This window comes from Ambystoma mexicanum, chromosome 1q, assembly GCF_040938575.1.
Source record: "Ambystoma mexicanum isolate Mex_15411 chromosome 1q, UKY_AmexF1_1, whole genome shotgun sequence".
Lineage (NCBI taxonomy): Eukaryota > Metazoa > Chordata > Amphibia > Caudata > Ambystomatidae > Ambystoma > Ambystoma mexicanum.
In genome coordinates, this window is record NC_090922.1 from 78534378 (window position 1) to 78606466 (window position 72089).

Consider the following 72089-nt stretch of genomic DNA (forward strand, 5'->3'; position numbering starts at 1 on the left):
ATTATTGCAGTCATTCAGGGCATGTACACTTTGCCGTGTCTGTACTGAGTATTTTAAACATTTCCATGGGTTCTGTTGTGGGTTGTGCTTCTCAAGGCATTAAACTCTGATCATAGCTGTAAAGGTCTAGGTCCATGGACCTTGGAAAGACATATTTGAAGAAAGATCGTAACCTGCTCTATGACAAGACATTTCAGAAGAAAGGCTTAAGCAGATGTCCTCTGTTTCAAGACCAACCTAACAGAAATTCTTTGGTTCCTTAGCTGCCCTGCCTATCACTTGACGTTGGAGCTTTCCACCTTCTGGGAATTTTGAATGTTGGATCCCAGTAAGTACATATTTTCTTTATTTCCTTAGCTACTTCTGGAATTCACATGTTGATTAAGAAATGTGGCCTCGAAAATGCTCAAAATTCAAGCAAGTGAAAAGGAATGTCAATTTTTAGAAGATAAGATGCCACACTCAGATAAGTTCCTTTGTATCTACAGGGCTCCTCTTGTTCCCAGGAATCAACCAGACAGCAGCTCTGAACTTTGGGATTGCTAAAATCTTTCATGGTAAGGAAACCTAGCCATGGGTCTCATGGGTACCATTTTGAGGAAAATATCCGTTATCTCATAGGAGTGGAATCCTGGGTATTTGCCAGAGATCTGCTTGACTAAATCATTGCAGGTTTTATACCTGGACACATGCCTGTCCAGTCCTCAAACCCAGTAAACAGATACATAGGCATGATCTTTGGGATCACTGTTGAGAAACCTGATCAGGGTATAGCCAGCCCTGTGACATGTTATTTCATGAGGAATTGCAAAACGAAATACCATTTGTAGAATGACTAACCTAACAGTATCTCTTTTACTCGTATAGTGCTCCTTACTGTCTGGATGCACCTTATTAACACACTGGACCAAAGACACATCTTCAGTCATTCAAGGAATGTGAACTTTGCCTTGTGTCATGTGACCAATCTGCTGTAGCTATCATTTCAAAAGGTGGGTTTCAAATGACCTGGTATTCATAGACATGTGCTTTTTTTAAACCTTTCTTTGATTCCTCCGTGGGTCGTGCTCTAAGGCCCCAAATATCATGCATAGCTGTAAAGATCTAAGCGCCTGGATGCTCATGGCAGCACTGATCAAGGAAGATCTTGGTAGACCTTACCCTATGAGAGGGTACCTCATGAGGAACGCTAAAAGGTATGTCAACAGATTGAGATAAAACTTACAGAAACTCTGTTGTTCCTTAGGGCTGCTGTTCTGCCTGCCAATGGAGCTTGTAGCCTGCCACCTTCCGGGGAGCCCCCAAGTATATCCATGTAAGTGAATGTTTGCTGTCTTTCTCTAGATAATGTCTATACATATTCTTCATCAAATGTGGTCTCGAAAATGTTATAAAATAGGAGGGATAGAAAATAACTGTCAATTTTCTGACGACAACCAAACACCTTCAGAGAAGATTCTTTGTTCCCGCAGGGCTTCCCTTATTCCCGAAAGGAACGTGGAACCATCTCCAACCTAATGGATTATTGCAGTCATTCAGGGTATGTACACTTTGCCATGTCTGTACTGAGTATTTTAAACATTTCCACAGATTCTGTTTTGGGTTGTGCTTCTCAAGGCATTAAACTCTGATCATAGCTGTAAAGGTCTAGGTCCATGGCCCTTGGAAAGACACATTTGAAGAAAGATCGTAACCTGCTCTATGACAAGACATTTCAGAAGAAAGGCTTAAGCAGATGTCCTCTGTTTCAAGACCAACCTAACAGAAACTCTTTGGTTCCTTAGCTGCCCTGCCTATCACTTGACGTTGGAGCTTTGCACCTTCTGGGAATTTTGAATGTTGGATCCCAGTAAGTACATATTTTCTTTATTTCCTTAGCTACTTCTGGAATTCACATGTTGATCAAGAAATGTGGCCTCGAAAATGCTCAAAATTTAAGCAAGTGAAAAGGAATGTCAATTTTTAGAAGATAAGATGCCACACTCAGATAAGTTCCTTTGTATCTACACGGCTCCTCTTGTTCCCAGGAATCAACCAGACAGCAGCCCTGACCTTTGGGATTGCTAAAATCTTTCACAGTAAGGAAACTTAGCCATGGGTCTCATGGGTACCATTTTGAGTAAAGTATCCGTTATCTCATAGGAGTAGAATTCTGGGTATTTGCCAGAGATCTGCTTGACTAAATCATTGCAGGTTTTATACCTGGACACATGCCTGTCCAGTCCTCAAACCCAGTGCACAGATACGTAGGCATGATCTTTGGGATCACTGTTGAGAAACCTGATCAGGATAGCCAGCCCTGTGACATGTTATTTCATGAGGAATTGCAAAAAGAAATACCATTTGTAGAATGACTAACCTAACAGTATCTCTTTTACTCGTGTAGTGCTCCTTACCTGTCTGGATGCACCTTATTAACACACTGGACCAAAGACACATCTTCAGTCATTCAAGGAATGTGAACTTTGCCTTGTGTCATGTGACCAATCTGCTACAGCTATCATCTCAAAAGGTGGGTATCAATGACCTGGTATTCATAGACATGTGCTTTTTTTAAACCTTTCTTTGATTCCTCCGTGGCTCGTGCTCTAAGGCCCCAAATATCATGCATAGCTGTAATGATCTAAGCGCCTTGGTGCTCATGGCAGCACTGATCAAGGAAGATCTTGGTAGACCTTACCCTATGAGAGGTTACCTCAAGAGGAACGCTAAAAGGTATGTCACCAGATTGGCATAAAACTTACAGAAACTCTGTAGTTCCTTAGGGATGCTGTTCTGCCTGCTAATGGAGCTTGTAGCCTGCCACCTTCCGGGGAGCCCCCGAGTATATCCATGTAAGTGAATGTTTGCTGTCTTTCTCTAGATAATGTCTATACATATTCTTCATCAAATGTGGTCTCGAAAATGTTATAAAATAGGAGGGATAGAAAATAACTGTCAATTTTCTGACGACAACCAAACACCTTCAGAGAAGTTTCTTTGTTCTCGCAGGGCTTCCCTTATTCCCGGAAGGAACGTGGAACCATCTCCAACCTAATGGATTATTGCAGTCATTCAGGGTGTGTACACTTTTCCATGTCTGTACTGAGTATTTTAAACATTTCCATGGGTTCTGTTTTGGGTTGTGCTTCTCAAGGCATTAAACTCTGATCATAGCTGTAAAGGTCTAGGTCCATGGACCTTGGAAAGACACATTTCAAGAAAGATCATAACCTGCTCTATGACAAGACATTTCAGAAGAAAGGCTTAGCTGCCCTGTCTATCACTTGACATTGGAGCTTTCCACCTTCTGGGAATTTTGAATGTTGGATCCCAGTAAGTACATATTTTCTATATTTTCTTAGCTACTTCTGGAATTCACATGTTGATAAAGAAATGTGGCCTCGAAAATGCTCAAAATTTAAGCAAATGAAAAGGAATGTCAATTTTTAGAAGATAAAATGCCACACTCAGATAAGTTCCTTTGTATCTACAGGGCTCCTCTTGTTCCCAGGAATCAACCAGACAGCAGCCCTGACCTTTGGGATTGCTAAAATCTTTCACGATAAGGAAACTTAGCAATGGGTCTCATGGGTACCATTTTGAGGAAAGTATCCATTATCTCATAGGAGTGGAATCCTGGGTATTTGCCAGGGATCTGCTTGACTAAATCATTGCAGGTTTTATACCTGGACACATGCCTGTCCAGTCCTCAAACCCAGTGCACAGATACGTAGGGATGATCTTTGGGATCACTGTTGAGAAACCTGATCAGGGTATAGCCAGCCCTGTGACATGTTATTTCATGAGGAATTGCAAAAAGAAATACCATTTGTAGAATGACTAACCTAACAGTATCTCTTTTACTCGTGTAGTGCTCTTTACTGTCTGGATGCACCTTATTAACACACTGGACCAAAGACACATCTTCAGTCATTCAAGGAATGTGAACTTTGCCTTGTGTCATGTGACCAATCTGCTGTAGCTATCATCTCAAAAGGTGGGTTTCAATGACCTGGTATTCATAGACATGTGCTTTTTTTAAACCTTTCTTTGATTCCTCCTTGGGTCGTGCTCTAAGGCCCCAAATATCATGCATAGCTGTAAAGATCTAAGCGCCTGGATGCTCATGGCAGCACTGATCAAGGAAGATCTTGGTAGACCTTACCCTATGAGAGGGTACCTCATGAGGAACGCGAAAAGGTATGTCACCAGATTGAGATAAAACGTACAGAAACTCTGTTGTTCCTTAGGGCTGCTGTTCTGCCTGCCAATGGAGCTTGTAGCCTGCCACCTTCCGGGGAGCTCAGGGGATATCCATGTAAGTGAATGTTTGCTGTCTATCTCTATATAATTTCTATACATATTCTTCATTAAATGTGGTCTCGAAAATGTTATAAAATAGGAGGGATAGAACATAACTGTCAATTTTCTGACGACAACCAAACTCCTTCAGAGAAGTTTCTTTGTTCCCGCAGGGCTTCCCTTATTCCCGGAAGGAATATGGAACCATCTCCAACCCAATGGATTATTGCAGTCATTCGGGGTATGTACACTTTGCCATGTCTGTACTGAGTATTTTAAACATTTCCATGGGTTCTGTTTTGGGTTGTGCTTCTCAAGGCATTAAACTCTGATCATAGCTGTAAAGGTCTAGGCCCATGGCCCTTGAAAAGACACATTTGAAGAAAGACTCTATGACAAGACATTTCAGAAGAAAGTCTTAAGCAGATGTCCTCTGTTTCAACACCAACCTAACAGAAACTCTTTGGTTCCTTAGCTGCCCTGCCTATCACTTGACGTTGGAGCTTTCCACCTTCTGGGAATTTTGAATGTTGGATCCCAGTAAGTACATATTTTCTTTATTTCCTTAGCTACTTCTGGAATTCACATGTTGATCAAGAAATGTGGCCTCGAAAATGCTCAAAATTTAAGCAAGTGAAAAGGAATGTCAATTTTTAGAAGATAAGATGCCATACTCAGATAAGATCCTTTGTCTCTACAGGGCTCCTCTTGTTCCCAGGAATCAACCAGACAGCAGCCCTGACCTTTGGGATTGCTAAAATCTTTCACGGTAAGGAAACTTAGCCATGGGTCTCATGGGTACCATTTCGAGGAAAATATCCGTTATCTCATAGGAGTGGAATCCTGTGTATTTGCCAGAGATCTGCTTGACTAAATCATTGCAGGTTTTATACCTGGACACATGCCTGTCCAGTCCTCAAACCCAGTGCACAGATACGTAGGCATGATCTTTGGGATCACTGTTGAGAAACCTGATCAGGGTATAGCCAGCCCTGTGACATGTTATTTCATGAGGAATTGCAAAAAGAAATACCATTTGTAGAATGACTAACCTATCTCTTTTACTCGTGTAGTGCTCCTTACATGTCTGGATGCACCTTATTAACACACTGGACCAAAGGCACATCTTCAGTCATTCAAGGAATGTGAACTTTGCCTTGTGTCATGTGACTAATCTGCTGTAGCTATCATCTCAAAAGGTGGGTATCAATGACCTGGTATTCATAGACATGTGCTTTTTTTAAACCTTTCTTTGATTCCTCCTTGGGTCGTGCTCTAAGGCCCCAAATATCATGCATAGCTGTAAAGAGCTAAGCGCCTGGATGCTCATGGCAGCACTGATCAAGGAAGATCTTGGTAGACCTTACCCTATGAAAGGGTACCTCATGAGGAACGCTAAAATGTATGTCACCAGATTGAGATAAAATTTACAGATACTCTGTCGTTCCTTAGGGCTGCTGTTCTGCCTGCCAATGGTGCTTGTAGCCTGCCACCTTCCGGGGAGCCCCCAAGTATATCCATGTAAGTGAATGTTTGCTGTCTTTCTCTAGATAATGTCTATACATATTCTTCATCAAATGTGGTCTCGAAAATGTTATAAAATAGGAGGGATAGAAAATAACTGTCAATTTTCTGACGACAACCAAACACCTTCAGAGAAGATTCTTTGTTCCCGCAGGGCTTCCCTTATTCCCGGAAGGAACGTGGAACCATCTCCAACCTAATGGATTATTGCAGTCATTCAGGGTTTGTATACTTTGCCATGTCTGTACTGAGTATTTTAAACATTTCCACGGATTCTGTTTTGGGTTGTGCTTCTCAAGGCATTAAACTCTGATCATAGCTGTAAAGGTCTAGGTCCATGGGCCTTGGAAAGACACATTTGAAGAAAGACTCTATGACAAGACATTTCAGAAGAAAGTCTTAAGCAGATGTCCTCTGTTTCAACACCAACCTAACAGAAACTCTTTGGTTCCTTAGCTGCCCTGCCTATCACTTGACGTTGGAGCTTTCCACCTTCTGGGAATTTTGAAAGACACATTTGAAGAAAGATCGTACCTGCTCTATGACAAGACATTTCAGAAGAAAGTCTTAAGCAGATGTCCTCTTTTTCAAGACCAACCTAACAGAAACTCTTTGGTTCCTTAGCTGCCCTGCCTATCACTTGACGTTTGAGCTTTCCACCTTCTGGGAATTTTGAATGTTGGATCCCAGTAAGTACATATTTTCTTTATTTCCTTAGCTACTTCTGGAATTCACATGTTGATCAAGAAATGTGGCCTCGAAAATGCTCAAAATTTAAGCAAGTGAAAAGGAATGTCAATTTTTAGAAGATAAGATGCCACACTCAGATAAGATCCTTTGTATCTACAGGGCTCCTCTTGTTCCCAGGAATCAACCAGACAGCAGCCCTGACCTTTGGGATTGCTAAAATCTTTCACGGTAAGGAAACTTAGCCATGGGTCTCATGGGTACCATTTTGAGGAAAATATCCGTTATCTCATAGGAGTGGAATCCTGTGTATTTGCCAGAGATCTGCTTGACTAAATCATTGCAGGTTTTATACCTGGACACATGCCTGTCCAGTCCTCAAACCCAGTGCACAGATACGTAGGCATGATCTTTGGGATCACTGTTGAGAAACCTGATCAGGGTATAGCCAGCCCTGTGACATGTTATTTCATGAGGAATTGCAAAAAGAAATACCATTTGTAGAATGACTAACCTAACAGTATCTCTTTTACTCGTGTAGTGCTCCTTACATGTCTGGATGCACCTTATTAACACACTGGACCAAAGACACATCTTCAGTCATTCAAGGAATGTGAACTTTGCCTTGTGTCATGTGACCAATCTGCTGTAGCTATCATCTCAAAAGGTGGGTATCAATGACCTGGTATTCATAGACATGTGCTTTTTTTAAACCTTTCTTTGATTCCTCCTTGGGTCGTGCTCTAAGGCCCCAAATATCATGCATAGCTGTAAAGAGCTAAGCGCCTGTATGCTCATGGCAGCACTGATCAAGGAAGATCTTGGTAGGCCTTACCCTATGAGAGGTTACCTCAAGAGGAATGCTAAAAGGTATGTCACCAGATTGACATAAAACTTACAGAAACTCTGTTGTTCCTTAGGGCTGCTGTTCTGCCTGCCAATGGAGCTTGTAGCCTGCCACCTTCCGGGGAGCCCCCGAGTATATCCATGTAAGTGAATGTTTGCTGTCTTTCTCTAGATAATGTCTATACATATTCTTCATCAAATGTGGTCTCGAAAATGTTATAAAATAGGATGGATAGAAAATAACTGTCAATTTTCTGACGACAACCAAACACACTGTCAGGTTCCATAGTAAATAGGTGGTAATTAAAGAATTAATTATCCTTATGTTCTTTGTTTATTTCATTGTTAGGTTTAAAAACTAAATATAGGTCTTTCACTGTTAAAATGGTTGGGCCTTAACTTCCACATTCAGAGTACTGCAGATACCCCAAGCCAAGATGGAGGGCAGAGGCAGGAGTTCTGATTGGGTGGCAGGTTGACAATGGTGTGACTCCCAACATTCTAAACTGCCTTTCATTAGTTTAGTTTCCTGAGCTGGTCATGTTTCTGTTTATCTCCTCTGTTTTGGTCCTTGGAAAACTCTTAAGAAAATATCTTCAACACTAAAAGCAAAAGAAACAACTCATTCAAGTTACATCTACTCTAAAGAAATTATTTTTTCCCTGTGGAAGAAAATGCTGAGAGGTCTTCTAAAGCAAAAAATAAGCTAAGTACTTTTTAAGTAATTAATCTAAATGAACTGCCAAAGTTAGCCTTATCTTCTGTTATTTTCTCCTCTGAAGTGCAATGATTAAAAGACGTTGTGTTGTGAAGCCAGTGTTTTTACATGGCAAACTCATTCATCAGAGATTAAGTCATGAAAACATGATATTTAAAGGCTATTAAAGTTAATGACTGCACAGGCAACCTTGTTTTTTAAAAGCAGCACCAAGAAGGATATTTATTTTTGAGCCAAGGTATTTTTAACAAAGAGGAAACTTTGGTGGTCATGTTTCATAATTGTGCTGCTGAAAACCAATGAACTGAATGTCATTACAAGTGACTAAACTGATGGAGGTTCCTTGTGGAAATAAATGAACTTGAAGAAAAGAAAATGTGTTTCCAAACAATGTCAATAAAACTGTGAACACAAACTCCAGAATGTCTCAAGAAGATGAGTCTTTTGAATGAAGCACACTTGAAAAAATAGTTGAAAACACAGAAATAATTTTTTGTTTTCCTTAAAATGATACTATTTCCTTAATCAGTACATTCCATTTCATTTACCTCTCTTTATGGAAATAGTTCAACAACCAAAGGAAATACCATTTAATGTTGAGTGCAGTTTCAAAGTAAAGTTAATCCTCAAAAACGTCTTTGCATGTAATGAGATGCATTTGGAAGATTCCTCATATAATATGGTAAACAAGTCTTATATATTGCTTTTAGGGTAAAAGAGTTGGAGTTATTTCAAAACTAAAAAAAATATATATAGAAATAATTATCATCCTCTGGGCTTTTTGCAGAGGGTATTCACGTAGGATTGTTGATATTCATAAAATAATAGTTGTTTAGTTTTGTAATATTATTTAATGCTTAACAATTTTCATTCATGCAGAGACCGGATGAAGATAGAAGATCCAGTGTCTGATTTGTTATTTTATCCACTTTTCCCCCTTCCCCCCAGGGGTGTCTAGTACACAGCTGTTCAGTTTAGTTGTGAGCTAGACATCTTAGTGGGATCGTGGGACTCAGCAGCTCCTGCGTTGGATGTGGATATTACCAGCCTGACAGAATGAAAGGCCCAAGTAGTTAACTTCGCCTGAGCTGCTGAGACCACTTCCCAGAATAATTATGGAAGCCTTGGGGGATATGATTAAGGAGTTGAGGGAAGAATTAAGGGTTTCTATAAATGAGAATGTCCTTTTAAATAAAAAGATTGAGGAGTTAAATATTAAGGTAACACATATTCAGGAAATGTCAGAAGAAAGGTTGGTAGGTAGGAGAGAAGAACAGATTTTGGAACCTCCAGTTCTGGAAAGGGAAGGATCTAGACAGAGAGGAGATTCTGGGTTAGGAGCAATTGGAGGTTTAAAGTCTTTAATTTTACCGGTGCCTCTGGCACCACCTGAATGTTTTTCTGGTGAGGCTAAAAGATTTCAAACATTTTTCACTCAATGTGAATTACATTTTTTAAGTAGGCCGGAAGTGTTTTCTTCTGATATGTCAAAGATAACATTTATGATATCTTATCTTTCAGGGGAGGCTGCTAGTTGGGCAGGAGTGTTGGTTAAACAAAAAGATTTAGCTTTGTATGATTTTAAATTATTTAAGGAGGAGTTCAGTAAGTTATTTGATAAACGTCAGGAATCCTTACAAGTTGATGGTGAACTGCTTGAGTTAAAACAGGGGAATCGAGAGTTAGTAAGTTATATTACCCAATTTAAGACTCTAGTTGTTGAAAGTAACTGGCCAGAAGAGAAGAGAGCATCCCTTTTTTACAGAGGTTTAAGGGATGAATTGAAAGACGCCTTGTCTGGGGTAGTAAATAGACCAACTTCTTGTGACGCCTTGATGGATTTAGTTGTACAGTTAGATTTTCGCCTCTATGAAAGAAGATTGGAGCGTAGGAGGGGAGACAATAAACAAGAGAATACATCTAATCCTAGATTTGATAGACCTAGGCTGGAGTTTGTAAATAGAGATTTTAGGTCAAAAAATTCAGAAAGTTCAGGAAGAATTAGAGGACCTCTTTCTAAGGAGGAAAGAGATAGGCGAAGAAATAATAATCTCTGTCTTTATTGCGGAAGGAGTGGACATTTTCTTGGGAACTGCCCTTACACTCCAAAGAAAGTAAAAAATCCTGACGCAAGAATCATCAAGTAGCCAATACTCTTCAGGCGGCAGTTCCTCAAATAACAATTAATGTATCCTTGATTTTTGAAAAGAAATTGGTTGGTAGTGGTCCTGTGATTATTGATTCAGGAGCAACTGGGAATTTTATGGATTGGGGAGTAGCAAAGAGTTTAGGTATTCCCTTAGTGAAGAAGGTTTTATCTGAGCAGGTTAGTTCAGTGGATGGATCAGAATTAACTTCAGGACCAATCACACATGAAACTTCTCCCTTACTAATGATTATGGCAGGGAACCATGGAGAGGAGTTGATTTTTGAGATTATCGATGCTCCACAATTGAAGATTATTTTAGGCATGCCCTGGCTTACACATCATAATCCTTTGATTGATTGGGGCAGAAGGGTGATTGAATTAAATTCCAATTTTTGTAAGGAACATTGTTTTGAAGGTAAATCCCTTGAAGATACTCAGATTGATGATGTTAAGGGTGCAAGGTTCTTAGGAGAGGTTGGAGCTCTTTTTCACTCTCATACTATTGGAGCTGTTATGGGAGAGTTACCTGATTGCTACAAAGAATTCAGTGATGTCTTTGATGAGGTAGTGGCAGGTGGTCTTCCTCCTCATAGACCATTTGATTGTAAGATAGAACTTAAACCAGGAGCCCCTTTACCTTGTAGCAGGGTTTATGCACTTACTGAAAAGGAAAACGATTACCTTAAGGAGTATTTAACTGAAAATTTAGCAAAGAGTTTCATTAGACATTCCAAGTCCCCGGTGGCATCTCCTTTATTTTTTGTGCCTAAAAAAGAGGGAACATTGAGGACTTGTATTGATTATAGAGCTCTAAATAAGGTAACCATCAAAAACAGATATCCACTTCCTTTAATTTCAGTTATGTTAGATCAGATACAAGGAGCTGAAATATTTTCTAAATTGGATTTGAGAGGTGCTTATCATCTTGTTAGAGTAAAAGAGGGAGATGAAAGGAAGACAGCTTTCAAGACTAAGTATGGATCATTTGAATATTTAGTGATGCCTTTCGGATTATGTAATGCCCCAGCTTCATTTCAGTTTTTTATTAATGAAGTTCTACGTGAGTTTCTGGACATTTTTGTTGTAGTCTACATCGATGATATTTTGATTTATTCACAAGATTTGAAACAACATCAAAGTCATGTAAAATTGGTCCTACAAAAATTGAGAGAAAACCATTTATTTGCAAAATTGGAAAAAAGCCAATTTCATACTTCTTCAGTTGAATTCCTTGGTTTTGTGATTACTCCTGGTGGGTTGGAGATGGATTTAAAGAAGATTAAGGCTGTCAAAGACTGGCCATCTCCGACTAAAGTTAAGGAGGTGCAGAGTTTTTTGGGCTTTGCCAATTTTTATAGGAGATTTAGCGAAGGATTCTCTCAAATCATTACTCCTATTACTAAACTTCTTAAGAAAGGAGTAAAATTCATTTGGAGTGAAGAAGCTGAAGAGGCTTTTCAGGTTTTGAAAGATCGTTTCATTACAGGACCTGTGCTTTTACATCCTGATCCTTCTAAGCCTTTTTTTGTTGAGGCAGACGCCTCCAATCTGGCTATGGGAGCGGTTTTATCTCAAAGGCATGAAAACACTGGACAATTGCATCCAGTTGCTTATTTTTCCAAAAAATTTTCTTCAGCTGAAATCAATTATACCATCATGGATCGTGAGCTTTTAGCGATCAAGGCAGCGTTTGAGGAATGGCGCCATTATTTAAATGGAGCTAGACACACTGTGACAGTTTTGACTGATCACCGAAATCTTTTATTTTTAAAATCAGCTAAAACTTTAACACCCAGACAATTAAGATGGTCATTATTCTTTTCAGATTATGATTTTGTAATTACTTTTAAACCTGGAAGTCAAAATGGAAAGGCAGATGCTTTGTCTCGTCAGTTTCCTGGTAGTGAACAATTGAAGGAGATTGATCAACAACCTGTGATTTCCTCTGAACATTTTATTGTGGCGGGAGTTTTTGATGAAGGAAGTTTTTCTAAAGAAATTCAAGACTGTATGACTTCTGAACAAATGGATGAATGGGTGAGACAGGACCCAGTGAGAAAAATTAAAAATGGTCTACCATATTTCGACACTAGATTATATCTTCCTTCAGAGAAGCTCCGTGAAAAAATTTTGATTGATTGTCATGAATCAAAACTCTCAGGTCATCCAGGGTTTAGAAAAACTTTAGAGTTGGTCAGGAGGGAATTTTGGTGGGATACAATGAGAAGTGACATTTTAAACTTTGTTAAGACTTGTGAGACTTGTATTAGAGCCAAGTCACATGTGGGTAAACCAATGGGTTTATTAGAACCTCTTCCAATTCCGCCGCATCCGTGGCATACTATTTCTATGGATTTTATAGTTGATCTCCCTAAGGATCAGGGTTGTTCTACAATTTTGGTTGTTGTTGATTTACTTACTAAAGAAAGTCATTTTATTCCAATTAAAGGGGAAGTTACTGCAGAAAGTTTGGCACAGCATTTTTCTCAAGGCATTGTTCGGCTGCATGGTTTACCTAGTCAGGTGATTTCCGATAGAGGTTCTCAGTTTATTTCAAAATTTTGGAGGGCCTTTTGTAGAAGTCTTGGTGTGGAAGTTAAATTAACATCTGGATATCATCCCGAGACTAATGGTCAAGTGGAACGTGTTAATCAAGAGTTGGAAAAGTACTTAAGATGTTACTTGCAAGCAGGAGACAGTTGGGTAGATCTAATTTGGATAGCAGAATTTGCATATAATAATTCTATGAAGGATTCTACTTCTATGTCACCTTTTTTCTGTAGTCGTGGTTTCCATCCTCGTTTCCTTAGAGAACAGATAGAGAAAGACATTGGTAGTCCAGCAGTTGAGATTAGATTACAGACTATGAAGGAAAATTTGGTACGAGCAGTCAAGGCACTTCAATGAGTAAGGCTAGTTATAAGAGATTTGCTGATGTTAAACGCAAGCCTGGGCCAGAATTTTGTGTTGGGAATAAAGTCTGGTTGTCTACCAAGAATTTGAAAATCAAGGGTCGAACTAAATTTAGTCCAAGATTTATAGGTCCTTTTGAGATTGAGACTGTGATAAATCCAGTTGCAGTTAGATTGAAACTTCCCGAAAATTTAAAAGTACATCCAACATTTCACATTAGTCAGTTAAAACCATTTGTTGATGGAACTAGATTAGGAGTTCCTCCTAGTCCAGTTTTAGTGGAGAATCAATCTGAAGAATTTGAGGTCAGAGCAATTTTGGACTCTAGAAGAAGTTGTGGAAAACTTCAGTATTTAATAGACTGGAAAGGTTTTGGGCCTGAGGAACGCTCTTGGGAATTTGCTAGTGATGTCCATGCTCCAATTTTTGTCGCCAAATTTCATAGGAAGTATCCTTTCAAGCCTGGTCCGGGAGGGAGGGCTTGGAGAGGGGGTACTGTCAGGTTCCATAGTAAATAGGTGGTAATTAAAGAATTATTATCCTTATGTTCTTTGTTTATTTCATTGTTAGGTTTAAAAACTAAATATAGTCCTTTCACTGTTAAAATGGTTGGGCCTTAACTTCCATATTCAGAGTACTGCAGATACCCCAAGCCAAGATGGAGGGCAGAGGCAGGAGTTCTGATTGGGTGGCAGGTTGACAATGGTGTGACTCCCAACATTCTAAACTGCCTTTCATTAGTTTAGTTTCCTGAGCTGGTCATGTTTCTGTTTATCTCCTATGTTTTGGGCCTTGGAAAACTCTTAAGAAAATATCTTCAACACTAAAAGAAAAAGAAACAACTCATTCAAGTTACATCTACTCTAAATAAATTATTTTTTCCCTGTGGAAGAAAATGCTGAGAGGTCTTCTAAAGCAAAAAATAAGCTAAGTACTTTTTAAGTAATTAATCTAAATGAACTGCCAAGGTTAGCCTTATCTTCTGTTATTTTCTCCTCTGAAGTGCAAGGATTAAAAGACGTTGTGTTGTGAAGCCAGTGTTTTTACATGGCAAACTCATTCATCAGAGATTAAGTCATGAAAACATGATATTTAAAGGCTATTAAAGTTAATGACTGCACAGGCAACCTTGTTTTTTAAAAGCAGCACCAAGAAGGATATTTATTTTTGAGCCAAGGTATTTTTAACAAAGAGGAAAATATATAAGACTTGTTTACCATATTATATGAGGAATCTTCCAAATGCATCTCATTACATGCAAAGACGTTTTTGAGGAATAACTTTACTTTGAAACTGCACTCAACATTAAATGGTATTTCCTTTGGTTGTTGAACTATTTCCATAAAGAGAGGTAAATGAAATGGAATGAACTGATTAAGGAAATAGTATCATTTTAAGGAAAACAAAAGATTATTTCTGTGTTTTCAACTATTTTTTCAAGTCTGCTTCATTCAAAAGACTCATCTTTTTGAGACATTCTGGAGTTTGTGTTCACAGTTTTATTGACATTGTTTGGAAACACATTTTCTTTTCTTCAAGTTCATTTATTTCCACAAGGAACCTCCATCAGTTTAGTCACTTGTAATGACATTCAGTTCATTGGTTTTCAGCAGCACAATTATGAAACATGACCACCAAAGTTTGCTTTTAGGGTAAAAGAGTTGGAGTTATTTCAAAACTAAAAAAAATATATATAGAAATAATTATCATCCTCTGGGCTTTTTGCAGAGGGTATTCAGGTAGGATTGTTGATATTCATAAAATAATAGTTGTTTAGTTTTGTAATATTATTTAATGCTTAACAATTTTCATTCATGCAGAGACCGGATGAAGATAGAAGATCCAGTGTCTGATTTGTTATTTTATCCACTTTTCCCCCTTCCCCCCAGGGGTGTCTAGTACTCAGCTGTTCAGTTTAGTTGTGAGCTAGACATCTTAGTGGGATCGTGGGACTCAGCAGCTCCTGCGTTGGATGTGGATATTACCAGCCTGACACACCTTCAGAGAAGATTCTTTGTTCCCGCAGGGCTTCCCTTATTCCCGGAAGGAACGTGGAACCATCTCCAACCTAATGGATTATTGCAGTCATTCAGGGTATGTACACTTTGCCATGTCTGTACTGAGTATTTTAAACATTTCCACGGGTTCTGTTTTGGGTTGTGCTTCTCAAGGCATTAAACTCTGATCATAGCTGTAAAGGTCTAGGTCCATGGCCCTTGGAAAGACACATTTGAAGAAAGATCGTACCTGCTCTATGACAAGACATTTCAGAAGAAAGTCTTCAGCAGATGTCCTCTGTTTCAAGACCAACCTAACAGAAACTCTTTGGTTCCCTAGCTGCCCTGCCTATCACTTGACGTTGGAGCTTTCCACCTTCTGGGAATTTTGAATGTTGGATCCCAGTAAGTACATATTTTCTTTATTTCCTTAGCTACTTCTGGAATTCACATGTTGATCAAGAAATGTGGCCTCGAAAATGCTCAAAATTTAAGCAAGTGAAAAGGAAAGTCAATTTTTAGAAGATAAGATGCCACACTCAGATAAGTTCCTTTGTATCTACAGGGCTCCTCTTGTTCCCAGGAATCAACCAGACAGCAGCCCTGACCTTTGGGATTGCTAAAATCTTTCACATTAAGGAAACTTAGCCATGGGTCTCATGGGTACCATTTTGACGAAAATATCCTCTATCTCATAGGAGTGGAATCCTGGGTATTTGCCAGAGATCTGCTTGACTAAATCATTGCAGGTTTTATACCTGGACACATGCCTGTCCAGTCCTCAAACCCAGTGCACAGATATGTAGGGATGATCTTTGGGATCACTGTTGAGAAACCTGATCAGGGTATAGCCAGCCCTGTGACATGTTATTTCATGAGGAATTGCAAAAAGAAATACCATTTGTAGAATGACTAATCTAACAGTATCTCTTTTACTCGTGTAGTGCTCCTTACCTGTCTGGATGCACCTTATTAACACACTGGACCAAAGACACATCTTCAGTCATTCAAGGAATGTGAACTTTGCCTTGTGTCATGTGACCAATCTGCTGTAGCTATCATCTCAAAAGGTGGGTATCAATGACCTGGTATTCATAGACATGTGCTTTTTTTAAACATTTCTTTGATTCCTCCTTGGGTCGTGCTCTAAGGCCCCAAATATCATGCATAGCTGTAAAGAGCTAAGTGCCTGGATGCTCATGGCAGCACTGATCAAGGAAGATCTTGGTAGACCTTACCCTATGAGAGGGTACCTCATGAGGAACGCTAAAAGGTATGTCACCAGATTGAGATAAAACTTACAGAAACTCTATTGTTCCTTAGGGCTGCTGTTCTGCCTGCCAATGGAGCTTGTAGCCTGCCACCTTCCGGGGAGCCCCCGAGTATATCCATGTAAGTGAATGTATACTGTCTTTCTCTAGATAATGTCTATACATATTCTTCATCAAATGTGGTCTCGAAAATGTTATAAAATAGGAGGGATAGAAAATAACTGTCAATTTTCTGACGACAACCAAACACCTTCAGAGAAGTTTCTTTGTTCCCGCAGGGCTTCCCTTATTCCCGGAAGGAACGTGGAACCATCTCCAACCTAATGGATTATTGCAGTCATTCAGGGTATGTACACTTTGCCATGTCTGTACTGAGTATTTTAAACATTTCCATGGGTTCTGTTTTGGGTTGTGCTTCTGTCAGGTTTCCTTCCCTTATTCAAGTTTCCTTCTCATTATTTCTCTTTGTTTATCCTTTTCAGATTAGCTTTGTGTGGGTGGGAAGTTTTCTATTATAGTTGGTTAGGCCTTAACTTGCTGATTCAGAATCCTGGTTCTGACCCAAGGCAAAATGGAGCCTCCCAGTGACAGCTCTGATTGGTTAGAAGACAATGCAGAACAACAATGAACATTCTAAACTGTCACTCTGTGCCTTTCATCATCAAAACCCCATCTGAGAGGACGTGTTTAGTGGCTGCTCCTGCTTTAGTCTTAGGCCTGGTGGATTTTATCCTTCAGGCGTCAGCAGTTGAGCGGCTACTTTCTTGGGGGTTACAGGAGAAGCTATCAGTTGGCAGGAATTTGTTTTTGAAGACAGGAAAAGCAGAAGATCCTTTTGAATTCGCTCAGGAGATAAGTGACTTTATTTGTACTGTTACTCTGTTCATCATAATGACATTCTCCTTGAAAATTCGTGAAAAGTTGTGTTTGTACTAGAACTTTTGAACTCCCGGAGTGCGCGTGTGTTTTCCAGCGCGGTGTTCCTTAGCGCGAGAATCTGTTTGTCGCGTGCGAATTGAAGTGAACGTGTGTTTTCTAGCGCGGGTGTTCCGAGCGCGAGAAGCAGTTTGTCGCGTGCGATTTTAAATGCGCGTGGGTTTCAGAGCGCGGGTGCACCTTAGCGCGAGAAGCTATACGTCGCGTGTGAACTAAAGAGCGCGTGTGATTTCTAGCGCGGGTGTTCTTAGCGCGAGAAGCTATACGTCGCGTGTGAACTAAAGAGCGCGTGTGATTTCTAGCGCGGGTGTTCTTAGCGCGAGAAGCTATAAGTCGCGTGTGAACTAAAGAGCGCGTGTGATTTCTAGCGCGGGTGTTCTTGGCGCGAGAAGCTATACGTCGCGTGTGAACTAAAGAGCGCGTGTGATTTCTAGCGCGGGTGTTTTTCGCGTGAGAATCAATACATCGCGTGTGGAATAAAGAACGCGTGTGTTTTCCAGCGCGAGTGTTCCTTCGCATGAGAATCAATTCGACACGTTTGAACTCAAGAGCGCGTGTGTTTTTATTTCGCGTGTTCCGCGCGAGAACATTGTTGCGCGTGTGGATTTTTGCGCGTGTGGATTCTTTTGATCGCGTGTATTCGTTCGTAAGTGAACTCTTTGCGCGTGTTCTTCAACCAGGAAGATTTCTAAGTGAAGTTCATCGTTCATCTGAATGGAGATAACCTGCGTGTGCGTTTAACACGTGTTTTTTCTTCAAGGATTCTAAAACTCAATATAATTATAAATAGTTTGAAAAGTTTGAAAGAAAAAGAAAGAATATTTTTAAGAACAATCTAACTGGACCTCCAGGGCATTTTGGAAAAAATACAATGAACTAAGATTTCCAGATTTGCCTAAAGTAAGAAGTAGCTGTGAATTTCAAGTGTCTCAAGTAAGAGAGATTTTCAGCTTCTTATCAGCTTCTCTAAGAAATTTCAAGAGAAGAGCCAGGTATGATTTTTTCATTATTAGTTAAGGATTAATGTCTTCCCATTCATAAGGTTAAGTAAGTAAATTAAGGAATTGTATCTGCTATTCTTATATCCTCTGCAGGTTCAGCTCTGGTTAGCCTTGACGCAGTCTGCCTGGTGTTGTTTTGTTATCCACTTCCCCCTTTCCCTTTGGGGTGTAGTTTACAGAGCTGAATTGAAATCTAGTTCTGGGAATTACATCTCAGGGGGATTGTCGGGGGTTCAGCAGCTTCCGCGGACACAGGACCTCTCAGCCTGACAGAATGAAAGGCCAATAATTTAGTCCGCCCGAGCTGTCATGAACCCCGACGAATCCATGGAGATGTTAGGATCTTTGATCAGAGAGTTACGGGAGGAGTTGAAAATTTCTCGGGATGAAAATGCCTTACTTAGTCAAAAGGTGGATGACTTGAGTGTTAAAGTTACACAAATTCAACAGAGGGGAGAAAGGAGAGAGGATGAGGTTTCAGGGGGCGCAGGTTCTCCACCTGAGTTAGAAAGAGAAGATCAGTTACCACAAATACAACGGGCGCCTCCAGTGGCAGAAGGGGTAAGGAGTATAATTATGCCGGTTCCTTTGGCGCCTCCAGAACGTTATCATGGGGATTCCAAGAGGTTTAGGGTGTTTTTGACACAATGTGAATTACATTTTATGAGTAGACCAGAATTATTTCCATCGAATGCTTCTAAGATAACTTTTATGTTGTCATATCTTTCTGGGGAGGCATCTGCTTGGGCTGGGTTGTTGGTGAGTCAAAAGAGTGCGGTTTTAGGAAATTATACCAGTTTTTTAGAGATATTCCGAAAGATGTTTGATAGAAGACAGTTATCTCTGGAAGTGGATGGTGAACTTTTAGAATTAAAACAAGGTAATAGAGACTTGATTGCTTATATAACACAATTTAAGTCCCTAGTGTTAGAAAGCAAGTGGCCCGAGGTTAAACAGGCCTCGTTGTTTTATCGGGGCCTTAGAGATGAGTTAAAGGATGCATTGTCGGGAGTAGTTGAACGCCCTTCTACTTGTGAAGGTCTGATTGATTTGGTTATTCAATTGGACTTTCGTTTGAGTGAAAGGAAGGCAGAGAGGCGTCATTGTCAGAGTGATGTAAAGTCTCTAGTTAGAGTAGATAGACCTAAAGTAGAGAGTAGACCCAAAGGGAATAATCCATCTCCTAGAATCAGAGGCCCTTTAACACTGGAAGAAAATACTAGGAGGAGAGATAATAATCTGTGTTTATACTGTGGAAGAGGTGGGCACTTTTTAGGAAACTGTCCTTACACTCCCAAGAAGACTTCTTCCTCAGCAGTCAAGGTACAACAGATCGCCAATACGGTGCAGACAGCGGTTCCTCATATAACCATAAATGTATCCTTATTTTTTGAGTTGGAGTGTAAGGGAAATGGTCCTGTAATGCTTGACTCTGGTGCGACTGGGAATTTCATGGATTGGGGTCTGGCAAAATCTTTGGGAATTCCAATTATTCAGAAGGAGGTTGTAGAGCAGGCTAGGGCTGTTGATGGTACGTGTTTATCTTCTGGTCCTATTACGCATAGAACTGGTTCTTTAACTTTGGAGTTATCAGGAGGTCACAGAGAGATAATTTCGTTTGAGTTAATTGATGCCCCTTTGTTGAAGATTATCTTGGGCATGCCTTGGCTTACTCTCCATAATCCCCTGATTGATTGGAGTGCTAGGACAATTGACATGCAGTCCGATTTTTGTAAAGAGAATTGCTTTTCAGGAAGTCTCTTAGAGGAAGATGTAAAACAAAGTAATTCCGTGTCTAGTTTTCTGGCTGAGACTGGAATTGGATGTCATGATGTGGGAGCTGTAGTGGGTCAACTTCCCCAGTGTTACAAAGATTTTTGGGACGTATTTGATGAGAAAGTGGCAGGAGAATTACCACCCCATAGGCCCTTTGATTGTAAAATTGAACTGGAGCCAGGAACAATTTTGCCTAGTAGTAGGGTATATGCTCTTACTGAGAAAGAGAATGATTATTTAAAAGAATATTTGTCGGAAAATTTGGCCAAAGGGTTTATTCGTCATTCTAAGTCACCGGCGGCCTCTCCTTTATTTTTTGTACCAAAACCGGATGGCACGCTTAGAACTTGCATAGATTATCGAGCAGTTAACAAAGTCACGGTTAAGAACCGGTATCCTCTTCCTCTCATCTCGGAAATGCTTAATCAAATACAAGGAGCAAATATTTTCTCTAAATTAGATTTGAGAGGAGCTTACCATCTTGTACGTGTGCAGGAAGGGGACGAATGGAAGACAGCGTTTAAGACCAGGTTTGGGCTGTTTGAATATCAAGTTATGCCATTCGGTCTATGTAATGCTCCAGCGGCTTTCCAATTTTTCATTGATGAGGTTTTTAGAGAATACTTGGATATTTTTGTTGTCGTTTATATCGATGATATTTTGATTTTCTCTTCTGACCTGGATCAACATCAGAAACATGTGCGCTTAGTTTTACAAAAGTTGCGAGAAAATCATTTGTTTGCCAAATTGGAAAAAAGTCAATTCCATACAGATTCTGTGGAGTTTTTAGGTTTTATAATTTCACCTAAGGGTTTAGAAATGAATCCTAAAAAAGTGCAAGCAGTTCTTGAATGGCCCTCTCCTACTAAGGTTAAGGAAATACAAAGTTTCTTAGGGTTTGCCAATTTTTATAGGAGATTTATAGAAGGTTTTTCTCGGCTGGTTGCTCCTATAACGAGACTTTTGAAAAAAGGAGTGAAATTTGACTGGGACCTTGAAGCAGAAAAAGCTTTTCAAGAGTTAAAACAAAGATTTACTTCTAGTCCAATTCTAATTCATCCAGATCTTTCTAAACCTTTTTTTGTGGAGGCGGACGCTTCAAATTTAGCGTTGGGGGCGGTGCTTTCTCAAAGGAATGAAACTACTGGTCAAATACATCCAGTTGCATTCTTTTCTAGGAAGTTTTCTGCTGCTGAAGTGAACTACACAATTGCTGATCGTGAACTATTAGCAATAAAGTCCGCTTTTGAAGAATGGAGACATTTTTTTAAAAGGAGCAAGACATACAGTAACGGTCCTTACTGATCACCGAAATTTATTGTTTTTAAAATCTGCAAGAACTTTGTCTCCACGACAACTTCGTTGGTCTTTATTCTTTGCAGATTATGATTTCATTGTGACTTTTAAACCCGGAAGTCAGAACAAAAAAGCTGATGCGTTATCTCGCCAATTTCCTGGAAGTGAGGAGAAAGAGATTCTAGAACCAGAACCTATAATTGCTCCAGAACGTTTTTTGTTAACTGGAGCCATTAAAGAAATGGATTTTTTGAATGAAGTTCGTCAAAATATGTCCTTGCAGAAGATGGAGGAGTGGGTGAGACTGGATCCAGCCAGAAGTTTGAAAGACGATCTTCCGTTTTTTGATAACAAGCTTTATGTACCTACTGATGAGTTAAGAGAAAAGGTTTTGAGAAATTGTCATGAATCCATTTTATCAGGACATCCTGGTTTCAGAAAAACTCTGGAATTGTTTCGAAGGAATTTTTGGTGGGAAAAAATTTGCCAAGACACATTGAACTTTGTTAAAACTTGTGTAGTCTGTGCACAAGCGAAAAGTCAAGTAGGGAAGCCGCATGGTTTATTGGAGCCGTTACCTGTTCCTCCTCGTCCTTGGCACACAATTTCTATGGATTTCATAGTTGATCTCCCTCAAGATAAGGGTTGTACTACCATTCTTGTTGTGGTCGATCTTCTTACTAAAGAAGCACATTTTTTACCAATGGAGGGAGAGGTTACCGCGGAAAAACTGGCTCATAGTTTTTTGCAAGGTGTAGTTCGACTACATGGACTCCCAAGTCAAGTTATCTCTGATAGGGGATCTCAATTTATTTCAAAATTCTGGAGGGCCTTCTGTAAGAAACTTGGGGTGGAAGTTAGTTTGACTTCTGGGTATTATCCGGAGAGTAATGGACAAGTGGAGAGAGTAAATCAAGAATTGGAGAAGTTTTTAAGGTGTTATTTACAAGCTAGAGAGGAATGGGTGGATTTGGTGTGGTTGGCAGAATTCTCTTACAACAATTGTGGAAAATATGCTACTTCTATGTCCCCTTTCTTTTTGGGTCGTGGGTTTCATCCTCGCTTTCTGAGTTTTGAGGTGTTGGAGGATTCAGGGAATCCTAGAGTGGAAGATCGTTTGTTGATAATGAAAAATAACTTGGATAGAGAAAAAAAGGTTCTGGGAGAAAATAAGTTGAAATATAAAAGGTGTGCAGATTTGAGAAGAAAGGCTGGTCCTGAATATAAGGTGGGAGACTTAGTTTGGCTTTCTACCCGGTACCTGAAAATTAAGGGGAAGAATAAGTTTAGTCCACGATTTGTAGGCCCTTTTGAGGTAGAGAGAATCATCAACCCTGTGGCAGTAAGATTGAAATTAAACAAGCAGTTGAAGGTACATCCTACTTTCCATGTTAGTCTTTTAAAACCAGTTTGTTCAGGAACTAGATTTAGAACACCACCTTCCCCTGTGATTTTGGAGGATTCATCTGAGGAATTTGTGGTTAAACAAATTTTGGATTCCAGGAAAGTGAGGGGAAGGTTACAGTATTTGATTGATTGGGAGGGATATGGACCAGAGGAACGATCATGGGAAGATTCAGTTGATGTACATGCCCCCCGTTTAGTTGCTAAGTTTCACGCTAAAAATCCACATAAGATAAGCCCAGAGACTGGGCATTAGGAGGGGGGTACTGTCAGGTTTCCTTCCCTTATTCAAGTTTCCTTCTCATTATTTCTCTTTGTTTATCCTTTTCAGATTAGCTTTGTGTGGGTGGGAAGTTTTCTATTATAGTTGGTTAGGCCTTAACTTGCTGATTCAGAATCCTGGTTCTGACCCAAGGCAAAATGGAGCCTCCCAGTGACAGCTCTGATTGGTTAGAAGACAATGCAGAACAACAATGAACATTCTAAACTGTCACTCTGTGCCTTTCATCATCAAAACCCCATCTGAGAAGACGTGTTTAGTGGCTGCTCCTGCTTTAGTCTTAGGCCTGGTGGATTTTATCCTTCAAGCGTCAGCAGTTGAGCGGCTACTTTCTTGGGGGTTACAGGAGAAGCTATCAGTTGGCAGGAATTCATTTTTGAAGACAGGAAAAGCAGAAGATCCTTTTGAATTCGCTCAGGAGATAAGTGACTTTATTTGTACTGTTACTCTGTTCATCATAATGACATTCTCCTTGAAAATTCGTGAAAAGTTGTGTTTGTACTAGAACTTTTGAACTCCCGGAGTGCGCGTGTGTTTTCCAGCGCGGTGTTCCTTAGCGCGAGAATCTGTTTGTCGCGTGCGAATTCAAGTGAGCGTGTGTTTTCTAGCGCGGGTGTTCCGAGCGCGAGAAGCAGTTTGTCGCGTGCGATTTTAAATGCGCGTGGGTTTCAGAGCGCGGGTGCACCTTAGCGCGAGAAGCTATACGTCGCGTGTGAACTAAAGAGCGCGTGTGATTTCTAGCGCGGGTGTTCTTAGCGCGAGAAGCTATATGTCGCGTGTGAACTAAAGAGCGCGTGTGATTTCTAGCGCGGGTGTTCTTAGCGCGAGAAGCTATACGTCGCGTGTGAACTAAAGAGCGCGTGTGATTTCTAGCGCGGGTGTTCTTGGCGCGAGAAGCTATACGTCGCGTGTGAACTAAAGAGCGCGTGTGATTTCTAGCACGGGTGTTTTTCGCGTGAGAATCAATACGTCGCGTGTGGAATAAAGAACGCGTGTGTTTTCCAGCACGAGTGTTCCTTCGCGTGAGAATCAATTCGACACGTTTGAACTCAAGAGCGCGGGTGTTTTTATTTCGCGTGTTCCGCGTGAGAACATTGTTGCGCGTGTGGATTTTTGCGCGTGTAGATTCTTTTGATCGCGTGTATTCGTTCGTAAGTGAACTCTTTGCGCGTGTTCTTCAACCAGGAAGATTTCTAAGTGAAGTTCATCGTTCATCTGAATGGAGATAACCTGCGTGTGCGTTTAACACGTGTTTTTTCTTCAAGGATTCTAAAACTCAATATAATTATAAATAGTTTGAAAAGTTTGAAAGAAAAAGAAAGAATATTTTTAAGAACAATCTAACTGGACCTCCAGGGCATTTTGGAAAAAAGACAATGAACTAAGATTTCCAGATTTGCCTAAAGTAAGAAGTAGCTGTGAATTTCAAGTGTCTCAAGTAAGAGAGATTTTCAGTTTCTTATCAGCTTCTCTAAGAAATTTCAAGAGAAGAGCCAGGTATGATTTTTTCATTATTAGTTGAGGATTAATGTCTTCCCATTCATAAGGTTAAGTAAGTAAATTAAGGAATTGTATCTGCTATTCTTATATCCTCTGCAGGTTCAGCTCTGGTTAGCCTTGACGCAGTCTGCCTGGTGTTGTTTTGTTATCCACTTCCCCCTTTCCCTTTGGGGTGTAGTTTACAGAGCTGAATTGAAATCTAGTTCTGGGAATTACATCTCAGGGGGATTGTCGGGGGTTCAGCAGCTTCCGCGGACACAGGACCTCTCAGCCTGACAGCTTCTCAAGGCATTAAACTCTGGTCATAGCTGTAAAGGTCTAGGTCCATGGACCTTGGAAAGACACTTTGAAGAAAGATCGTACCTGCTCTATGACAAGACATTTCAGAAGAAAGTCTTAAGCAGATGTCCTCTGTTTCAAGACCAACCTAACAGAAACTCTTTGGTTCCTTAGCTGCCCTGCCTATCACTTGACGTTGGAGCTTTCCACCTTCTGGGAATTTCGAATGTTGGATCCCAGTAAGTACATATTTTCTTTATTTCCTTAGCTACTTCTGGAATTCACATGTTGATCAAGAAATGTGGCCTCGAAAATGCTCAAAATTTAAGCAAGTGTAAAGGAAAGTCAATTTTTAGAAGATAAGATGCCACACTCAGATAAGTTCCTTTGTATCTACAGGGCTCCTCTTGTTCCCAGGAATCAACCAGACAGCAGCCCTGACCTTTGGGATTGCTAAAATCTTTCACATTAAGGAAACTTAGCCATGGGTCTCATGGGTACCATTTTGACGAAAATATCCTCTATCTCATAGGAGTGGAATCCTGGGTATTTGCCAGAGATCTGCTTGACTAAATCATTGCAGGTTTTATACCTGGACACATGCCTGTCCAGTCCTCAAACCCAGTGCACAGATACGTAGGCATGATTTTTGGGATCACTGTTGAGAAACCTGATCAGGGTATAGCCAGCCCTGTGACATGTTATTTCATGAGGAATTGCAAAAAGAAATACCATTTGTAGAATGACTAACCTAACAGTATCTCTTTTACTCGTGTAGTGCTCCTTACCTGTCTTGATGCACCTTATTAACACACTGGACCAAAGACACATCTTCAGTCATTCAAGGAATGTGAACTTTGCCTTGTGTCATGTGACCAATCTGCTGTAGCTATCATCTCAAAAGGTGGGTATCAATGACCTGGTATTCATAGACATGTGCTTTTTTTAAACCTTTCTTTGATTCCTCCTTGGGTCGTGCTCTAAGGCCCCAAATATAATGCATAGCTGTAAAGAGCTAAGCGCCTGGATGCTCATGGCAGCACTGATCAAGGAAGATCTTGGTAGACCTTACCCTATGAGAGGGTACCTCATGAGGAACGCTAAAAGGTATGTCACCAGATTGAGATAAAACTTACAGAAACTCTGTTGTTCCTTAGGGCTGCTGTACTGCCTGCCAATGGAGCTTGTAGCCTCCCCCCTTCCGGGGAGCCCCCGAGTATATCCATGTAAGTGAATGTTTGCTGTCTTTCTCTAGATAATGTCTGTACATATTCTTCATCAAATGTGGTCTCGAAAATGTTATAAAATAGGAGGGATAGAAAATAACTGTCAATTTTCTGACGACAACCAAACACCTTCAGAGAGGTTTCTTTGTTCCCGCAGGGCTTCCCTTATTCCCGGAAGGAACGTGGAACCATTCCCGACCTAATGGATTATTGCAGTCATGCAGGGTATGTATACTTGGCCATGTCTGTACTGAGTATTTTAAACATTTCCATGGGTTCTGTTTTGGGTTGCGCTTCTCAAGGCATTAAACTCTGATCATAGCTGTAAAGGTCTAGTTCCATGGACCTTGGAAAGACACATTTGAAGAAAGATCGCAACCTGCTCTATGACAAGACATTTCAGAAGAAAGGCTTAAGCAGATGTCGTCTGTTTCAATACCAACCTAACAGAAACTCTTTCGTTCCTTAGCTGCCCTGCCTATCACTTGACGTTGGAGCTTTCCACCTTCTGGGAATTTTGAATGTTGGATCCCAGTAAGTACATATTTTCTTTATTTCTTTAGCTACTTCTGGAATTCACATGTTGATCAAGAAATGTGGCCTCGAAAATGCTCAAAATTTAAGCAAGTGAAAAGGAATGTCAATCTTTAGAAGATAAGATGCCACACTCAGCTATGTTCCTTTGTATCTACAGGGCTCCTCTTGTTCCCAGGAATCAACCAGACAGCAGCCCTGACCTTTGGGATTGCTAAAATCTTTCACGGTAAGGAAACTTAGCCATGGGTCTCATGGGTACCATTTTGAGGAAAATATCCGTTATCTCATAGGAGTGGAATCCTGGGTATTTTATAGAGATCTGCTTGACTAAATCATTGCAGGTTTTATACCTGGACACATGCCTGTCCAATCCTGAAACCCAGTGCACAGATACGTAGGCATGATCTTTGGGATCACTGTTGAGAAACCTGATCAGGGTATAGCCAGCCCTGTGACATGTTATTTCATGAGGAATTGCAAAAAGAAATACCATTTGTAGAATCACTAGCCTAACAGCATCTCTTTTACTCGTGTAGTGCTCCTTACCTGTCTGGATGCACCTTATTAACACACTGGACCAAAGACACATCTTCAGTCATTCAAGGAATGTGAACTTTGCCTTGTGTCATGTGACCAATCTGCTGTAGCTATCATCTCAAAAGGTGGGTATCAATGACCTGGTATTCATAGACATGTGCTTTTTTTAAACCTTTCTTTCATTCCTCCTTGGGTCGTGCTCTAAGGCCCCAAATATCACGCATAGCTGTAAAGAGCTAAGCGCCTGGATGCTCATGGCAGCACTGATCAAGGAAGATCTTGGTAGACCTTACCCTATGAGAGGGTACCTCAGGAGGAACGCTAAAAGGTATGTCACCAGATTGAAATAAAATTTACAGAAACTCTGTTGTTCCTTAGGGCTGCTGTTCTGCCTGCCAATGGAGCTTGTAGCCTGCCACCTTCCGGGGAGCCCCCGAGTATATCCATGTAAGTGAATGTTTGCTGTCTTTCTCTAGATAATGTCTGTACATATTATTCATCAAATGTGGTCTCGAAAATGTTATAAAATAGGAGGGATAGAAAATAACTGTCAATTTTCTGACGACAACCAAACACCTCCAGAGGTGTTTCTTTGTTCCCGCATGGCTTCCCTTATTCCCGGAAGGAACGTGGAACCATTCCCAACCTAATGGATTATTGCAGTCATGCAGGGTATGTATACTTTGCCATGTCTGTACTGAGTATTTTAAACATTTCCATGGGTTCTGTTTTGGGTTGTGCTTCTCAAGGCATTAAACTCTGATCATAGCTGTAAAGGTCTAGGTCCATGGACCTTGGAAAGACACATTTGAAGAAAGATTGTAACCTGCTCTATGACAAGACATTTCAGAAGAAAGGCTTAAGCAGATGTCCTCTGTTTCAAGACCAACCTAACAGAAATTCTTTGGTTCCTTAGCTGCCCTGCCTATCACTTGACGTTGGAGCTTTCCACCTTCTGGGAATTTTGAATGTTGGATCCCAGTAAGTACATATTTTCTTTATTTCCTTAGCTACTTCTGGAATTCACATGTTGCTCAAGAAATGTGGCCTCGAAAATGCTCAAAATTCAAGCAAGTGAAAAGGAATGTCAATTTTTAGAAGATGCCACACTCAGATTGTCATGCTGAGAACCTGGTGTCTGCAGAAGCTGCTGAACCCCCGACAATCCACCCAAAATGTGGCACTCTCAGCTGACATAAATATAACTGCTCAGTTCACCTCACTTTCAGGGGAAAGGGGGAAGGGACAAAGAAACAAACACCAGGCTGGAAGCTATCAACTCGCTTGTTCTTCACCTGTAGTTAAAACATAAACATGCAATATACCTCATTACTCATGAGTTACTATACTAACCTTAAACTCTAAATCCTTAACCAAAATAATTTAAAAACCATACCTGGTTCTTCTCTTCGGAATGCCCAGAGAAGTGAAAAGCAGACAAGACTTCCTTACTTGTGGACCAGAATCTTATAGATAATTCAGCCTTCTCAGTAGGTCCATGAATGTAATTTAACTTTGTAGTTAGTCTGCTCAAATCTAAGATTCTTGAACAAGGTCTTCAAGTAAGATTTATGAAGTTCTTTTAAGTTCTTGTATTTGTTTTTAACATTTTCTTTGTAGAGAGTCTTTTTCTCAGGAACGAATTTAACTTGCAACGGAATCTTCACGTGGAAAGCCAGAAACCGCGGGAAGAAAAAAAATCACACACTTTTTTCTCCAAATCGCGGGAAATACGCACACGCGTTAATCAAGTTCGCGGGAAAAAACGCACTTGCGCTAAAGTCCAAGACGCGATAAAAATTACACGCGCTTTCCTCCAAGTCGTGGGAAATACGCACACGCGCTGACGATTCAATTCGCGGGTAAACACACTCGCGCCAAGTCCAAGACGCGATAAAAATTACTCGCGCTTTCCTTCAAGTCGCGGGAAATACGCACACGCGCTGACGATTCAATTCGCGGGTAAAACGCTCTCGGGCTAAAGTCCAAAACGCGATAAAAATTACACGCGCTTCCCTCCAAGTCACGGAAAATACACTCACGCGCTGACTATTCAATTGCGGGTAAAACGCACTCGCGCTAATGTCCAACTCACAATTAAATACGTACACGCGCAAAATACACACGCGCTTATTTTATCACGCAGAAAAAACCCTTGCGTAAACGAACAGTAAATGCGAGTCCAAAGTACACGCTCGCGCTTCACTCTCACGCGGAGAGACGCACGCGCGGGCGAAAAGTAACGGACAAAAAACTCATGCGCTAGTTTGATTTGACACGTAGCGAGTAAAACAAACGTAAGCGCTTCAATCTTTTTAGATACAGATTTGATTTCAATCCCTTAGATAAATATAACCTTTTTACAAAGTTCAACAAAACTGGAAAGTCACTTATCTTGTGAAATAGACTTGAAAACTTCTTTTCTCAGAAAAAATAGAAGTTTCTGACTCCTGTTCTGTGTCTCCACCAAACTCCAAACACGACTCCTGTTATACTTTCAGATCTTCCGCTCAACTGCTAGAAACTTGTCACCCTTGACAAAGTTAAGCAGGAGCAACAAGGCACACGACCTCTCAGCTGGGCAAGGACGATGAAAGGCAGTTTAGAATGTTCATTGTCCTCCCTATAAACAATCTCCAGCCAATCAGAATTTAGACTGAGAACCTCCATCTTGGCTTGGGGCAATCTCCATAGACTGCAATGAAGGTTAGGGGCAAAATTGGCTGTTTAAAAATATAACCCATAATAACTTCCTAAAACCTTTCTATACTAAATATGTGTCTCCCCTGACCCAATGTAAATGAGGGAACAAGTTACTTACCTGTAACTGTTGTTCTCCAGCATGGGTCTGGCATGGATTCACATGCTCATGAATATTCCCCGTCGTCAGGCTGGGAATCCTCGGTAAAGAAAAAACCAGTATCAGTTTCGTTTCTGATCTGTCTTTCGTAGTAATAACCAATCACTGGTCTCTGCGTCATACTGACCACAGCCAATGACTGCCCTCTACCTAAGCACCGCCTCTGGCAGCCATCTTCAGATTTGGAAGCACGTGAAGTGGCAGTATGACCAAGTGAAGAGCCGCAGAGGGGTAGGCGGGAGGGTTCGCATGTGAATCCATGCCAGACCCATGCTGGAGAACAACAGTTACAGGTAAGTAACTTGTTCCTTCTCCAGCATGGGGTCTGGCATGGATTCACATGCTCATGAATAAAGAATACATAGCAGTACACACATGCACAACCACGGGAGGTGGCAAAGGCTCAACATTAAGCATCACATCAACTCAACATTAAGCATCTTACCTCCTCACCAGGCTCACCTCAGGCGAACAGGTTGCGCAGCACTGCTTGGCCGACCCTGGACTCCTCCCTGGAATCCCGGTCGACGCAGTAGAATTTCGTGAAGGTGTGCGTCGACCTCCACGTAGCAGCCCTGCATATGTCCAGCAGGGGCACACCAGATAGGAACGCCGTGGTAGCTGCGATCGCTCTGGTGGAATGGGCTCTCGGACGGCCAGGCAGCGGTCGGTTTGCCAACCGGTGACAGTACATGATACAGCCGGAGAGCCATCTGGAGATGGAAGCCTTCGAGAGAGCCTTCCCCTGATTGACAGGTCCAAAGTTCACAAAGAGTTGTGACGTCTTCCGAAACCCCTTCGTGCGGTCCACGTAGAACTTCAGCGCTCTAGCTACATCCAGCGAGTGCAAAGTCCTTTCAGCCGGCGACGAAGGCGACGGGAAGAACACAGGTAACACCAAGGGTTCGTTGAGATGGAAGTCCGACGGTACCTTGGGCATGAAGGAGGGGTGCGTCCTGAGCACTACCCTCGTGTCGTGGAAAGTCAAGTACGGGGCCTTGCAGGAAAGGGCCTGGATCTCTCCCACTCGTCGTGCGGAGGTGATGGCCACAAGAAAAGCTGTTTTCCACGATAGAAACTTCAACGGGGCCGAGTGCAGAGGCTCGAACGGAGGTCCCATGAGCTTGGTCAGCACCACGTTGAGCTCCCACGCCGGGGCCGGAGCCTTCACCGGCGGGAACGATCTGAACAGTCCCTTCATGAACTCTTTCACCAGACGATGAGACCACAAGGACGTCCGCCCCGTGGTTCTGGTGTATCGGGAGATCGCAGCAAGATGAATCTTGATGGACGCGTGTGCCAAACCAGCTTTGGCCAGCGTCAGCAGGTACGGCAGTACTTGGGGAGCCGTAATCCGTAGAGGGTTAATCTTCTGTGCGTGGCACCAGACAGAGAACCTCTTCCATTTGTGTCCGTAGCATTTAAGAGTCGAGGACGCCCTGGCCTTTGCAAGAACCTCTCTGCAATCGGCCGGTATGTCGTATCCTCCAAACTCTAGCGCTGCAGGAGCCAGGCCTGCAAGTTCAGCGACTTCGGTTCGTGGTGGAGGATGGCGCCTCCTTCCCTGGAGAGTAGATCCGCGTCCGCCGGCAGCTTGATCGGCGGGGACGCTGACAAGTCCAGAAGGTCCGGGAACCATATCTGCCTCGGCCACGCAGGTGCGACGAGGATCATCCTGCACCGTGACCTCTTGAGCTGGTTGACGAGCCGGATTAGCAGAGGCAAGGGAGGGAACGCGTAGAGGAACAGGCCCTCCCAGGGGAACGAGAAAGCATCGCCCATGCTCCTCGTCTGGGGAAACCTGCTGGCGAACCTCCGGCACTTGGCGTTCGTCGCCGTCGCGAACAGGTCGATCTGGGGTGTGCCCCACCGTCGGAAGAGGCGATCCACCAGATCCTGCCGTAGTTCCCACTCGTGGCACGAGCGCAGCTCCCTGCTGAGTGAGTCGGCGATGGTGTTTTTTATCCCTGCCAGATGAAACGGCACCAGAAAAATCCCTTGGGCGACGGCCCAATGCCACAGGTCCTGCGCCTCCTTGGACAGCGCTGGGGACCTGGTTCCGCCCTGTTTCCTGATGTAAAACATGGTGGTGGTGTTGTCGGTGAAGATCCTCACCACCTTGCCCTTGAGGGACGGAAGGAAGGACCTGAGGGCCCAAAACACTGCACGGAGCTCCAGGACGTTGATATGTAGGGACTTCTCCGTCGGGAGCCAGAGTCCCCTCGCGTGCAGATTTTCGGTGTGCGCTCCCCACCCTTCCAGGGAGGCATCCGTGGTCACAGTCTCCTGGTGGGCTGGGGTCTGGAAGTCCATGCCCGCCGTCAGATGCGCGCGGGTGCCCCACCACCGTATCGCTCGTCGGAAACTCTCGTCGAGCTTGATCCTTTCCTCGAAGCTGCCCGTCGTCTGGATCCAGCGCGCATCCAGGAATTCTTGCAACGGGCGCATCCGGAGCCTGCACATGGGAATGAGGTAGATGCAGGAAGACATCATCCCGAGGAGGGACTTGATGGATCTCACTTTGGCCGCGTCGGCCACCAACATCCGTTGCACCTTGCCCAAGATGGTCCTGGTCCTCTCCTCCGACGGGGAGGCCAGAAGGGACACTGTGTCGAGCCTCGCTCCCAGAAACAGTGCGACTTGCGCGGGCACCAGGTGGGATTTGGCGTAGTTCACGGAGAATCCCAGGTCCGTGAGGAGTTGGACGGTCCTTGCCGTGTGGACCACGGCGAGCTCCTTCGTCTTGGCGCGGATGAGCCAGTCGTCCAGGTAGGGGTAGACGTGAATCCCCTCGCGGCGCAGCTGCGCCGCCACCGGTGCGAGGCACTTGGTGAATACCCTGGGTGCCGACCGTAGTCCGAAGGGAAGGGCTTTGAACTGGTAATGACGCCCTTGGACCACGAACCTGAGGAATTTCCGGTGCCCCTTTAGGATGGGAATGTGGAAGTAGGCATCCTCCAAATCCAGCGACGATAGGAAGTCTCCTTCCTCCAGTTGACCCAGGACGTGCTGGAGGGTGACCATCCGGAACTTCTGCGCCTTGATGAACTTGTTCAGCCGTCGCAGGTCCAGGATGGGGCGCCATCCTCCCGTCTTCTTCTTCACGAGGAAGTATCGCGAGTAGACTCCGGAGCCCCGAAGCCTCTTTGGGACGAGTTCGATGGCGCCCTTTCTGAGCATCGCCTTTACCTCCAGGAGAAGTTGAGGGACGTGAAGTTCCTTCCTGGCCACGGGGGGGACGCGCGGGCACCTTCTTTGAAACTCGAGCGCGTGGCCCCGGGCCAGGGCGTCCAGCACCCAACGGTCAGTGGAGATGGACTCCCACACGCTGACGAAGCCCGCCAGCCGGCCTCCCACCGGGGTGCTTCGGTGGGGGCCCGACCCCACGGCCGGTTCAATCCTGCTTGGACGCGGCCTTGCCGCCTTGACCTCCTTGGCGACGACGGCGGGGTCCGCTAGACTTGCCTCGTCCTCTGTAGGCCTCTTGCGACGACGAGCGGGCCGCTTGACGGTAGGAAGCGAAACCGCCGCCGGAACCTTTGGAGGCGCCCTTGCCTCCGCCGCTCCGAAAGGGCGTCCGTCGTTGCTGCAGGACTCCAAGGGCCCGGGCCGTCTCAGTATCCGCCTTGATGGCCTGAAGGGAATCGTCCACTGTCTTCCCAAACAGGTTGTTCCCGTCGAAGGGCATGTCCAGGACTCTGGTCTGGACGTCCTGCCGAAAGTCCGTAGCTTTGAGCCATCCACGACGTCGAAGGCAAACGCCGTTGCCCAGCTGGCGGAACCCAGTGTCGGCGATGTCCGTCGCCACGGTGATGGCGTGGTCCGAAGCCACTTCACCTTCCTGGAGGATCTCAAGGGCCTCCGCCCTCTTGTCGTCCGGCAGAAAATCCAGCAGGGGAGCTATCTTGTACCAGAGCTCCCTGTCGTAGCGGGCCACGATAGCCAAGGCGTTGGCCGCTTTAATCGTCGTCGCTGCCGACGAGATGACTCTACGCCCCATAGTATCCAATTTCTTTCCCTCGCCGTCCAGCGGGGAAGTCGATGTGGAGGCCGCACCCCCCCCCGCTTTCTTCCTGGCTGCCGCGGAGACGACGGAGTCCGGGGTAGGCTGCGCCCGGAGGCAAAGGGGGGCCGTGTCCGGGACCCGGTACTTTTTCTCGTACCGGTCTCTTCTAGCTGGCGTCGTGGAAGGGTTCTTGAGGAGGGAAAGGCCCTCATCCCAAATGTCGTCCAACAGAGGCACTGCGAGGACCGTCTTCCTCTTGGCCTCGCGCCGCTGATAAAGGAAGCCTTCCTTTTTCTTCTCCTCAGGGCAGAGTTGGAAAAGCTCGGAAGCCCTGGAGATCATGGAGTGGAAAGATCCGATCTCGTCGGGCGGAGAGGCCCTGGTGGGAGGCGACGACGGAAAATCCTCGTCGTATGCCTCGTCGTCCGTACCCGTCGCTGCCGTGTCAGTCCCCGTATCATCCCCTCGGGTGGACGGGGAGGAGGGCTGGAAGGGGCGCGACGGTTGAAAAGGAGGTGGTGGATGGATCCTTCTTTTCTTGGTAGGGGGAACACCAGAAGGTCCCGGTTCTGGATCCCCCGACGGGAGAGGTTCCTCCGTCGGTAACGGTAGCCTCGTCCTTATCTCGGAGCATAAGGACTGTATGGCCAACAAAATGGCCGCCGAGTTGTCTTGCGGCGCTGGCAGAGGGGAATCCGACGGGCGAGCAGGGGCCCCGTCGGTATCCTCGACGATGTCGTCGTCGTCACCTGCGTCGGGGTCCATTCCGACGGGCTGGCCTTCTTCCACGCCTAGGCCGTGGCTTAAGACCTCGATCAGTTCCTCTTCTGAGGTTGAGGCCGACTCTACGACGACGCCCTGCACCCCTTCTTCTTCCCCACGGAGGGTTTCACGGGGGTCCTATCGATGGGCACAAAGGAAGACTCCCTCCGAGGAGGCAGGGAGATTCTGGGCCCTGAGGTCGCCACCACTGGTGCAGCCACCACAGGCTGAGCCAGGGCCGCCGCGACCGTTTCGATAGAGGGCTTGGCCGGATGGATCAAGGCCTTCACCACCTTAGGTGCGCTCACCGCCTTATCCTTGAGGGAGGGGGCACTGCCACGCTCCTCCTCTGCCTTAGAGCTCGACCGGGGCCTCTCCAGGAGCTTCGCCGGGTGCTCGGCCTTCCTCTTACCCGACCCAGAGCGTTGGCTCGTGGTTGATGGTGCCGGGGAGGGTGCGCCCTGCCTGGCGCCCGCAGAGCCCGACCGTTCGGCGCTCCCGGTGCCAGCGGACTCGCGGTGCTTGGCCTTATGTTGGGCCCCCGTCGCCGGGGCGCCCTCAAAGGTCTTAGAAGACCGCTCGGATTTCTTCTTCTTCTCGCCAGACGGGCTCTTACCCTCCAGCCAGTTGGCGAGACGTTGATGGCGGTCCTTCATGGTCCGTTCCGACATGTTGCCGCAAAACGCACAGTCCTTCTCCACGTGCGTCTTGTCCTCATGAAGGCAGTAAAGGCAGAAAGAGTGTTCGTCCTCCTTGAAGACGTTCTGCAGCTGGCATCCAGGGCAGACCCTGAACAGCTTTCCGGGCGTCGAGCTTCCCTTCTCCTGGGCCATCTCCGAGACAGGGCCTGAGAAGCTTCTGGAGTCCTCCGAAGTGTAGCTCGACGAAATCTTCACCCTTGAGGGGCACAGATGAATCCGACACGGGTCCCCGTTGATCGGATGTAGGATCGGTGGAGCTTGAGGCTCTTTTGACCGAAAGAATCGAAGTTTTTTGTAAAAAGCGCGAAAAAATAGCACTAACGCTCGAGAGCAATAGCACGAGGATCCCAACACATGAACGTGCGGTAAAAATCTGAAGATGGCTGCCAGAGGCGGTGCTTAGGTAGAGGGCAGTCATTGGCTGTGGTCAGTATGACGCAGAGACCAGTGATTGGTTATTACTACGAAAGACAGATCAGAAACGAAACTGATACTGGTTTTTTCTTTACCGAGGATTCCCAGCCTGACGACGGGGAATATTCATGAGCATGTGAATCCATGCCAGACCCCATGCTGGAGAATATATGATACCGTATGTAAAGAATATGTCACTCAAACCTGACAGTACCTGAAAGTTCCTTTGTATCTACAGGGCTCCTCTTGTTCCCAGGAATCAACCAGACAGCAGACCTGACCTTTGGGATTGCTAAAATCTTTCACGGTAAGGAAACTTAGCCATGGACACATGCCTGTCCAGTCCTCAAACCCAGTGCACAGATACGTAGGGATGATCTTTGGGATCACTGTTGAGAAACCTGATCTGGCTATAGCCAGCCCTGTGACATGTTATTTCATGAGGAATTGCAAAAAGAAATACCATTTGTAGAATGACTAACCTAACAGTATCTCTTTTACTCGTGTAGTGCTCCTTGTCTGGATGCACCTTATTAACACACTGGACCAAAGACACATCTTCAGTCATTCAAGGAATGTGAACTTTGCCTTGTGTCATGTGACCAATCTGCTGTAGCTATCATCTCAAAAGGTGGGTATCAATGACCTGGTATTCATAGACATGTGCTTTTTTTAAACCTTTCTTTGATTCCTCCTTGGGTCGTGCTTTAAGGCCCCAAATATCATGCATAGCTGTAAAGAGCTAAGCGCCTGGATGCTCATGGCAGCACTGATCAAGGAAGATCTTGGTAGACCTTACCCTATGAGAGGGTACCTCATGAGGAACGCTAAAAGGTATGTCACCAGATTGAGATAAAACTTACAGAAACTCTGTTGTTCCTTAGGGCTGCTGTTCTGCCTGCCAATGGAGCTTGTAGCTTGCCACCTTCCGGGGAGCCCCCGAGTATATCCATGTAAGTGAATGTTTGCTGTCTTTCTCTAGATAATGTCTATACATATTCTTCATCAAATGTGGTCTCGAAAATGTTATAAAATAGGAGGGATAGAAAATAACTGTCAATTTTCTGACGACAACCAAACACCTTCAGATAAGTTTCTTTGTTCCCGCAGGGCTTCCCTTATTTCCGGAAGGAACGTGGAACCATTCCCGACCTAATGGATTATTCCAGTCATGCAGGGTATGTATACTTTGCCATGTTTGTACTGAGTATTTTAAACATTTCCATGGGTTCTGTTTTGGGTTGTGCTTCTCAAGGCATTAAACTCTGATCATAGCTGTAAAGGTCTAGGTCCATGGCCCTTGGAAAGACACATTTGAAGAAAGATCGTAACCTGCTCTATGACAAGACATTTCAGAAGAAAGGCTTAAGCAGATGTCCTCTGTTTCAAGACCAACCTAACAGAAATTCTTTGGTTCTTTAGCTGCCCTGCCTATCACTTGACGTTGGAGCTTTCCACCTTCTGGGTATTTTGAATGTTGGATCCCAGTAAGTACATATTTTCTTTATTTCCTTAACTATTTCTGGAATTCACATGTTGATCAAGAAATGTGGCCTCGAAAATGCTCAAAATTTAAGTAAGTGAAAAGGAATGTCAATTTTTAGAAGATAAGATGCCACACTCAGATAAGGTCCTTTGTATCTACAGGGCTCCTCTTGTTCCCAGGAATCAACCAGACAGCAGCCTTGACCTTTGGGATTGCTTAAATCTTTAGCCATGGGTCTCATGAGTACCATTTTGAGGAAAATATCCGTTATCTCATAGGAGTGGAATCCTGGGTATTTGGCAGAGATCTGCTTGACTAAATCATTGCAGGTTTTATACCTGGACACATGCCTGTCCAGTCCTCAAACCCAGTGCACAGATACATAGGCATGATCTTTGGGATCACTGTTGAGAAACCTGATCAGGGTATAGCCAGCCCTGTGACATGTTATTTCATGAGGAATTGCAAAAAGAAATACCATTTGTAGAATGACTAACCTAACAGTATCTCTTTTACTCGTGTAGTTCTCCTTACCTGTCTGGATGCACCTTATTAACACACTGGACCAAAGACACATCTTCAGTCATTCAAGAAATGTGAACTTTGCCTTGTGTCATGTGACCAATCTGCTGTAGCTATCATCTCAAAAGGTGGGTATCAATGACCTGGTATTCATAGACATGTGCTTTCTTTAAACCTTTCTTTGATTCCTACGTGGGTCGTGCTCTAAGGCCCCAAATATCATGCATAGCTGTAAAGATCTAAGCGCCTGGATGCTCATGGCAGCACCGATCAAGGAAGATCTTGGTAGACCTTACCCTATGAGAGGATACCTCATGAGGAAGGCTAAAAGGTATGTCACCAGATTGAGATAAAACTTACAGAAACTCTGTTGTTCCTTAGGGCTGCAGTTCTGCCTGCCAATGGATCTTGTAGCCTGCCACCTTCCGGGGAGCCCAGGGGATTGTTTGCTGTCTATCTCTAGGTAATGTCTATACATATTCTTCATCAAATATGGTCTCTAAAATGTGATAAAATAGGAGGACTAGAAAATAACTGTCAATTTTCTGACAACAACCAAACACCTTCAGATAAGTTTCTTTGTTCCCGCAGGGCTTCCCTTATTCCCGAAATGAACGTGGAACCATTCCCGACCTAATGGAATATTCCAGTCATGCAGGGTATGTATACTTTGCCATGTCTGTACTGAGTATTTTAAACATTTCCATGGGTTCTGTTTTGGGTTGTGCTTCTCAAGGCATTAAACTGTGATCATAGCTGTAAAGGTCTAGGTCCATGGACTTTGGAAAGACACATTTGAAGAAAGATCGTAACCTGCTCTATGACAAGACATTTCAGAAGAAAGGCTTAAGCAGATGTTGTCAGGCTGGTAATATCCACATCCAACGCAGGAGCTGCTGAGTCCCACGATCCCACTAAGATGTCTAGCTCACAACTAAACTGAACAGCTGAGTACTAGACACCCCTGGGGGGAAGGGGGAAAAGTGGATAAAATAACAAATCAGACACTGGATCTTCTATCTTCATCCGGTCTCTGCATGAATGAAAATTGTTAAGCATTAAATAATATTACAAAACTAAACAACTATTATTTTATGAATATCAACAATCCTACCTGAATACCCTCTGCAAAGAGCCCAGAGGATGATAATTATTTCTATATATTTTTTTTAGTTTTGAAATAACTCCAACTCTTTTACCCTAAAAGCAAACTTTGGTGGTCATGTTTCATAACTGTGCTGCTGAAAACCAATGAACTGAATGTCATTACAAGTGACTAAACTGATGGAGGTTCCTTGTGGAAATAAATGAACTTGAAGAAAAGAAATGTGTTTCCAAACAATGTCAATAAAACTGTGAACACAAAAACTCCAGAATGTCTCAAGAAGATGAGTCTTTTGAATGAAGCACACTTGAAAAAATAGTTGAAAACAGAAATTATCTTTTGTTTTCCTTAAAATGATACTATTTCCTTAATCAGTTCATTCCATTTCATTTTCCTCTCTTTATGGAAATAGTTCAACAACCAAAGGAAATATCATTTAATATTGAGTGCAGTTTTAAAGTAAAGTTATTCCTCAAAAAACGTCTTTGCATGTAATGAGATGCATTTGGAAGATTCCTCATATAATATGGTACACAAGTCTTATATATTTTCCTCTTTGTTAAAAATACCTTGGCTCAAAAATAAATATCCTTCTTTGTGCTGCTTTTAAAGGAGAGTTCCGGGACTTTTTTTTTATTGTCCCTACGGTTCGGCCATGTGTTTTTAAGCATAACTCGGTAGATCGTGGAAAACTTTCCTATGGACCTTACCCGACTTTTCGTCCATTAACGCACTCGAAATCAGCCGCCATTTTATGATAATCCTATCACTTGCCGCATCGCCCTGGCTCACCTGCTTTTGCGGCACTAAATCAAATCCCCCGCCCCTGAAACAGACTTGATCAAAACATTCATATTCCCCGCCTCTATCCGTGACGTGACTGAGCTGCGTAGGCAAACGCGCCCAGGCGTCTTATACGCGACTCCACACAGAACCAGGAAATCAACACAGATGAGCTCAAACAACACAGCGCGCCACAATTGGGAATATGAAACTGTACTTTTAAATTAAACCGCAAGATTGTAAATTTGGTAAAGTAAATTTATTTGACATCAAATGTTTTGAGAATATTCAGCGATTTGCATTTTTATTTGTTCACGTTCCGAAAAGTTTGTTTCGAGGCACACGATGTTCCTTTGCTGTACACAGGGTCTTAGATAAATTAATTTTTATTTGCTCTCGATCCAAAATATTTCGTCTTGAGGCAAGCGATGTTCGTGTGCAGTAGACATGGTGTTGGTTTACGATAAAATAAGCTCTTCGGTCGCACTGATAATCGCATGGCTATTCCAACAACGAGGCACTAGGGCACCACAACGGTCTGTATGTTGCATCTAGCCATTAGTACCGCGTAAGGGCATACTTGTACTTGGCGATCGTCCCACAAAATGGTCAGGGTGCTAACGTTGTTCACGCGGAGAAGCAACTGGCGATTATAGAAGCCATCCGCCGGTGTCTGGTACTCGTGACACAGACAATAATGGACGATGTATCTATTTGAAAAACATAAAAAAAGGAAATTAGTCTCACCATCAGATCTTTATTAAAATTATTCATTTTATATATTAGGTCTGGAAATTATTTCATAGCTAGGACAGTGCAACTGGGTTTTAAACGTCAAGGGGGGCTGTAGGATACTGAGACAGTCCCCCAGTGCAGGGGTTGACATGGAGTGCAGGTGGAGAGTGGAAGGGCCCAGGACCGAGATCGCAGACAGTGGACCAGTTGTAGCAGGGGAGAGGGAGAGAGAAAGCAGAAGCAAAGGTTTTGAGGTGCTTCCGTAAAAGTATGATATGATATGATATGGTATTTGTAACGCGCCTATACACAAGTGTTTCAAGGCGCGACGAGGCAGGGAGGGAGGGGAACAAGGGGAAGACAGACAAACGATCCTACTAGGCCAGGTGTCATTCAGATCGCGCAAGTGCAGAGGTAAGGGGAAAAGGAGAAAGTGCAAGGAGAGGAGGTGGGGGGGAAGTGCAGTACAAGGTAAGTAGCGTAATAAAATAATAAATAATAAATAATAAATAAAAAGGGCCCGCTTGAGGCCAAGGACAAGTCTTGCAGTTCTGTTCTGGATAAGTTGCAGAGGGCGGAGAGTGGAGGCAGGCAGATTAAGATAGAGGCTGTTACAGTAGTCCAGCCTAGAGAGAACCAGGGCTCGGGAGACAGTGAGCTTCTGGGGGAAGGAGAGGAAGGGAAGAATACCTCTGAGGAGGTGCAGCTGGTAGTGTGACTTCTTAGAGACGTCAGATATATGAGGAGAGAAGGAGAGTGTGGAGTCGAAGATGACCCCGAGGTTTTTAGCCTTGCAGGTAGGGGCGGGAAGGGAGCCAAGTAGACGGTTCTCCCCAAGATAGTGCGCGGTACAAAACAACATGCCACATAGAACGAACAAGTACAACTTAACCCGTCTTTAAAGCAACTGTATAGTAATTAAATTGCGGTATAAACTCATCTAAAGAGTTACTTACATTATATTTGCATTTTCCATTGCGTCTGTGCGTAGGGCAGCCCCGAAATACCACTCCTTCTATGCCGACGTTATTTCTTCTAATGAACGAACATGAAATGGCTTTCGTTTCTGAAATTATATTCATTATCGTTTCTTACGTGGTCCAGGCCTGTCAAGGTCAAAATACAATAGAACCTTATTCTGAGTCGTGGGCCATTCTGGCACCCGAGAAAAAATCAAAGCAGCTGACCTTCACTTCGAACGAGCACACATTCCAAGTTAGCTACATTCAGTGTAAGGCATTCTCACAGGACTTGAAATTTACACTCCATCTTTGCATTTTGTCTGCGTTCTCCTCCTCAGTTGGCATTAGCTCGCAACGATTGCACGTGCACCAGGTGGAGACGCCGTCCATGCGACATGGTCCAGGCTCTTCATCCGTTGACTGGTCCTCCCAACTGCCGTCCGAATCCCCATCGTTTTCGCGTGCTTGCCTTTCCAGTAGTTCTTCCTCGGTGTACTCGGGCTCGTACATATACGGCATTATTGTAGCCATTGTGTGGTAAAGAAAGTAAAATAATTTACAGAGATGGTACAGGTGTTCACAAGGCCTAGAAGCGGCGAAGGTAGCTGACCAGAGCACAGAAACGAGTCACAGAATACTCAAAGTAACACAGCGAGAGTAATGGAATCGAAAATCTGCTGCTGTGTGTTGTGAAACGGTGTGTTTATACTTATTGAGGAAAGAGGCGTCCTGCCGTTTCCATGGCGACAATTCATTAGCTGAGGCGCAGCGATTGTTGACACGAAACGTGCTTTGGCGTTGGGAAATGGGCGGTACGCGTCTGCTGATGTCAGCCTCGGGGGCGGGGGATTTGATTTAGTGCCGCAAAAGCAGGTGAGCCAGGGCGATGCGGCAAGTGATAGGATTATCATAAAATGGCGGCTGATTTCGAGTGCGTTAATGGACGAAAAGTCGGGTAAGGTCCATAGGAAAGTTTTCCACGATCTACCGAGTTATGCTTAAAAACACATGGCCGAACCGTAGGGACAATAAAAAAAAAGTCCCGGAACTCTCCTTTAAAAAACAAGATTGCCTGTGCAGTCATTAACTTTAATAGCCTTTAAATATCATGTTTTCATGACTTAATCTCTGATGAATGAGTTTGCCATGTAAAAACACTGGCTTCACAACACAACGTCTTTTAATGAATTAAACATGCAGGCTTACCTTGTTTTCTTTAAACAAGAATGAGTTCACCTTTTTTCGTCATCCAGAATGCGACAGTAATGTCTCTGCTTTTCTTCTCAGCTGAAGCCAGGAACAATCAATCACTGCGGGAACTTCCTTTTCCTCAGAAGAAAATGAAACGTGACGCAGAAGCTGCCGATTTCAAACAGGAACCCGAACACGAAGACTCTGACAAGGTAAGTGCAGTGTTTAATAAACAGTTTCTTGTGCGCGTGCACGCAATCAACTTTTGACTAGAGCTCCCCTGGTTTTCCAATGTCAATGTTAAAAAAAAGACGAAGCTTTAATCCTTGCACTTTAGAGGAGAAAATAACAGAAGATAAGGCTAACTTTGGCAGTTCAATTAGATTAATTACATAAAAAGTACTTAGCTTATGTTTTGCTTTAGAAGACCTCACAGCGTTTTCTTCCACAGGGAAAATTAATTTCTTTAGAGTAGATGTAACTTGAATGAGTTGTTTCTTTTTCTTTTAGTCTTGAAGATATTTTCCTGTGAGTTTTGCAAGGCCCAAAACATAGGAGATAAACAGAAACATGACCAGCTCAGGAAACTAAACTAATGAAAGGCAGTTTAGAATGTTGGGAGTCACACCATTGTCAACCTGCCACCCAATCAGAACTCCTGCCTCTGCCCTCCATCTTGGCTTGGGGTATCTTCAGTACTCTGAATATGGAAGTTAAGGCCCAACCATTTTAACAGTGAAAGGACTATATTTAGTTTTTAAACCTAACAATGAAATAAACAAAGAACATAAGGATAATAATTCTTTAATTACCACCTATTTACAATGGAACCTGACAGTACCCCCTCTCCAAGCTCTCCCTCCCGGACCAGGCTTGAAAGGATACTTCCTATGAAATTTGGCGACAAAAATTGGAGCATGGACATCACTAGCAAATTCCCAAGAGCGTTCCGTAGGCCCAAAACCTTTCCAGTCTATTAAATACTGAAGTTTTCCACGACTTCTTCTAGAGTCCAAAATTGCTCTGACCTCAAATTCTTCAGATTGATTCTCCACTAAAACTGGACTAGGAGGAACTCCTAATCTAGTTCCATCAACAAATGGTTTTAACTGACTAATGTGAAATGTTGGATGTACTTTTAAATTTTCGGGAAGTTTCAATCTAACTGCAACTGGATATATCACAGTCTCAATCTCAAAAGGACCTATAAATCTTGGACTAAATTTAGTTCGACCCTTGATTTTCAAATTCTTGGTAGACAACCAAACTTTATTCCCAACACAAAATTCTAGCCCAGGCTTGCGTTTAACATCAGCAAATCTCTTATAACTAGCCTTACTCAATTGAAGTGCCTTAACTGCTCGTACCAAATTTTCCTTCATAGACTGTAATCTAATCTCAACTGCTGGACTAACAATGTCTTTCTCTATCTGTTCTCTAAGGAAACGAGGATGGAAACCACGACTACAGAAAAAAGGTGACATAGAAGTAGAATCCTTCATAGAATTATTATATGCAATTTCTGCTATCCAAATTAGATCTACCCAACTGTCTCCTGCTTGCAAGTAACATCTTAAGTACTTTTCCAACTCTTGATTAACACGTTCCACTTGACCATTAGTCTCGGGATGATATCCAGATGTTAATTTAACTTCCACACCAAGACTTCTACAAAAGGCCCTCCAAAATTTTGAAATAAACTGAGAACCTCTATCGGAAATCACCTGACTAGGTAAACCATGCAGCCGAACAATGCCTTGAGAAAAATGCTGTGCCAAACTTTCTGCAGTAACTTCCCCTTTAATTGGAATAAAATGACTTTCCTTAGTAAGTAAATCAACAACAACCAAAATTGTAGAACAACCTTGATCCTTAGGGAGATCAACTATAAAATCCATAGAAATAGTATGCCACGGATGCGGCGGAATTGGAAGAGGTTCTAATAAACCCATTGGTTTACCCACATGTGAGTTGGCTCTAATACAAGTCTCACAAGTCTTAACAAAGTTTAAAATGTCACTTCTCATTGTATCCCACCAAAATTCCCTCCTGACCAACTCTAAAGTTTTTCTAAACCCTGGATGACCTGAGAGTTTTGATACATGACAATCAATCAAAAAATTTTCACGGAGCTTCTCTGAAGGAAGATATAATCTAGTGTCGAAATATGGTAAACCATTTTTAATTTTTCTCACTGGGTCCTGTCTCACCCATTCATCCATTTGTTCAGAAGTCATACAGTCTTGAATTTCTTTAGAAAAACTTCCTTCATCAAAAACTCCCGCCACAATAAAATGTTCAGAGGAAATCACAGGTTGTTGATCAATCTCCTTCAATTGTTCACTACCAGGAAACTGACGAGACAAAGCATCTGCCTTTCCATTTTGACTTCCAGGTTTAAATGTAATTACAAAATCATAATCTGAAAAGAATAATGACCATCTTAATTGTCTGGGTGTTAAAGTTTTAGCTGATTTTAAAAATAAAAGATTTGGGTGATCAGTCAAAACTGTCACAGTGTGTCTAGCTCCATTTAAATAATGGCGCCATTCCTCAAAGGCTGCCTTGATCGCTAAAAGCTCACGATCCATGATGGTATAATTGATTTCAGCTTAAGAAAACTTTTTGGAAAAATAAGCAACTGGATGCAATTGTCCAGTGTTTTCATGCCTTTGAGATAAAACCGCTCCCATGGCCAGATTGGAGGCGTCTGCCTCAACAAAAAAAGGCTTAGAAGGATCAGGATGTAAAAGCACGGGTCCTGTAATGAAAGGATCTTTCAAAACCTGAAAAGCCTCTTCAGCTTCTTCACTCCAAATGAATTTTACTCCTTTCTTAAGAAGTTTAGTAATAGGAGTAATGATTTGAGAGAATCCTTCGATAAATCTCCTATAAAAATTGGCAAAACCCAAAAAACTCTGCACCTCCTTAACCTTAGTCGGAGATGGCCAGTCTTTGACAGCCTTAATCTTCTTTAAATCCATCTCCAACCCACCAGGAGTAATCACAAAACCAAGGAATTCAACTGAAGAAGTATGAAAGTGGCTTTTTTCCAATTTTGCAAATAAATGGTTTTCTCTAAATTTTTGTAGGACCAATTTTACATGACTTTGGTGTTGTTTCAAATCTTGTGAATAAATCAAAATATCATCGATGTAGACTACAACAAAAATGTCCAGAAACTCACGTAGAACTTCATTAATAAAAAACTGAAATGAAGCTGGGGCATTACATAATCCGAAAGGCATCACTAAATATTCAAATAATCCATACTTAGTCTTGAAAGCTGTCTTCCATTCACCTCCCTCTTTTACTCTAACAAGATGATAAGCACCTCATAAATCCAATTTAGAAAATATTTCAGCTCCTTGTATCTGATCTAACATAACTGAAATTAAAGGAAGTGGATATCTGTTTTTGATGGTTACCTTATTTAGAGCTCTATAATCAATACAAGTCCTCAATGTTCCCTCTTTTTTAGGCACAAAAAATAAAGGAGATGCCACCGGGGACTTGGAATGTCTAATGAAACCCTTTGCTAAATTTTCAGTTAAATACTCCTTAAGGTAATCGTTTTCCTTTTCAGTAAGTGCATAAACCCTGCTACAAGGTAAAGTGGCTCCTGGTTCAAGTTCTATCTTACAATCAAATGGTCTATGAGGAGGAAGACCACCTGCCACTACCTCATCAAAGACATCACTGAATTCTTTGTAGCAATCAGGTAACTCTCCCATAACAGCTCCAATAGTATGAGAGTGAAAAAGAGCTCCAACCTCTCCTAAGAACCTTGCACCCTTAACATCATCAATCTGAGTATCTTCAAGGTATTTACCTTCAAAACAATGTTCCTTACAAAAATTGGAATTTAATTCAATCACCCTTCTGCCCCATTCAATCAAAGGATTATGATGTGTAAGCCAGGGCATGCCTAAAATAATCTTCAATTGTGGAGCATCGATAATCTCAAAAATCAACTCCTCTCCATGGTTCCCTGCCATAATCATTAGTAAGGGAGAAGTTTCATGTGTGATTGGTCCTGAAGTTAATTCTGATCCATCCACTGAACTAACCTGCTCAGATAAAACCTTCTTCACTAAGGGAATACCTAAACTCTTTGCTACTCCCCAATCCATAAAATTCCCAGTTGCTCCTGAATCAATAATCACAGGACCACTACCCACCAATTTCTTTTAAAAAATCAAGGATACATTAATTGTTATGTGAGGAACTGCCGCCTGAAGAGTATTGGCTACTTTATGATTCTTGCCGTCAGGATTTTGTACTTTCTTTGGAGTGTAAGGGCAGTTCCCAAGAAAATGTCCACTCCTTCCGCAATAAAGACAGAGATTATTATTTCTTCGCCTATCTCTTTCCTCCTTAGAAAGAGGTCCTCTAATTCTTCCTGAACTTTCTGAATTTTTTGACCTAAAATCTCTATTTACAAACTCCTGCCTAGGTCTATAAAATCTAGGATTAGATGTATTCTCTTGTTTATTGTCTCCCCTCCTACGCTCCAATCTTCTTTCATAGAGGCGAAAATCTAACTGTACAACTAAATCCATCAAGGCGTCACAAGAAGTTGGTCTATTTACCACCCCAGACAAGGCGTCTTTCAATTCATCCCTTAAACCTCTGTAAAAAAGGGATGCTCTCTTCTCTTCTGGCCAGTTACTTTCAACAACTAGAGTCTTAAATTGGGTAATGTAACTGACTAACTCTCGATTCCCCTGTTTTAACTCAAGCAGCTCACCATCAACTTGTAAGGATTCCTGATGTTTATCAAATAACTTACTGAACTCCTCCTTAAATAACTTAAAATCATACAAAGCTAAATCTTTTTTTTTAACCAACACTCCTGCCCAACTAGCAGCCTCCCCTGAAAGATAAGATATCATAAATGTTATCTTTGACATATCAGAAGAAAACACTTCCGGCCTACTTAAAAAATGTAATTCACATTGAGTGAAAAATGTTTGAAATCTTTTAGCCTCACCAGAAAAACATTCAGGTGGTGCCAGAGGCACCGGTAAAATTAAAGACTTTAAACCTCCAATTGCTCCTAAACCAGAATCTCCTCTCTGTCTAGAACCTTCCCTTTCCAGAACTGGAGGTTCCAAAATATGTTCTTCTCTCCACCTACCAACCTTTCTTCTGACATTTCCTGAATATGTGTAACCTTAATATTTAACTCCTCAATCTTTTTATTTAAAAGGACATTCTCATTTATAGAAACCCTTAATTCTTCCCTCAACTCCTTAATCATATCCCCCAAGGCTTCCATAATTATTCTGGGAAGTGGTCTCAGCAGCTCAGGCGAAGTTAACTACTTGGGCCTTTCATTCTGTCAGGCTGGTAATATCCACATCCAACGCAGGAGCTGCTGAGTCCCACGATCCCACTAAGATGTCTAGCTCACAACTAAACTGAACAGCTGAGTACTAGACACCCCTGGGGGGAAGGGGGAAAAGTGGATAAAATAACAAATCAGACACTGGATCTTCTATCTTCATCCGGTCTCTGCATGAATGAAAATTGTTAAGCATTAAATAATTTTACAAAACTAAACAACTATTATTTTATGAATATCAACAATCCTACCTGAATACCCTCTGCAAAGAGCCCAGAGGATGATAATTCTTTCTATATTTTTTTTTTTTTAGTTTTGAAATAACTCCAACTCTTTTACCCTAAAAGCAAACTTTGGTGGTCATGTTTCATAACTGTGCTGCTGAAAACCAATGAACTGAATGTCATTACAAGTGACTAAACTGATGGAGGTTCCTTGTGGAAATAAATGAACTTGAAGAAAAGAAAATGTATTTCCAAACAATGTCAATAAAACTGTGAACACAAACTCCAGAATGTCTCAAGAAGATGAGTCTTTTGAATGAAGCACACTTGAAAAAATAGTTGAAAACAGAGAAATAATCTTTTGTTTTCCTTAAAATGATACTATTTCCTTAATCAGTTCATTCCATTTCATTTTCCTCTCTTTATGGAAATAGTTCAACAACCAAAGGAAATACCATTTAATATTGAGTGCAGTTTTAAAGTAAAGTTATTCCTCAAAAAACGTCTTTGCATGTAATGAGATGCATTTGGAAGATTCCTCATATAATATGGTACACAAGTCTTATATATTTTCCTCTTTGTTAAAAATACCTTGGCTCAAAAATAAATATCCTTCTTTGTGCTGCTTTTAAAAAAGAAGATTGCCTGTGCAGTCATTAAATTTAATAGCCTTTAAATATCATGTTTTCATGACTTAATCTCTGATGAATGAGTTTGCCATGTAAAAACACTGGCTTCACAACACAACGTATTTTAATGAATTAAACATGCAGGCTTACCTTGTTTTCTTTAAACAAGAATGAGTTCACCTTTTTTCGTCATCCAGAATGCGACAGTAATGTCTCTGCTTTTCTTCTCAGCTGAAGCCAGGAACAATCAATCACCGCGGGAACTTCCTTTTCCTCAGAAGAAAATGAAACGTGACGCAGAAGTTGCCGATTTCAAACAGGAACCCGAACACGAAGACTCTGACAAGGTAAGTGCAGTGTTTAATAAACATTTTCTTGTGCGCGCGCACGCAATCAACTTTTGACTAGAGCTCCCCTGGTTTTCCAATGTCAATGTTAAAAAAAGACGAAGCTTTAATCCTTGCACTTTAGAGGAGAAAATAACAGAAGATAAGGCTAACTTTGGCAGTTCAATTAGATTAATTACATAAAAAGTACTTAGCTTATTTTTTGCTTTAGAAGACCTCACAGCGTTTTCTTCCACAGGGAAAGTTAATTTCTTTAGAGTAGATGTAACTTGAATGAGTTGTTTCTTTTTCTTTTGGTCTTGAAGATATTTTCTTATGAGTTTTCCAAGGCCCAAAACATAGGAGATAAACAGAAACATGACCAGCTCAGGAAACTAAACTAATGAAAGGCAGTTTAGAATGTTGGGAGTCACACCATTGTCAACCTGCCACCCAATCAGAACTCCTGCCTCTGCACTCCATCTTGGCTTGGGGTATCTGCAGTACTCTGAATATGGAAGTTAAGGCCCAACCATTTTTACAGTGAAAGGACTATATTTAGTTTTTAAACCTAACAATGAAATAAACAAAGAACATAAGGATAATAATTCTTTAATTACCACCTATTTACTATGGAACCTGACAGATGTCCTCTGTTTCAAGACCAACCTAACAGAAATTCTTTGGTTCGTTAGCTGCCCTGCCTATCACTTGACGTTGGAGCTTTCCACCTTCTGGGAATTTTGAATGTTGGATCCCAGTAAGTACATATTTTCTTTATTTCCTTAGCTACTTCTGGAATTCACATGTTGCTCAAGAAATGTGGCCTCGAATATGCTCAAAATTCAAGCAAGTGAAAAGGAATGTCAATTTTTAGAAGATGCCACACTCAGATTGTCATGCTGAGAACCTGGTGTCTGCAGAAGCTGCTGAACCCCCGACAATCCACTCAAAATGTGGCACTCTGAGCTGACATAAATATAACTGCTCAGTTTACCTCACTTTCAGGGGAAAGGGGGCAGGGACAAAGAAACAAACACCAGACTGGAAGCTATCAACTCGCTGGTTCTTCACCTGTAGTTAAAACATAAACATGCAATATACCTCATTACTCATGGGTTACTATACTAACCTTAAACTCTAAATCCTTAACCAAAATAATTTAAAAACCATACCTGGTTCTTCTCTTCAGAATGCCCAGAGAAGTGAAAAGCAGACAAGACTTCCTTACTTGTGGACCAGAATCTTATAGATAATTCAGCCTTCTCAGTAGGTCCATGAATGTAATTTAACTTTGTAGTTAGTCTGCTCAAATCTTAGATTCTTGAACAAGGTCTTCAAGTAAGATTTATGAAGTTCTTTTAAGTTCTTGTATTTGTTTTTAATATTTTCTTTGTAGAGAGTCTTTTTCTCAGGAACGAATTTAACTTGCGATGGAATCTTCACGTGGAAAGCCAGAAACCGCGGGAAGAAAAAAAATCACGCGCTTTTTTCTCCAAATCGCGGGAAATACGCACACGCGTTAACAATCAAGTTTGCGGAAAAAACTGTCAGGTTTCCTTCTCTTATTCAAGTTTCCTTTTTATTATTATCCTTTTCAGATTAGCTTTGTGTGGGTGGGAAGTTTTACATTATAGTTGGTTAGGCCTTAACTTGTTGATTCAGAATCCTGGTTCTGACCCAAGGCAAGATGGAGCCTCACAGTGACAGCTCTGATTGGCTGGAAGACAATGCTGAACAACAATGAACATTCTAAACTGTCACTCTGTGCCTTTCGTCATCAAAACCCCATCTGAGAGGACGTGTTCAGTGGCTGCTCCTGCTTTAGTATTAGGCCTGGTGGATTTTATCCTTCAGATCTCAGCAGTTGAGCGGCTACTTTCTTGGGGGTTCAGGAGAAGTCTTCAGCTGGCAGGAATTCGTTTTGAAGATAGGAAAAGCAGGAAATCTTTGTGAATTCGCTCAGGAGATAAGTGACTTTATTTCTACTGTAAATCTGTTCATCTTAATAACAGTCTCCTTGAAAATTCGTTAAAAGTAGTGTTTCTACTAAAACTATTGAACTATCGGAGTGCGCTTGTGTTTCCAGTGCGGTGTTCCTTAGCGCGAGATTTTGTCTGTCGCGTGCGTATTCAAGTGAGCGCGTGCTTTCTAGCGTGTGTATTTCGAGCGCGAGTAGAGATTGGTCTCGTGCCATTTTAAACGCGCGTGTGTTTTATTGCGCGGGTGATCCTTTGCGCGAAAAGCTATACGCTGCGTGAGAACTACAAAGCGCGTGTGAAATACAAAGCGCGTGTGAAATACAAAGCGCGTGTGATTTTTAGCGCAAGTGTACAAAGCGCGTGTGAAATACAAAACGCGTGTGAAATACTAAGCGCGTGTGATTTTTAGCGCGAGTGTACAAAGCGCGTGTGAAATACAAAGCGCGTGTGAAATACAAAGTGCGTGTGATTTTTAGCGCGGGGGTACAAAGCGCGAGAATCTGTTCGTCGCGTGCCTTGTGAGTGCACGTGTGTTTTTTCCATCGCGAGTGATTTTGCGCGTGAGAATCACTTTGTTGCGTTTGAACTCAATAGCGCGGGTGTTCTTATTTCGCGTGTCTCGCAGGAGAACATTATTGCGCGTGTGGACTATTGCGCGTGTGGATTTTTTGCGCGTGTTGATTATTTTGATCGCGCGTCTTCATCCGTTTGCGCGTGTTCTTCAACCAGGAAGATTTCTATGTGAAGTTCATTGATAATTTTAATGGAAATAACCTGCGTGTGCAGTTAGCACGTGTTTCCTCTTTCTTCAAGGATTCAAAGACTCAAGATAATTATAAATAGTTTGAAAAGTTTTGAAATGACAAGAAAGAACATTTTAAAGACAATCTAATTGAACTACCAGTGCATGTTGGAAAAAAGACAAACAAAGAACTAAGACTTCCAATTTTGCCTAATGTAAGAAGTTGCTGGGAATTTCAAGTATCGCAAGTAAGAGATTTTCAGCTTCTTATCTGCTTCTCTAAGAAATTTCAAGAGAAGAACCAGGTAGGATTCTCAATTATTAGTTAAGGATTAATGACTTCCCATTCATAAGGTTAAGTAAGTGAATTAAGGAAGTGTATATGTTATTCTTTATCCTCTGCAGGTTCAGCACTGATTAGCCTTGACGCAGTCTGCCTGGTGTTGTTTTGTTGTCCCATTCCCCCTTTCCCTTTGGGGTGTAGTTTACAGAGCTGTATTGAAAACTAGTTCTGGGAAATACATCTCAGGGGGATTGTCGGGGGTTCAGCAGCTTCCGCGGATACAGGACCTCTCAGCCTGACAGAATGAAAGGCCAATAATTTAGTCCGCCCGAGCTGTCATGAACCCCGACGAATCCATGGAGATGTTAGGATCTTTGATTAGGGAGTTACGGGAGGAGTTGAAAATTTCTCGGGAAGAAAATGCCTTACTTAGTCAAAAGGTAGATGACTTAAGTGTTAAAGTTACACAAATTCAAAGAGGGGAGAAAGGAGAGAGGATGAGGTTTCAGGGGGCGCAGGTTCTCCACCTGAGTTAGAAAGAGAAGATCAGTTACCACACATACAACGGGCGCCTTCAATGGCAGAAGGGGTAAGGAGTATAATTATGCCAGTTCCTTTGGCGCCCCCAGAACGTTATCATGGGGATTCCAAGAGATTTAGGGTGCTCTTAACACAATGTGAATTACATTTTATGAGTAGACCAGAATTATTTCCATTGGATGCTTCTAAGATAACATTTATGTTGTCATATCTTTCTGGGGAGGCATCTGCTTGGGCTGGGTTGTTGGTAAGTCAAAAGAGTGCGGTTTTAGAAAATTATACCAGTTTTTTAGAGATATTCCGAAAAATGTTTGATAGAAGACAGTTATCTCTGGAAGTAGATGGTGAACTTTTAGAATTAAAACAAGGTAATAGAGACTTGATTGCTTATATAACACAATTTAAGTCCCTTGTGTTAGAAAGCAAGTGGCCCGAGGTTAAACAGGCCTCGTTGTTTTATCGGGGCCTTAGAGATGAGTTAAAGGATGCTTTGTCTGGAGTAGTAGAACGCCCTCCTACTTGTGAAGGTCTGATTGATTTGGTTATTCAATTGGACTTCCATTTGAGTGAAAGGAAGGCAGAGAGACGTCATGGTCAGAGTGATGTAAAGTCTATAATTAGAGTAGATAGACCTAAAATAGAGAGTAAACCCAAAGGGAATAATTCATCTCCAAGAATCAGAGGCCCGTTAACAGTGGAGGAAAAGACTAGGAGGAGAGATAATAATCTGTGTTTATACTGTGGAAGAGGTGGGCACTTTTTAGGAAACTGTCCTTACACTCCCAAGAAGACTTCTTCCTCAGCAGTCAAGGTACAACAGATCGCTAATACGGTGCAGACAGCGGTTCCACATATAACCATAAATGTATCCTTATTTTTTGATTTGGAGTGTAAGGGAAATGGTCCTGTAATGATTGACTCGGGTGAGACTGGGAATTTCATGGATTGGGGTCTGGCCAAATCGTTGGGAATTCCAATTATTCTGAAGGAGGTTGTAGAACAGGCTAGGGCTGTGGATGGTACATGTTTATCTTCTGGTCCTATTACTCATAGAACTGGTTCTTTAACTTTGGAGTTATCAGGAGGTCACAAAGAGATAATTTCGTTTGAGTTAATTGATGCCCCTTTGTTGAAGATTATCTTGGGCATGCCTTGGCTTACTCTCCATAATCCCCTAATTGATTGGAGTGCTAGAACAATTGACATGCAATCCGATTTTTGTAAAGAGAATTGCTTTTCAGGAAGTCTCTTAGAGGAAGAGGTAAAACAAAGTAATTCCGTGTCTAGTTTTCTGGCTGAGACTGGAATTGGAGGTCATGATGTGGGAGCTGTAGTGGGTCAACTTCCCCATTGTTACAAAGATTTCTGGGATGTATTTGATGAGAAAGTGGCAGGAGAATTACCACCCCATAGATCCTTTGATTGTAAAATTGAACTGGAGCCAGGAACAATTTTGCCTAGTAGTAGGGTATATGCTCTTACTGAGAAAGAGAATGATTATTTAAAAGAATATTTGTCAGAAAATTTGGCCAAAGGATTTATTCGTCATTCTAAGTCACCTGCGGCCTCTCCTTTATTTTTTGTACCAAAACCGGATGGCTCGCTTAGAACTTGCATAGATTATCGAGCAGTTAACAAAGTCACTATTAAGAACCGGTATCCTCTTCCTCTCATCTCAGAAATGCTTAATCAAATACAAGGAGCAAATATTTTCTCAAAATTAGATCTGAGAGGAGCTTACCATCTTGTACGTGTGCAGGAAGGGGACGAATGGAAGACAGCGTTTAAGACCAGATTTGGGCTGTTTGAATATCAAGTTATGCCATTCGGTCTATGTAATGCTCCAGCGGCTTTCCAATTTTTCATTGATGAGGTTTTTAGAGAATACTTGGATATTTTTGTTGTCGTTTATATCGATGATATTTTGATTTTCTCTTCTGACCTAGATCAACATCAGAAACATGTGCGCTTGGTGTTACAAAAGTTGCGAGAAAATCATTTGTTTGCCAAATTGGAAAAAAGTCAATTTCATACCGATTCTGTGGAGTTTTTAGGTTTTATAATTTCACCTAAGGGTTTAGAAATGAATCCTAAAAAAGTGCAAGCCGTTCTTGAATGGCCCCCTCCTACTAAGGTTAAGGAAATACAAAGTTTCTTAGGATTTGCCAATTTTTATAGGAGATTTATAGAAGGTTTTTCTCGGCTGGTTGCTCCTATAACGAGGCTTTTGAAAAAAGGAGTGAAATTTGACTGGGACCTTGAAGCAGAAAAGGCTTTTCAAGAGTTAAAACAAAGATTTACTTCTAGTCCAATTCTAATTCATCCAGATCTTTCTAAACCTTTTTTTTTGGAGGCGGACGCTTCAAATTTAGCGTTGGGGGCGGTGCTTTCTCAAAGGAATGAAACTACTGGTCAAATACATCCAGTTGCATTCTTTTCTAGAAAGTTTTCTGCTGCTGAAGTGAACTACACAATTGCTGATCGGGAACTGTTAGCAATAAAGTCCGCTTTTGAAGAATGGAGACATTTTCTTAAAGGAGCAAGACATACAGTAACGGTCCTTACTGATCATCGAAATTTATTGTTTTTAAAATCTGCAAGAACTTTGTCTCCACGCCAACTTCGTTGGTCTTTGTTCTTTGCAGATTATGATTTCATTGTGACTTTTAAACCCGGAAGTCAAAACAAAAAAGCTGATGCGTTATCTCGCCAATTTCCTGGAAGTGAAGACAAAGAGATTATAGAACCAGAACCTATAATTGCTCCAGAACGTTTTTTGTTAGCTGGAGCCATTAAAGAAATTGATTTTTTGAATGAAGTTCGTCAAAATATGTCCTTGCAGAAGATGGAGGAGTGGGTGAGACTGGATCCAGCTAGAAAGTTGAAAGACAATCTTCCTTTTTTTGATAACAAGCTTTATGTACCTACTGATGAGTTGAGAGAAAAGGTTTTGAGAAATTGTCATGAATCCATTTTAGCAGGACATCCTGGGTTCAGAAAAACTCTGGAACTGGTTCGAAGGAATTTTTGGTGGGAAAAAATTCGCCAAGACACCTTGAATTTTGTTAAAACTTGTGTAGTCTGTCCACAAGAGAAAAGTCAAGTTGGGAAGCCGCATGGTTTATTGGAGCCATTACCTGTTCCTCCTCGTCCTTGGCACACAATTTCTATGGATTTCATAGTTGCTCTCCCTCAAGATAAGGGTTGTAATACCATTCTTGTTGTGGTCGATCTTCTTACTAAAGAAGCACATTTTTTACCAATAGAGGGAGAGGTTACCGCGGAAAAACTGGCTCATAGTTTTTTGCAAGGTGTAGTTAGACTACATGGACTCCCAAGTCAAGTTATCTCTGACAGGGGATCTCAATTTATTTCAAAATTCTGGAGGGCCTTCTGTAAGAAACTTGGAGTGGAAGTTAGTTTGACTTCTGGGTATCATCCGGAAAGTAATGGACAAGTGGAGAGAGTAAATCAAGAATTGGAGAAGTTTTTAAGGTGTTATTTACAAGCTAGAGAGGAATGGGTGGATTTGGTGTGGTTGGCAGAATTCTCTTACAACAATTGTGGAAAAGATGCTACTTCTATGTCCCCTTTCTTGTTGGGTCGTGGGTTTCATCCTCGTTTTCTGAGTTTTGAGGTGTTGGAGGAAGATTCAGGGAATCCTAGAGTGGAAGATCGTTTGTTGATAATGAAAAATAACTTGGATAGAGCAAAAAAGGTTCTGGGAGAAAATAAGTTGAAATATAAGAGGTATGCCGATTTGAGAAGAAAAACTGGACCTGAATATAAGGTGGGAGACTTAGTTTGGCTTTCTACCCGATACCTGAAAATTAAAGGGAAGAATAAGTTCAGTCCAAGATTTGTGGGCCCTTTTGAGGTAGAGATAATCATCAACCCTGTGGCAGTACGATTGAAATTACCCAAGCAGTTGAAGGTACATCCTACTTTTCATGTTAGTCTTTTAAAACCAGTTTGTTCAGGAACTAGATTCAGAACACCACCTTCCCCTGTGATTTTGAAGGATTCATCTGAGGAATTTGTGGTTAAACAAATTTTGGATTCTAGGAAAGTGAGGGGAAGGTTGCAGTATTTGATTGATTGGGAGGGATATGGACCGGAGGAACGATCTTGGGAAAATTCAGTTGATGTACATGCCTCCCGTTTAGTGGCTAAGTTTCATGCTAAAAACCCACACAAGATAGGCCCAGAGACTGGGCATTAGGAGGGGGGTACTGTCAGGTTTCCTTCTCTTATTCAAGTTTCCTTTTTATTATTATCCTTTTCAGATTAGCTTTGTGTGGGTGGGAAGTTTTCCATTATAGTTGGTTAGGCCTTAACTTGTTGATTCAGAATCCTGGTTCTGACCCAAGGCAAGATGGAGCCTCACAGTGACAGCTCTGATTGGCTGGAAAACAATGCTGAACAACAATGAACATTCTAAACTGTCACTCTGTGCCTTTCATCATCAAAACCCCATCTGAGAGGACGTGTTCAGTGGCTGCTCCTGCTTTAGTATTAGGCCTGGTGGATTTTATCCTTCAGATCTCAGCAGTTGAGCGGCTACTTTCTTGGGGGTTCAGGAGAAGTCTTCAGCTGGCAGGAATTCGTTTTGAAGATAGGAAAAGCAGGAAATCTTTGTGAATTCGCTCAGGAGATAAGTGACTATTTCTACTGTAAATCTGTTCATCTTAATAACAGTCTCCTTGAAAATTCGTTAAAAGTAGTGTTTCTACTAAAACTATTGAACTATCGGAGTGCGCTTGTGTTTCCAGTGCGGTGTTCCTTAGCGCGAGATTTTGTCTGTCGCGTGCGTATTCAAGTGAGCGCGTGCTTTCTAGCGTGTGTATTTCGAGCGCGAGTAGAGATTGGTCACGTGCCATTTTAAACGCGCGTGTGTTTTATTGCGCGGGTGATCCTTTGCGCGAAAAGCTATACGCTGCGTGAGAACTACAAAGCGCGTGTGAAATACAAAGCGCGTGTGAAATACAAAGCGCGTGTGATTTTTAGCGCGAGTGTACAAAGCGCGTGTGAAATACAAAACGCGTGTGAAATACTAAGCGCGTGTGATTTTTAGCGCAAGTGTACAAAGCGCGTGTGAAATACAAAGCGCGTGTGAAATACAAAGCGCGTGTGATTTTTAGCGCGGGGGTACAAAGCGCGAGAATCTGTTCGTCGCGTGCCTTGTGAGTGCGCGTGTGTTTTTTCCATCGCGAGTGATTTTGCGTGTGAGAATCACTTCGTTGCGTTTGAACTCAATAGCGCGGGTGTTCTTATTTCGCGTGTCTCGCAGGAGAACATTATTGCGCGTGTGGACTATTGCGCGTGTGGATTTTTTGCGCGTGTTGATTATTTTGATCGCGCGTCTTCATCCGTTTGCGCGTGTTCTTCAACCAGGAAGATTTCTATGTGAAGTTCATTGATAATTTTAATGGAAATAACCTGCGTGTGCAGTTAGCACGTGTTTCCTCTTTCTTCAAGGATTCAAAGACTCAAGATAATTATAAATAGTTTGAAAAGTTTTGAAATGACAAGAAAGAACATTTTAAAGACAATCTAATTGAACTACCAGTGCATGTTGGAAAAAAGACAAACAAAGAACTAAGACTTCCAGTTTTGCCTAATGTAAGAAGTTGCTGGGAATTTCAAGTATCGCAAGTAAGAGAGATTTTCAGCTTCTTATCTGCTTCTCTAAGAAATTTCAAGAGAAGAACCAGGTAGGATTCTCAATTATTAGTTAAGGATTAATGACTTCCCATTCATAAGGTTAAGTGTATATGTTATTCTTTATCCTCTGCAGGTTCAGCACTGATTAGCCTTGACGCAGTCTGCCTGGTGTTGTTTTGTTGTCCCATTCCCCCTTTCCCTTTGGGGTGTAGTTTACAGAGCTGTATTGAAAACTAGTTCTGGGAAATACATCTCAGGGGGATTGTCGGGGGTTCAGCAGCTTCCGCGGATACAGGACCTCTCAGCCTGACAGAAACGCACTCGCGCTAAAGTCCAAGACGCGATAAAAATTACACGCGCTTTCCTCCAAGTCGCGGGAAATACGCACACGCGCTGACGATTTAATTCGCGGGAAAAAGCACTCGCGCTAAGTCCAAGACGCGATAAAAATTACACGCGCTTTCCTCCAAGTCGCGGGAAATACGCACATGCGCTGACGATTCAATTCGCGGGTAAAACGCTCTCGCGCTAAAGTTCAAAACGCGATAAAAATTACACACGCTTCCCTCCAAATCACGGAAAATACGCTCATGCGCTGACTAGTCAATTGCGGGTAAAACGCACTCGCGCTAATGTCCAACTCACAATTAAATACGTACACGCGCAAAATACACACGCGCTTATTTTATCACGCAGAAAAAACCCTTGCATAAACGAACAGTAAACGCGAGTCCAAAGTACACGCTCGCGCTTCACTCTCACGCGCAGAGACGCACCCACGGGTGAAAAGTAATGGACAAAAACTCACGCGCTAGTTTGATTTGACACGTAGCGATAAAAACAAACTTAAGCGCTTCAATCTTTTTAGATACAGATTTGATTTCAATCCCTTAGATAAATATAACCTTTTTACAAAGTTTAACAAAACTGGAAAGTCACTTATCTTGTGAAATAGACTTGAAAACTTCTTTTCTCAGAAAAAATGGAAGTTTCTGACTCCTGTCCTGTGTCTCCACCAAACTCCAAACACGACTCCTGTTATACTTTCAGATCTTCCGCTCAACTGCTAGAAACTTGTCACCCTTGACAAAGTTAAGCAGGAGCAAGTAGGCACACAACCTCTCAGCTGGGCAAGGACGATGAAAGGCAGTTTAGAATGTTCATTGTCCTCCCTATAAACAATCTCCAGCCAATCAGAATTTAGACTGAGAACCTCCATCTTGGCTTGGGGCAATCTCCATAGACTGCAATGAAGGTTAAGGGCAAAATTGGCTGTTTAAAAATATAACCCATAATAACTTCCTAAAACCTTTCTATACTAAATATGTGTCTCCCCTGACCCAATGTAAATGAGTATATGATACCGTATGTAAAGAATATGTCACTCCAACCTGACAGTATCTGAAAGTTCCTTTGTATCTACAGGGCTCCTCTTGTTCCCAGGAATCAACCAGACAACAGACCTGACCTTTGGGATTGCTAAAATCTTTCGCGGTAAGGATACTTAGCCATGGGTCTCATGGGTACCATTTTGAGGAAAATATCCGTTATCTCATAGGAGTGGAATCCTGGGTATTTGCCAGAGATCTGCTTGACTAAATCATTGCAGGTTTATACCTGGACACATGCCTGTCCAGTCCTCAAACCCAGTGCACAGATACGTAGGCATGATCTTTGGGATCACTGTTGAGAAACCTGATCAGGGTATAGCCAGCCCTGTGACATGTTATTTCATGAGGAATTGCAAAAAGAAATACCATTTGTAGAATGCCTAACCTAACAGTATCTCTTTTACTCGTGTAGTGCTCCTTACTGTCTGGATGCACCTTATTAACACACTGGACCAAAGACACATCTTCAGTCATTCAAGGAATGTGAACTTTGCCTTGTGTCATGTGACCAATCTGCTGTAGTTATCATCTCAAAAGGTGGGTATCAATGACCTGGTATTCATAGACATGTGCTTTTTTTAAACCTTTCTTTGATTCCTCCGTGGGTCGTGCTATAAGGCCCCAAATATCATGCATAGCTGTAAAGATCTAAGCGCCTGGATGCTCATGGCAGCACTGATCAAGGAAGATCTTGGTAGGCCTTACCCTATGAGAGGTTACCTCATGAGGAACGCTAAAAGGTATGTCACCAGATTGACATAAAACTTACAGAAACTCTGTTTTTCCTTAGGGCTGCTGTTCTGCCTGCCAATGGAGCTTGTAGCCTGCCACCTTCCAGGGAGCCCCCGAGTATATCCTTGTAAGTGAATGTTTGCTGTCTTTCTCTAGATAATGTCTATACATATTCTTCATTAAATGTGGTCTCGAAAATGTTATAAAATAGGAGGGATAGAAAATAACTGTCAATTTTCTGACGACAACCAAACACCTTCAGAGAAGTTTCTTTGTTCTTGCAGGGCTTCCCTTATTCCCGGAAGGAACGTGGAACCATCTCCAACCTAATGGATTATTGCAGTCATTCAGGGTGTGTACACTTTGCCATGTCTGTACTGAGTATATTAAACATTTCCATGGGTTCTGTTTTGGGTTGTGCTTCTCAAGGCATTAAACTCTGATCATAGCTGTAAAGGTCTAGGTCCATGGACCTTGGAAAGACACATTTGAAGAAAGATCGTAACCTGCTCTATGACAAGACATTTGAGAAGAAAGGCTTAAGCAGATGTCCTCTGTTTCAAGACCAACCTAACAGAAATTCTTTGGTTCCTTAGCTGCCCTGCCTATCACTTGACGTTGGAGCTTTCCACCTTCTGGGAATTTTGAATGTTGGATCCCAGTAAGTACATATTTTCTTTATTTCCTTAGCTACTTCTGGAATTCACATGTTGATCAAGAAATGTGGCCTCGAAAATGCTCAAAATTTAAGCAAGTGAAAAGGAATGTCAATTTTTAGAAAATAAGATGCCACACTCAGATAAGTTCCTTTGTATCGAAAGGGCTCCTCTTATTCCCAGGAATCAACCAGACAGCAGCCCTGACCTTTGGGATAGCTAAAATCTTTCACAGTAAGGAAACTTAGCCATGGGTTTCATTGGTACCATTTTGAGGAAAATATCTGTTATCTCATAGGAGTGGAATCCTGGGTATTTGCCAGAGATCTGCTTGACTAAATCATTGCAGGTTTTATACCTGGACACATGCCTGTCCAGTCCTCAAACCCAGTGCACAGATATGTAGGCATGATCTTTGGGATCACTGTTGGGAAACCTGATCAGGGTATAGCCAGCCCTGTGACATGTTATTTCATGAGGAATTGCAAAAAGAAATACCATTTGTAGAATGCCTAACCTAACAGTATCTCTTTTACTCGTGTAGTGCTCCTTACTGTCTGGATGCACCTTATTAACACACTGGACCAAAGACACATCTTCAGTCATTCAAGGAATGTGAACTTTGCCTTGTGTCATGTGACCAATCTGCTGTAGTTATCATCTCAAAAGGTGGGTATCAATGACCTGGTATTCATAGACATGTGCTTTTTTTAAACCTTTCTTTGATTCCTCCGTGGGTTGTGCTATAAGGCCCCAAATATCATGCATAGCTGTAAAGAGCTAAGCGCCTGGATGCTCATGGCAGCACTGATCAAAAAGATCTTGGTAGGCCTTACCCTATGAGAGGTTACCTCATGAGGAACGCTAAAAGGTATGTCACCAGATTGAGATAAAACTTACAGAAACTCTGTTGTTCCTTAGGGCTGCTGTTCTGCCTGCCAATGGAGCTTGTAGCCTGCCACCTTCCGGGGAGCCCCCGAGTATATCCATGTAAGTGAATGTTTGCTGTCTTTCTCTAGATAATGTCTACACATATTCTTAATTAAATGTGGTCTCGAAAATGTTATAAAATAGGAGGGATAGAAAATAACTGTCAATTTTCTGACGACAACCAAACACCTTCAGAGAAGTTTCTTTGTTCTCGCAGGGCTTCCCTTATTCCCGGAAGGAACGTGGAACCATCTCCAACCCAATGGATTATTGCGGTCATTCAGGGTGTGTACACTTTGCCATGTCTGTACTGAGTATTTTAAACATTTCCATGGGTTCTGTTTTGGGTTGTGCTTTTCAAGGCATTAAACTCTGATCATAGCTGTAAAGGTCTAGGTCCATGGAAAGACACATTTGATGAAAGATCGTAACCTGCTCTATGACAAGACATTTCAGAAGAAAGGCTTAAGCAGATGTCCTCTGTTTCAAGACCAACCTAACAGAAACTCTTTGGTTCCTTAGCTGCCCTGCCTATCACTTGACGTTGGAGCTTTCCACCTTCTGGGAATTTTGAATGTTGGATCCCAGTAAGTACATATGTTCTTTATTTCCTTAGCTACTTCTGGAATTCACATGTTGATCAAGAAATGTGGCCTCGAAAATGCTCAAAATTTAAGCAAGTGAAAAGGAATGTCAATTTTTAGAAGATAAGATGCCACACTCAGATAAGTTCCTTTGTATCTACAGGGCTCCTCTTGTTCCCAGGAATCAACCAGACAGCAGCCCTGACCTTTGGGATTACTAAAATCTTTCACGGTAAGGAAACTGTAACGCTCACCTGATTCCCACGGAGGCGCAGGTCGTGGCAGGAAGGTGTCTGTGACTCGAAAGGTGATGTGCAGGACTCTATGGGCTTCTGGGGTCGAACCTCTTCGCACTGTGTGACGAACTCGTAGGGTGAGGTTTCTGCAGGTGAAAGAATATAGGGGTTAATGGTCTGGGTTGTTTAATGTCTTTCTTCCTCTCTCTCCCAAGCTTCTCCGTAGAGCCCCCAGGTCAACGTGCTCACCTTAGATAGGTGAATGCTGGACTCTCCATCTGCGTCTGATGCAGGGCGCTGTTGCCAGTTCCTTCACTGGTGAAACATAGGCCTCTTGGACTCAGAGGACCTTTACCGTCGTTAATCGCACGAGCGGTGAGTTTCCAGACACCTTTTTAGTCTTTATAGTCTTTAGAGTCTTTAGGTGCAAGGCACGTTAACATTGAACAGGACTTCGTATGATGCTTTTCTCCCCTTTCGCTTGCAGGACTCTTGAGGAAGATGAAATAAAGCGCCTGTAAATGCGTGAGTAAATGTAAGCGCTCTAGCTGTTTTTTCCCTTGCAGCGTAGTTCGTGCTGAAGAGGCACCGGAGTATTTGCAGGCGTTCTATTGTGAAGAGCGCGATGGGCGTAAGTAAATACCTGTCTAATGTCTCTTCTTTTGTCTTTCAGAAGCTTGTTTGTAGCGCCGGAGTCCGCGGAAGGCCCGTAAGTAAATACGATGCTTTTATCTCCGCAGGTGGCGATGCAGCGTGAAGAATTCCAGAGTTCACGGAGTGCCGGTAAGTAATGACAATGCTTTTGTCTTCACAGGCGAAAGTACAGCGTGCCGAAATGACCGCAGCCGATGGATCAGGTGAGTAAGCACTGCGAGTTAAGACTGCCTTGCTAACATGCTGTTTCTTGTCTCTGCAGATGCTGCTGTCGACTGGATACAGGAATGGTGAGTACGATTCTTGCAGATTGAGGAAGAAAGGCTGGAATAGACTCGGTGAGCGTTCTGCTGCAGATGCAGAATAACGCGAAGCACGTTTCATCAATCGGGTGTGGTTTAAATAGCCTTGGAGTGATGAGGCGTCTTCTTCCACGGCCCCGCCTAGGTAAGAAAAGAGTTCCAGTTCCAGAAGCTTTCCCCATGCTGAATCCAGGGAATGGAGCTGCCCCACCCAGGTAAGAAAGTAGTTCCTGTTTACAGAGGACTTCTAAGTGGCTGGTAAGCAAGCAGCATGGTCTGCTGCAGGTAAGTCCACCCAAACATCTGCACACATATTATGAGCCCGGCGCTTCCAGTGCCGGGACCGATGATTCTGATGAGCCTGATGCCACCGGCGCCAGGACAAGGTCCAAAAGGTCCCCGTGGGGACCGGCTGGTGCCTAGGGTTAGGGGCCTGCTTCCAAGGACGTTGGGCTGGTCCTGGCTACTTGGAAGCAGTGATCATGACAGAAACTTAGCCATGGGTCTCATGGGTACCATTTTGAGGAAAATATCCGTTATCTCATAGGAGTGGAATCCTGGGTATTTGCCAGAGATCTGCTTGACTAAATCATTGCAGGTTTTATACCTGGACACATGCCTGTCCAGTCCTCAACCCAGTGCACAGATACGTAGGCATGATCTTTGGGATCACTGTTGAAAAACCTGATCAGGGTATAGCCAGCCCTGTGACATGTTATTTCATGAGGAATTGCAAAAAGAAATACCATTTGTAGAATGACTAACCTAATGTCAGGTATTGTCAGGTTGGAGTGACATATTCTTTACATACAGTATCATATACTCATTTACATTGGGTCAGGGGAGACACATATTTAGTATAGAAAGGTTTTAGGAAGTTATTATGGGTTATATTTTTAAACAGTCAATTTTGCCCTTAACCTTCATTGCAGTCTATGGAGATTGCCCCAAGCCATGATGGAGGTTCTCAGTCTAAATTCTGATTGGCTGGAGATTGTTTATAGGGAGGACAATGAACATTCTAAACTGCCTTTCATCGTCCTTGCCCAGCTGAGAGGTCGTGTGCCTTGTTGCTCCTGCTTAACTTTGTCAAGGGTGACAAGTTTCTAGCAGTTGAGCGGAAGATCTGAAAGGTTAACAGGAGTCGTGTTTGGAGTTTGGTGGAGACACAGGACCGGAGTCAGAAACTTCCATTTATTCTAAGAAAACAAGTTTTCAAGTCTTATTCAAGATAAGTGACTTTCCAGATTTGTTGAACTTTGTAAAAAGGTTATATTTATCTAAGGGATTGAAATCAAATCTGTATCTAAAAAGATTGAAGTGTACGTTTGTTTTTATCGCTACATGTCAAATCAAACTAGCGCGAGAGTTTTTTGTCTGTTACTTTTCGCCCGCGCGCGTGTCTCTGCGCGTGAAAGTGAAGCGCGAGCGTGTACTTTGGACTCGCGTTTACTGTTCGTTTACGCAAGGGTTTTTTCTGCGTGATAATATAAGCGCGTGTGTATGTTGCGCGTGTACGTATTTATTCGTGAGTTGGACATTAGCGCGAGTGCGTTTTACACGCGAATTGAATCATCAGCGCGTGTGCGTGTTTCCCGCGACTTGGAGGAAAGCGCGTGTAATTTTTATTGCGTCTTGGATTTTAGCGCGAGTGCGTTTACCCGCGAATTGAATCGTCAGCGCGTGTGCGTGTTTCCCGCGACTTGGAGGAAAGCGTGTGTAATTTTTATTGCGTCTTGGATTTTAGTGCGAGTGCGTTTTACCCGCGAATTGAATCGTCAGCGCGTGTGCGTGTTTCCCGCGACTTGGAGGAAAGCGCGTGAAATTTTTATCGCGTCTTGGACTTTAGCGCAAGTGCGTTTTTACGCGTGTGCGTATTTCCCGCGTTTTGGAGAAAAAGCGCGTGATTTTTTCTTCCCGCGGTTTCTGGCTTTCCACGTGAAGATTCCAGCGCAAGTTAAATTCGTTCCTGAGAAAAAGACTCTCTACAAAGAAAATATTTAAAAAAAAAATACAAGAACTTAAAAGAACTTCATAAATCTTACTTGAAGACCTTGTTCAAGAATCTTAGAATTGAGCAGACTAACTACAAAGTTAAATTACATTCCTGAACCTACTGAGAAGGCTGAATTATCTATAAGATTCTGGTCCACAAGTAAGGAAGTCTTGTCTGCTTTTCACTTCTCTGGGCATTCTGAAGAGAAGAACCAGGTATGGTTTTTAAACTATTTTGGTTAAGGATTTAGAGTTTAAGGTTAATATAGTAATGAGGTATATTGCATGTTTATGTTTTAACTACAGGTGAAGAACCAGCGAGTTGATAGCTTCCAGCCTGGTGTTTGTTTCTTTTTCCCTTCCCCCTTTCCCCTGAAAGTGAGGCAAACTGAGCAGTTATATTTATGTCAGCTCAGAGTGCCACATTTTGGGTGGATTGTCGGGGGTTCAGCAGCTTCTGCAGACACCAGGTTCTCAGCATGACAGTATGAAAGGCCAATAATAAAAAAAAAGTGTCTGCCCGAGCTGTTATGAACCCCGACGAGACAACCATGGAGGCATTGGGAGTAATGGTTAGGGAAATGAGAGAAGAGTTACGGGTGGCTCATCAGGAGTATTCAAGTCTTTGTCAAAGAATGGATGAGTTAAATTTAAAGGTAACCCAAATACAAGAAAGAGAAGGTGAAGTTTCGGAAGGTGCAGGAAACCCACCTGAGTTGGTAAGAGTAGGAGAAGAACAAGAACCTAGGCTTCCCAGGGGGCATAGAGAGGTTTAGGAACTTTAGTTATGCCTGTTCCTTTGGCAGCCCCAGAACATTTCTTAGGAGATTCTAGAAAGTTTCAAATCTTTCAGACTCAGTGTGAATTGCATTTTCTAAGTCGTCCAGAGTTGTTTTCCACAGATGCTTCAAAGGTAACATTCATCTTATCATATTTATCTGGAGAAGCTTCTGCGTGGGGAAGTCTTTTGGTTAGTCAAAAGAATTTGGCTTTGAATAATTATTCCCTTTTCCAGACAGAATTTAAGAAAATGTTTGATAAGAGACAGTTATCTTTAGAGGTTGATGGAGAATTACTGGAACTGCGCCAGGGAGGAAAGGAGTTGATTTCTTATATCACTCAATTTAGAACTTTAATTTTAGAAAGTAAATGGCCAGAGGAGAAGAGGGCTTCCTTATTTTATAGGGGCTTAAAGGATGAGTTAAAAGATGCTCTGCTGGAGTTTTGGAGCAACCAAATACTTTAGATGCCTTAATTGATTTGGTGGTACAGTTGGATTTTCGTTTAACAGAAAGACGTTCTGAGCGTAGACGTACTCAGGGAGAGATTAGGTTTCCGGGAAGAATGGAGAGGCCTAAAGTTGAGGTGGTGAACAGAGAAGTGAAGTCAAAGATAATTGACCAGCAGAGCCGGGTGAGAGGTCCATTGTCCAAGGAAGAGAAGGCAAGAAGAAGGGAGAATAATTTGTGCTTATACTGTGGTAGGAGTGGTCATTTTCTTGAAACCTATCCTTTTACCCCCAAGAAGATCTTCAAATCTTCAGGCAGAGTACAACAAGTGGCAAACACCATACAGACAGCGGTTCCTCACATAACGGTGAACGTATCCTTGATGTTTGAAAAGGTATTTTTAGGTTCTGGGCCAATTATTATTGATTCAGGAGCTACGGGTAATTTTATGGATAGAGGATTGGCTAAAACTCTAGGTGTTCCTATTGTTGCTAAGAAAGAAATGGAGCAGGTCAGAGCAGTTGATGGGACATCTCTTTCTTCAAGTCCAATCACTCATAATACAGAGTTACTTGAGATGGAGATGACTGGAGGTCATAAAGAAAATATCTCTTTTGAGTTAATTGACGCTCCAATCTTGAAAATTATTTTGGGTATGCCCTGGCTTACACTTCATAATCCCAGAATTGATTGGAGTGCAAGAATTGTATCCTTAGAATCAACCTTTTGTCAGGAACATTGTCTTTCAGGAAAATCTTTTGAAGAGAAAGAAAAAGTTGTGAATTCCGTTTCATTCTCGCTTGCAGAAAGAGGGGCAATAGGTTTTAACATTGGAGCAGTTGTGGGTGAACTTCCAACTTATCAGGATTTTTGGGATGTTTTTGATGAAAAGGAAGCTGGAGAGTTGCCTCCTCATAAGCCTTTTGACTGCAAGATAGAGTTGGAGCCTGGAGCTATTTTACCAAGCAGTAGGGCTTATGCCTTAACTGAAAAAGATAATGATTATTTGAAAGAATATTTAAAGGAACATTTGGCTAAGGGATTTATTCGGCACTCTCAATCGCCGGCAGCCTCACCATTGTTCTTTGTGCCTAAAGCTGATGGTTCTCTCAGAACTTGTATAGATTACAGGGCAGTAAATAGAATGACAGTGAAAAATCGGTATCCTCTCCCTCTCATTTCAGAAATGTTAAATCAAATCCAAGGTGCAACCATATTTTCTAAGTTGGATTTACGTGGAGCTTATCATCTTGTAAGGGTCCAAGAGGGGGATGAGTGGAAGACGGCATTTAAAACCAGATTTGGCCTGTACGAGTACCAAGTGATGCCTTTCGGTCTTTGCAATGCCCCAGCGGCTTTTCAATTTTTTATCGATGAGGTTCTTTGGGAATTTCTTGATGTTTTTGTTATCGTCTATATTGACGACATTTTGATTTTTTCACAGAATTTGGAAAAACACAAAGTTCACGTTCGACAGGTCTTGAGGAAATTGAGAGAGAATAATCTTTTCGCTAAATTGGAGAAGAGTCAGTTCCATACGGATTCGGTAGAATTTTTAGGATTTGTGATTACTCCTTGTGGTCTGGAAATGAATCCAAAAAAGGTGGAAGCCGTTCGTGATTGGCCTACTCCAACTAAGGTGAAGGAGATCCAGAGCTTTTTGGGATTTGCCAATTTTTACCGAAGATTCATTGAAGGCTTCTCCAGTCTAGTAGCTTCAATTACTCGACTTTTAAGAAAAGGAGTTCCATTTGTTTGGGAAGCTAAGGCTGATGAGGCTTTTCATATTTTGAAGGAGAAATTCATTACCTCTCCTATTTTGATTCATCCTGATACTTCCAAACCATTTTTTGTAGAGGCTGATGCTTCCAATGTGGCAATGGGAGCAGTGTTGTCTCAGAGGCATAATGTTACAGGACAATTGCATCCAGTGGCTTACTTTTCTAAGAGATTTTCACCTGCAGAGGAAAATTACACCATTTCAGACCGAGAGCTTCTTGCTTTCAAAGCAGCATTTGAAGAATGGCGACATTTTTTAAAAGGAGCACGTCACACTGTGACTGTATTAACTGACCACCGAAATATACTCTTTTTGAAGACAGCAAAAACTTTGACACCTCGACAACTTAGGTGGTCATTATTTTTTGCGGATCATGACTTTATAGTTACTTTTAAGCCAGGTAATCAAAATAAAAAGGCAGATGGCTCTGTCACGGCAGTTTCCAGAAAGTGAGGTTAAGTCGGTTTGTGAGCCTCTTCCATTGATCGCTCCAGAACGTTTAGTTCTTGCTGGGGTTGAAAAGGAGAAGGAAATCTTCAAGAAAGTAAGGGAATCCATTTCTGAGACACAACTTGAAGATTGGGTTCGTTTGGATCCAGCTCGCAAAATTAAAGATGGTTTACCTTATTTAGATGACAGACTCTACTTACCATCAATTGAACTTAGAGAAAAAATGTTGAAGGAGTGTCACAAATCAGTCTTGGCAGGACATCCAGGGTATCGGAAGACTCTTGAGTTGATCAGAAGACATTTTTGGTGGGAACAAATTCGACAAGATATCCTCAATTTTGTTAAGACCTGTGAAATTTGTGCTAGATCTAAGAATCTCATCGGAAAGCCTTCTGGGTTATTGGAGCCGTTACCAGTTCCACCGCGGCCTTGGTACTCAGTGTCTTTAGATTTCATCACGGATCTTCCACAAGATAAAGGTTGTACTTCGGCATTGGTTGTAGTTGATTTACTCACCAAAGAAGCACATTTCATTCCAATGAAGGGAGAGGTTACCGCTGATAGTTTAGCTCATAGTTTCTTGCAAGAAGTGGTAAGATTACATGGAATTCCCAGTCAGGTCATCTCAGATAGAGGTTCTCAATTTATTTCTAAGTTTTGGAGAGCTTTTTGTAAGAGATTGGGAGTGGAGGTATGTTTATCATCAGGTTACCATCCAGAAACCAATGGGCAGGTAGAAAGGATAAATCAGGAGTTGGAAAAATATTTGAGGTGTTAGCTGCAGACAGGTGAAGAGTGGGTAGATTTGTTGTGGGTTGCAGAATTTGCATATAACAACTGTAGTAAGGATGCCACCTCTATGTCTCCGTTTTATTTGGGACGAGGTTTTCATCCTCGTTTTCTTAGTATTGAGATTAATAATGATTCTGGAAACCCAGAAGTCGAAAGGAGACTAGAAGTTATGAAAAGAAATTTGGAAAAGGCAAAAGGGGTGTTGGTGGAGAGTAAACAAAAATACAAAGAGTTTGCTGACCGTAAAAGGAAGATTAGTCCTCAATATAGTGAGGGAGATTTGGTGTGGTTATCAACCAAGTTTTTGAGAATTAAAGGAAGAAATAAGTTTTGTCCTCGTTTCGTAGGACCGTTTGTTGTTGAAAAGGTGATTAATCCAGTGGCTGTTCGTCTTAAATTACCCAGTCATATGAAAACTCATCCAACTTTCCATGTTAGTTTATTAAAACCTGTGGTTAAAGGAACTAGATTAACACCTACTCCTTCGGCAGTTGTGATTGAGGAAGATGCTTCCGAAGAATTTCTGGTTAAGAGAATTCTGGATTAAGAGGAAAGCTACAGTATCTCATTGATTGGGAGGGCTTTGGTCCTGAAGAGAGCACTTGGGAGAAAGCTAGTGATGTACATGCTCCTCGTTTGGTAGAAAGATTCCATAAAAAATTTCCATTGAAGAGTGGCCCAGGGACTGGGCGTTAGGAGGGGGGGTACTGTCAGGTATTGTCAGGTTGGAGTGACATATTCTTTACATACAGTATCATATACTCATTTACATTGGGTCAGGGGAGACACATATTTAGTATAGAAAGGTTTTAGGAAGTTATTATGGGTTATATTTTTAAACAGCCAATTTTGCCCTTAACCTTCATTGCAGTCTATGGAGATTGCCCCAAGCCAAGATGGAGGTTCTCAGTCTAAATTCTGATTGGCTGGAGATTGTTTATAGGGAGGACAATGAACATTCTAAACTGCCTTTCATCGTCCTTGCCCAGCTGAGAGGTTGTGTGCCTTGTTGCTCCTGCTTAACTTTGTCAAGGGTGACAAGTTTCTAGCAGTTGAGCGGAAGATCTGAAAGGTTAACTGGAGTCGTGTTTGGAGTTTGGTGGAGACACAGGACAGGAGTCAGAAACTTCCATTTATTCTAAGAAAACAAGTTTTCAAGTCTTATTCAAGATAAGTGACTTTCCAGATTTGTTGAACTTTGTAAAAAGGTTATATTTATCTGAGGGAGTGAAATCAAATCTGTATCTAAAAAGTGTACGTTTGTTTTTATCGCTACATGTCAAATCAAACTAGCGCGAGAGTTTTTTGTCCGTTACTTTTCGCCCGCGCGTGTGTCTCTGCGCGTGAAAGTGAAGCGCGAGCGTGTACTTTGGACTCGCGTTTACTGTTCGTTTACGCAAGGGTTTTTTCTGCGTGATAAAATAAGCGCGTGTACGTATTTATTCGTGAGTTGGACATTAGCGCGAGTGCGTTTTACCCGCGAATTGAATCATCAGCGCGTGTGCGTGTTTCCCGCGACTTGGAGGAAAGCGCGTGTAATTTTTATCGCGTCTTGGATTTTAGCGCGAGTGCGTTTTACCCGCAAATTGAATCGTCAGCGCGTGTGCGTGTTTCCCGCGACTTGGAGGAAAGCGCGTGAAATTTTCATCGCGTCTTGGACATTAGCGCAAGTGCGTTTTTACGCGTGTGCGTGTTTCCCGCGTTTTGGAGAAAAAGCGCGTGATTTTTTTCTTCCCGCGGTTTCTGGCTTTCCACGTGAAGATTCCAGCGCAAGTTAAATTCGTTCCTGAGAAAAAGACTCTCTACAAAGAAAATATTAAAAAAAACAAATACAAGAACTTAAAAGAACTTCATAAATCTTACTTGAAGACCTTGTTCAAGAATCTTAGAATTGAGCAGACTAACTACAAAGTTAAATTACATTCATGGACCT